The 70262-nt window shown below is 51.2% G+C and overlaps 2 protein-coding genes and 1 long non-coding RNA gene across 8 annotated transcripts in view; 2 read left to right on the top strand and 1 right to left on the bottom strand.

The window, feature by feature from the left end:
* RASD2 (RASD family member 2) overlaps positions 1-8164 on the top strand; it is an 11438-nt gene extending 3274 nt beyond the window's left edge. For 2 of the 4 annotated variants that reach the window (XM_032646902.1, XM_032646901.1), the window contains exons 2-3: positions 1344-1623; positions 5704-8164. In XM_032646902.1, the coding sequence (XP_032502793.1) occupies positions 1353-1623; positions 5704-6233 (801 nt within the window). In that variant the 5' untranslated portion in view covers positions 1344-1352 and the 3' untranslated portion in view covers positions 6234-8164. Of the gene's footprint in view, positions 1624-5703 lie in introns of all 4 variants that reach the window. The other 2 variants (XM_032646900.1, XM_032646899.1) reach the window with 2 other exon arrangements.
* A 29822-nt stretch (positions 8165-37986) lies between these two features.
* Positions 37987-44700, top strand: LOC116760896. 2 transcript variants are annotated; one of them, XR_004351882.1, is made up of 4 exons: positions 37987-38045; positions 39629-39751; positions 40245-40394; positions 41424-44700. It is a non-coding gene; the product is annotated as an uncharacterized LOC116760896 (long non-coding RNA). The 2 variants fall into 2 exon arrangements; XR_004351881.1 differs by lacking the exon at positions 37987-38045 and having other exon boundaries at positions 38921-39751.
* Positions 44701-55261: 10561 nt separating this feature from the next.
* On the bottom strand, positions 55262-70060 carry MB (myoglobin). Of its 2 annotated transcripts, none has more exons than XM_032646419.1 (4): positions 69970-70060; positions 64986-65088; positions 59461-59683; positions 55262-55954 (listed from the first exon to the last, which is right to left on the bottom strand). In XM_032646419.1, exons 2-4 carry the CDS (start codon positions 65078-65080, stop codon positions 55808-55810), a joined length of 465 nt encoding a protein of 154 aa, XP_032502310.1. In that variant the 5' UTR covers positions 65081-65088; positions 69970-70060; the 3' UTR covers positions 55262-55807. The 2 variants fall into 2 exon arrangements, with proteins under 2 accessions (XP_032502310.1, XP_032502311.1); XM_032646420.1 differs by lacking the exon at positions 69970-70060 and adding an exon at positions 65184-65331.
* Between the last annotated feature and the right edge of the window lie 202 nt (positions 70061-70262).

Raw genomic sequence — 70262 nt, 5'->3', positions numbered from 1 at the left:
CAATGCTTGGCACACTGCAGGGCTTGCTTACTGGTGGTTGTTGTCATGGCTCCAGGCCTGGGTCAGCGGTGGGCTGAGCCGGCTTATCGTGTGCGGCCCTTTGCAATTCATTCATTGAGATCATCTTGGTAGCTTGGCATCGGCCATGGTGGGAGTATTCATGGAAATTGACAAATGCTACCCATCAGAGCTTTTATAAAGGTCTTTTTGAGAGCCGCTTTACTGCACGGCGGTTCTCAGTCAGGCAAGGAGAACTCCCTGAACAGGTCGTGTGCCAGAAAACTCACACACAAGAGGTGTCTCCACCTGAAGTCTCTTAGCATCATGGCAGATGTAGACATTTATGACGTTGGAGAGTGCCAGGGGGTAAATGAATGAGGCGCTCCAGGCTGCTGACCTGGGGCATCACGGGGTGGGGACCAGTCACGGTTAGCACCACGGCCCTTTGTGCAGATTGAGAAAAGGTGCCTTCTCTGAGCAGATGAACTCCAACTAAGACGGCCTCCCACTTTCCCACCCAGCCGGGGGCCTTGTGCAGCGCCCCACCTGCACCACCCTGTACGGCAGCCTGCTGAAGGCAGAGGAGATCTGTATTTCAGCAGGCCTGCACCCATTTGTAGCTCATCTTCTCTAGATGGGTGGGTGGCTTCCTGCTGGGTTTGGCAGGAGGCAGAGAAGCCTTCAGAGAGGAGGTGGCATTTGAGCCAGACTCTGCTGAAGGGAAGAGGGTGCTCTTGGGGAGAGGCTGAGGGCTGGAGGCAGGTACCAGCAGAGCTCAAGCTCACTAGGGGTTCCGGGGGGGATGCTGGCAGCTGCTGAGATAGGAAACGAGGGTGGCTGGACTGTGAATGGCCTTTGGGTGGGCCTGATGGAGCCCCTGGAGGTTACTTATCTTTAATTGGGGTTTGGGGCTTGGATCCATTTCGGCCTCTCCCACAAGCCCAAGAGGCTCCTGTAGAAAGTTCTGATGAGAAAAGTGACTCCCGGGGAAGTTAAGCTCCTTACCCAAGAGCAGTAGCAAGTCAGTGGTACAGCGAGGAGTCAAGCCCCCAGCAGTCCCGTGCTGCGTAAACAACAAACAAACACACAAACAAATAAATAAGGGGTGAATGAACGCAAGGGTGAGTGAATGGGTGGATGAATGAAGGAGGAAAGAAAGAAACGAGACGGATGAGCAGGCAGAACTCCAAGGCCTTTAGAAAGACCCCAGTCCAGTGTCCCCATTGTGCAGACAGAAAACTGAGACCAGACAGGTGGCCGGCAGGGGAGGCCAAGGCTTCCAGGAAGGGCTGCGAGGCCGGGCCTCGGGCCTCCTGATGCCGGCTCCCGGCTCTCTGCCACAGCCCCGAGCCATGATGAAGACCTTGTCCAGCGGGAACTGCACACTCAGTGTGCCCGCCAAGAACTCGTACCGCATGGTGGTGCTGGGCGCCTCGCGGGTGGGCAAGAGCTCCATCGTCTCTCGTTTCCTCAACGGCCGCTTCGAGGACCAGTACACGCCCACCATCGAGGACTTCCACCGGAAGGTCTACAACATTCGCGGCGACATGTACCAGCTGGACATCCTGGACACGTCTGGCAACCACCCCTTCCCTGCCATGCGCAGGCTCTCCATCCTCACAGGTGGGTGCCAGGGGTGGGCACAGGTGCTCGAGTATGTGAGCGTGTGTGCTAGGTACTTTACAGTTTGCAAGGCACTTGCCTATCTGAAATGAAGCTCACGACGAGCTCCCTTAGCACTGTGGGGGTCAGAGAGGTGTTGCTGCGTCTCGAGCAAAGGGTGGAGCCAGGTCCCCAGTTCCATTCTGTCTGACTCTGGATCGATTGCTCATGGCTGCTGGCGCTGCCTTCCAGATCAGGAACTGATAGACTCTGCACTGGGGCTTTACCTCCCCAGGGAACAGAGGGGCTGCTGCCTTCCTTCTGTGGGGGTGACCCAGCAGAGCTCCAGGGCCCGGGGTCAGTCTGTCGGGCTCTGATCTATTAACACTGCAGGGCTTTTCCACCTCTCAGAGAGGCAGGGGCTGGACCCAGGCAGTGATCAGCCAGAGGGGCTGGTGGGGACCTGCGCGGATGCTGGGAACTCGGTAATAATCACAGTAACGGCCATGGCAATAGCTAACACTTAACAAGAGCTGTGTGCCTGGGCCTGTTTCTAGAGCTTGGCATGTATTTATTTAATCCTCACAACTAACCTAGGAGACAGGTATTTGCCTCCATTTTGCAAGTGGAGAAACTGAGGCCCAGAGAGGTTGAGTTACTCCAGGTGATAGATAGCACAGCTGGTAAATGACAGTCTGGCTCTCATGCTTTACCACTGGGCTATCCTGTAGCCTCTTGGCCCGGCTGGGAGTGGTGGGGAGGGAGGAGATTGTGGGGGACTAAGGGGCCAGGTAGAGATGTGAGGCTGGGCCATGATTTTCATCACTCAAGCAGTTTTGTGTGGTAGCTAAGAGGACAGGTCCAGAAACTGGTCTGCCTGGGTCCGAATCCTGGTTCCAATGCTTCCTGGTTTTGTCCCTCTGAGCGAGTGACTTTATCTCTTTGTGCCTCAGTTTTCTCATCTGTAAGTTGGCATCACATTAGCACCCATTCCAAAGGTCTTTGTGAGAATTTAAATGAGTTAATATAGGAAAAGTGCTTGGTGATTGGAAGGTAAGTGCTCAAGAATTATGGGTCTTAAACCTACATTTGCAGTATGCCTGCAATGGGCTATGCAGGCCCATTTCCTAAACCCTGCACCTGCCACTGCCGGGCGGCGATGAAGGGAAGGAATGAGCAAGTAACCCCCCAGCCATCACTAAAACAGCCCCGCAAATCGAGATACTTCTACACCAAGAAACCCTAGCCATGCCCACCCCTCTCCCCACGGCCCGGTCAAGACTCCTCCCTGAGTGCCCTGGATAGACAGCTTCCTCTTCCGGCTGTCCTCACTGACCATCTGACCCAGATCACACTCAGACTGTCCCACCCCACATTTTCGAGAGGGAGTGTGTGGGCAGAAGGAGCCTGGGCTGACCTGGTTCCAGTCCTGGCTCTACCACTTGACGGCTTAGATGTGTGACCATAAGTCTGGATCTCAGTCTTCCCAGCTGCACAATGGACATAACCTGCTTCCTCCCAGGGTGGCTGCGAGAACTGCAGGAAATTGCGCGGGGGGCATTTCCAGGACTCGATGGAGATTGCAAGGATGTCTGCTCTCCTGGCCATGGGGAGGGGACTGGGTGCCCACCAACAGAAATAAGGCTAACGGAGGGAGAGAGGAGATGTGGAGAGGGACCACATGCGTATTTCCAAAGTTAATTTTTAATTACACAAATAACACACAAATACACCCTCCTCTAAACATACAGATAAGGCTAAAAAGCCCCCTTGCCCCATGCCCCCAACCGCAGGCTTCTGCCCCCTCCCCCGAGGTAGCCACCCCATCAGTCTTCCAGGCCCCCCATGAACACTTTGACATTCACATTTGTGTCCCCATAACGGAGAGTATTTTCGTCTCATTTTTACGTGCACATATCATTCCAAGCACATCTGCCTGCTGCCTGCTTTTTTCACTCACCAGTCTGTGCCTCATTTTCCAACCTAGTGCTGGTACACAGCAAATTCTGAAAGCCATTAATTCTTTTTTTTTTAAAGGAAGGATTCTTTTTTTTTTTAATTTATTTATTTTTGACTGTGTTGGGTCTTCGTTTCTGTGCGAGGGTTTTCTCCAGTTGCGGCGAGCAGGGGCCACTCCTCATTGCAGTGCACGGGCCTCTCTCTAGCGCGGCCTCTCTTGTTGCAGAGCACAGGCTCCAGACGCGCAGGCTCAGTAGTTGTGGCTCACGGGCCCAGTTGCTCCGCGGCATGTGGGATCCTCCCAGACCAGGGCTCGAACCCGTGTCCCCTGTATTGGCAGGCAGACTCTCAACCGCTGCGCCACCAGGGAAGCCCCTGAAAGCCATTAATTCTGCCGCCAGCTCTCCTTCCAGCTGCCAGCGAGGCGTCCCTGAAGCTTGGCATCACAGCCTTTCACCTGGATATGTCAAGGCTGCAGAGCCCTCAGGGGCCCGGGATTAGCCTTAACGGGATGGGTTTGGCAGCCTAAGCAGAAACGGTTGCCAAGCCAGCGCTGCCTTGCAAGTGTCTTTCTAAACTGCCCACCCCGTCCTCCATCCCGTCCCACCCCGTCCACACAACCAGCTTTATGAACACCCACTGTGCGCCGTGACGACATCTCCCTCTGCTCCAGAGAGCTCATTGGCTGGAACGTGGTCCTGAACGTGGCGTGTGCTCTTCTGAGGGGGACAGATGGCGTGCTCCGGGGGTCCAGAGGAAGGAGGCAGCAGTACTCCCAGAAGCTGGTATCACTTGATTCTCCTCTCGAGAACTTGGGCCAGTCTCAGGCACCTTTGAGCCCCGGTTTCTTATAAAACAGGGCTCTTAACATCTCCCCACAGGTTCTCAAGAGTTTAAGTCAAAGTGCAAAAGGTACTTTGAGTGTGAGACTGTGATCACTGTAGTGAGATGTGGAAATTGGGGTGGAGGCACCAGCCCTCTCTCAGCCTCCCCGCCTCCCCTGCCACCTCCCCATCATCCCTATTTCAAAGACCTGCGCTGAGGGATGCAGCGAGTTGAAGCAGGGGTAGCGTGGGCCTGGGAGGCTAGTGTTCACTTGTTCATCCATGATTTATTCAAGAATCAGAGGACACCTGTGTGCGCCAAGACCAGCCAGGTGAGGACAGAATCGGGTCCACATCTCGGCCTGGCCACACCTGAGCTGTGTGATCTTGGGCTGGTTGCTCACCCTTTCTGAGCCCCAGTTGGCTCACCTATCACATGAAAGTAATGAAATCTCCCTCACAGATGTTCCGTGAGGAGTCAAGGGGGAACCCATGCGACTCTCGCAGGTGCCTGTTCTCATTATCCTTTTGAGATCCGAGATCACTGAGCACATGTCACTCTCCATCCATTATCTCATCAAACCTTCAAAAGCATCCTGCATGGGACAGATGGGGAAACTGAGGTTTAGAGAGGTGGTATGACCCGCTGAAGGCCGTGTGGCCAGTGAATGGAGGGGGCAAGAGGTAAACCTAGGCCTGCCTGATGCCAACACTCTGCGTTCCAACTAGGCATCGGGGGCTATTCCAGGCCCTGGGGATGTGCGCTGAACAGCAAGACCCCTGCGCTTGTGGAAACTGTATTTCTTTTCTTTTTTTTTTTGCGGTACGCGGGCCTCTCACTGCTGTGGCCTTTCCCGTTGCGGAGCACAGGCTCTGGACGCGCAGGCTTAGCGGCCATGGCTCACGGGCCCAGCCACTCCGCGGCATGGGGGATCTTCCAGGACCGGGGCACGAACCCGTGTCCCCTGCATCGGCAGGCGGACTCTCAACCACTGCGCCACCAGGGAAGCCCCTGTATTTCTTATTATTCTAACACAGTCTACACGAGCTCACAAATCACTCACCCTGTCTCCAGCCCTGCCGGGAAATGTAGGGCTGATTCATTGTGTTTGAACCAGGCTGTGCCACGTATTAGCTCTGTGACAAGGGATTTAACCTTCTGGGCCTCAGTCTTCTGCTCTGGAAAATGGGGGGAATAATAGCAGTTCCCCGCCAGAGTCACTGTGAAGGTCAAGTCAGGGAGCGGGGAGGGGCGAGGGGGTGTGGCGCGGTCAGGAGGCGCCTGTGAACTCACCGCCTGGGGTTCCTCTCCCCACAGGCGACGTTTTCATCCTGGTGTTCAGTCTGGATAATCGGGAATCCTTCGACGAGGTCAAGCGCCTCCAGAAGCAGATCCTGGAGGTCAAGTCCTGCCTGAAGAACAAGACCAAGGAAGTGGCAGAGCTGCCCATGGTCATCTGCGGCAACAAGAACGACCATGGCGAGCTGTGCCGCCAGGTGCCCACCACCGAGGCCGAGCTGCTGGTGTCGGGCGACGGGAACTGTGCCTACTTCGAGGTGTCGGCCAAGAAGAACACCAACGTGGACGAGATGTTCTACGTGCTCTTCAGCATGGCCAAGCTGCCGCACGAGATGAGCCCCGCCCTGCACCGCAAGATCTCCGTGCAGTACGGGGACGCCTTCCACCCCAGGCCCTTCTGCATGCGCCGAGTCAAGGACATGGACGCCTACGGCATGGTCTCGCCCTTTGCCCGCCGCCCCAGCGTCAACAGTGACCTCAAATACATCAAGGCCAAGGTCCTCCGGGAGGGCCAGGCCCGCGAGCGGGACAAATGCACCATCCAGTGAGCAGGAGGGACGCTGGGGTGGGGCTTGGGCGGTGCCTTACGGTGGTAGGGGGCGTGGCCCCGGGTGCCCGCTTCCCGCATGTCCCCCCATGAGACCCCAACAGCAGTCACGTTCTAAGACCTTTGGCGCCAGACTGGAGGACCCCAGCCTCCAGCCTCTGTGCAGTCTCCTGCCTTCAACCACTTCCCTCTGATTCCTCCTTTCCACCACTCGCTCTTGGTTTCAGCTTCTGCAAGGGTTGGGAGGGGAATCCCTGCAGGACAAGAGGCAAGGTTGGGTGACATCTGAACTTATGCCAGGACCCAAGTCAGAGCTTGCTTGAGGGGCCAGAGGGGCCAGGACCCCTGCACCATCCGATGGAGACTCCTGGAACATCCCAGATAAAAATGATACCCAGAGTCAGCTGGAAGAGGTCTCCGCTGTCCTGGTGGAGGACCCAGCTTGGTTTAGGAGGCAGCTGGGAATCTCCTCCCACCCCATCCTGAAACGCTTACCCTCTGGCTCAGCTGGTTCTATCCCCTGCCCCCCAACTTGGCCCTCAGCTGCCCCCGACATTGAGCCAGGGGCGTCTGTGTGTTCGAAGGAGGCGTGGCTACGTCGCCTGGCCCATGTCCATCTCTTGGACCGCCTTCCTCAGCCTCTTCTCCCAGGTTCCTCTCGTCTGCTGGTTGTGCTTTGCTGTTGCAGCTGTTACGTCGTGTTCCCAGTAGGAATGGAAATCGCTGTACTGTAAAAGCCTAGTGACCCCTCGTTGGCAAGGCCCCCCACCAGTTCAGATCCACTGCCTCCACTGGGGACACCTTCGTCCCCCATTCCAGATGGGGTTTCTGTGGCCTATGTGCAGCTGGACGCTGCCCGCTACTGAGCATCACCGTTCACACTCACACAGGCGGGGCAGGCCTGCGGGGGCAGCTTCTCCTCTTGCCTCCATTTCCCAGAGGGGGTGGCTGAGACTCACAGGGCAAAGTGACATGCCCCAGCTCCGCCTCCCGGCTAGTTCCGGACACAGCTCCCCCTGGAACCAGGCTTTCCTCTACTGTGCTGGTTCCTCAAGCATTTATTGAGCTGGGTCCACCCTGTGCTAGGAAACAAAGAGGATGAGCAATGCACTTTACACCCCTGAGGCCAAGCCTCCCCGGCTCTGGCCACTTTCCCATCCCCCGCCTGGCCGCTGCCCACCCCTGCTGCCCTACTGTCTCTGTACACGCAGCTGTTGGCAGGCGTGGAAGAGCAGCGGGGAGCCAGAGCTGAGCCCGGGAGAGGCAGGTAGGAAGTGCTCCCAGTGGGCCTTTTCCTGGTGTCTGTGATTGGGTTGTGCTGGGTACCAGGCGTGGTGGGATTTGAACCTGTGGACCAAAGCCTCTTAAAAAATACATTTTATACTTTAAATCTCCTTGAACCTATTGAAGTTCAGGGCCACAAGGAACCTTAGTGATCATCTAGTGAATCTGAGGCCCAGAGAGGGTAAGTAACTTGCTCCAGGTCACACAGCAAGCCTACGAGCGGCAGAAGCAGGGTTAGGTCTGGCATTCAGCACGCACCATGGTGTGCCCCTCTCCTGATGCTGCCTCAGCCCCTGGGGCCTTCAGGGACTTGAGGTGTTGTCTCCCTGACCCTGTCCCTAAATCTGCCTTTGAGGGCTCCTGTAGATTCTGTGTACATTGTGCCCACATATATACATGTACATACACATGAACACACAGACATAAACGTGCCCTGGCCTCAGCTCTGCACACCCCCACCCCACCCTGGCCCCTGCTGCTCAAGGCAGCCGCTCTGACCCTGCTTCTGTGCCCACACCTGGCCCCAGCTTGAACCCTCTAAGCAGACCGGATACCTTGGCCAGGACAGGTGTGTGGCCTGGTCTCAGTCACACCTCTGCTTCCCCTTATCTCTGTGTACACTCTCAATTAAAGTGGGTTTGTTTCTAAGCCGTGTCCTTGACCGTGTGTATTTTCTGTATTTCCAAGAAGAGGTGTGGCTCTTTCTCCAACCAAAGCTGACCTTTCCCTCCCCAAATTGCACCTGCCTGGTACCCTTTCCCTGTGTGTCAGCACTGAGTCAGCCTTCAAGGTTAAGTACGTGGAGGGCGGGGTGGGGGGGGGGATAAAACCCCACAATAAGGGGGAACAAACCCCTGGCCCTCCTGGGCCCTCTGAGGGGTGTATGCTGAGTTGTTCATGTCCCTCTGGAGGAGTGGCCAGGTCAGACAGGAGAGGCCTCCCCGTGGACCATTAGCCCTTTGGGGTCACCATATGACCAAGTTCTGGGTGGCTTCCAGAACCACCCAGAGAACATTTGGCAATATCTAGAAACAGTTTTGATTGTCAAAACTGGGGGGGGGGGGGGGGCGGCATGCTATTAGCACCTGGTGGGTAGAGACCAGGGACGGTGCTGAACACCTCACCATGAAGTGTTACCCCGCCCTGAATGTCGGCAATGGGCAGCCTCCTCACTTGGACTGTCAACCCTTGAGATCAGGACACGGCCCATGTCTATGTATGGTTGATACAACTTTCTGGATGGTAAACACTGGACAAGCACAATGTGTCCTTGTGTGAAATGAGACCTGACATGGGAGGGGAATGGCAGGTGGAGGTTGGGGGGAGAAGGTCTTGTCCCCATGCCACCCCGAACATGGCGCCTTGGACAGAGGTTCTCCCTCGGCGGAGGGAAGGGAAGGGAATCAGCCACACGCCTGCTGCGTGACCGACACCCCTACTCTCGCTCCATCTTCGCATCTTCCAGCCCCGTAAGAAACATGCTCCTCGTATTCACCCCTTCTTGTGGTGGGGAATTAAGCTCAGAGAACTCAATTTCTTCTCCAAGAAGGCACAGCTGGTGAAGGGGCAGATCGGGGACTTGAAACCAGAGACCGTCTGGGCTCCGTGAGAGTGAGGAAAGGATTTTGCGTCTGGGAGATGGAGACAGGTCTGTGCTTTTGAGCAGTCAGCAAATACCACTGAGCAGGGAGGTTCAGAGAGAAGGCGGACAAGGTCTCTGCCTGCCAAGGGCTCACGGTCCAGAGGGAGAGACCCCTGTGCGGACATTCACAAAGCAGGGTGAGCCCAGCTATGGTGGAGGAAAACCAGGTGAGCCTGGGAGAGCTCCCGACCTCTGCCTAGCTGGGAGCCCAGCTTCCCACCCATCCTTTGCCCATGCCAGACAGAGAAGGTCAAAGTGGGAGATGAGTCACCCTGATGCTCTCCCAGTCCCGGTTTCTGTAAATGTGAGATGTGGAGGTGAACATTCCCTTCTGCCTTGCAGGTCAGAACTGCTCCCTAAGAAGGGCTACACGGAGAGGTAGCTGGGCACACCTTCCATGCAAGCCTTCCACGGTTCATCGGAGCCGGGGCACCTCTGCCATGCCCTCCCTCCGTGTGGGACTGTGAACAAGTCCTGTCTTCTCCCAGGCTTCATTTTCTTCATCTCTAAGTGGGAGGTGGGGAAGACAGCTGGACCAGACAGCACACGAACAGCCCCTTACAGCCTTATGTTCTCTGCGAAAAGGAATTAATATTCCTACTACATAACCCACAACATTCTGAGCGTTACTAAACAGAACACGTTTGCTCCAGCCCCGGCCCCAGCCCCACTCCTTGCATCCCACAGATCCACCCTGGAATGGGGTTAACAAGCAGAAATCTGGGGCAGAGGAGGAAGACGCCCCTGACAAATAGCCCTGGTACGGAGGGTGGAATAAAGTTGTGGGAAAATTCCCCTCATGGGGAGACCATTCAGAGATAAGCCCAGGACAGCCAGCTTAATTCCCAGCCTAGGAAGGGAGTGTTGGGAATCTGATTTCAGAGAATTCTGAGCTATGAACTCTAAGTACTTGTTCTGTTCCGCCTCCCTGAACCTGTCACTTATTCCAAAGAAAAACTTCAGCCTGCATCCAGGCTTGGTGGGGGCCGATGGGAGGCCAGTTGGGGCTCTGCTGGGCTCGGCCTGTTCCTGCAGCCTCTTGTTGCATCCTGGAGGCAAAGCTATGAGGAAGGATTATGAATCCCCATATGAGGGAACTGAGGCTCAGAGAGGTAAAGGCACATGCCCCAGATTGTACAGCTGGTAAGTGGCAGAGCTGAGCTAGAATTCACCACTGATTGCAAAGCACGTTTTCTCCCCAGAGCTTTCATAACTGAGCCAGCTAGGAGCTTCTCTCTGGAGGGAGAAGCCAGCAGTTTGGGGTGCGATGTCTGAACATGGTTCAGAGAACTTGGGCGAGTGTCATTCACAGGGAGTGAGATGCCCTGCCACTCATAGCCAAGGGTGCAGCCACTGTAGCCGGAGGAGAACTTGACTTCTCTCTCATGGAGAAGCCCAAGGTGAGTGTGCTAGGCCAGAGTATGGCTCTGTTCCACCTGATCATTCAGGCATCCAGGTCTCAGGCTCCTCTATCTCTAGGACCATGTCACATCTGCAAGGTCAAAGCCACTGCCACATTCAGGTTCAGCCAGAAAGGGAAGGGAAGAGAGAGTGCAGACACCGCACATCTGCTGTTTTCAGGGCCCTGGACACATCCCTTCCGCTCACTTTCCACTGGCAAGACTCAGTCATGTGACCAAACCTACCTATGAGAAGGGCTGGGAAACACAGTTCCTTGCTAGGTGGCCCCGTACCCAATGGTGACTCGTGGAAGAAGAGGAAGAGTGATTGGCTGGCCAGCCAACTGTCCCCACGAAGCCACCTTCAAGCAGCAGGTCTGGACCTCAGGACTCGCATTCAACCCGACTTCCAACAAGCTCCACTCAGTAGACGCGATCAGAAAGCAGCTCTGACCTCCCACTGTTTCTTTCAAGTGGCTCTGGGTTTTGCTTTCCCCATCCCTCCACGAGAACTGGGACTGTCCCATGACTTTTCTCATCTATACCAGAGGCACCTCGGATGGCAATATAGCCTCAGTTAAAAATCTCTGGCCATGTGATGACTGACATTTCTGTCTTCATTCAAAGGAAAGTCCTTCCCCCCGCTGAGTTCTGCTGTACGCAAAAAGCTAGAATTTGGGGAAGAGAAGGGTGGGCATGTCCTCCTCTTTTTTCACTCTCCATCTTCCCTTTTAGCTAATTCCAGTTTCTCTCTCCTCCGTTCTTGGGAGGTGGGTCAGGGAGGAGGCTGGGGGAGAGGAGGTCAGTGGGACAGGAACGTTCCTACTTGCGGGGACTATGGTATTGTGGTAAGACTGTGTCATGCCCACCAGGCTGCCACAGGACCTTTGCACTTGCAGTTATCTCCACCTGGAATGTGCTTCCTCTACAATCCCCACTGGCTCACTTGGTCCCTTCATTCATTATCTCTGCTCAGAGAAGCTTCTCCTGACTTCCTGCCCTAAGATCCCCTCCTAAGCCATCACTGTTCGCCCTCTTTTTCTGCTTCATCTTTCCTGATAACATTGATCATCACTTGACTCTTTATAATGCGTATGTTTATTGTACGTCTCTTCCGCTAGAGTGGGAACTACACAAGACTAATGCACAGGTCCTCCCAGAGTAACACAGTGCCTGGCACACAGTAGGTCTTCAATAGATATATCAGGAACCAATGGAGGAATGAAGAGAGAGGTCTGATCAGCTACACATTTGGAAGCCCACTCTGGCTTCAGGGAATGTGTTGGAGGTGCGTGAGAGGGGATGGTGAAGAGAGGGTGGATTCGGGGTGGTAGAACTGAAGACGTGGGCTCCCAAGCCAGCTGTGGGGTGTTGCATTGGGTGGAGAGCCGAAGGCGGGTCTCAGGATTGGCACTTAGGCAGCTGGATGGTAAGTGGCGCCAGTCTCCAAGGTGGGGACGCTATCAGGACAGGGTGCAGGTTGGAAGGCCATGAGCGCGGGCACAGGATGGATAAGATGGGTTGAGTTTGAGTCGTGGGGAGTTTGAGGCACCCAGAGGAACTTCAAGTGCAAGGGACCAGCAGGAACCTGGAGGGGAGGGTCTGAATCTTAGGAGAGAAGTCCGGCCTTGAGTGGTGGACCTGAGGGTCACGCCAGCCTTGGGAAAGTGTGGACTAGACAGACCAGGCAGTAAAAAGAGGACCCAGAGGAACACCAGGGTTTAGGAAAAGACAGAGAGTGGAGGAAGGCAGAGGGAGAGAGGAGAGGTAGGTGGAAAACCAGAGTGTGGGCCTTGGCAGCCGGGGACCAGGAAGGTTCGAAAAGGGATAGATGGGCGCCAGTGTCAAAGCTGCCACGAAGGGGCTGAAGGGCATCCACAAGACACTGGAAGAAGCCCAACTAAAGGACAGACGGCGTGTGAATGGAGGGGGTAGCGAGCCAGTAGCGAGGGTACCTTTTTCTCTTTCTTTTAAATTTTTTCATAAGCATGGCTGGAAAGTGGAAGAGAAACTAGAAGGAGACAAGGGGTTCCAGAGGGACCGTTGTTAGTATTATTACCATTTTTGAAGATGGAGAGGCTGGAACTTGATGAAATGCTCTTGAGAAAGATCCAGAAGAGAAGGAGGATGACAGCACAGAAGAGGAGGAAGTGTTGATTGCTGGAGAGGGGTCTCTGGAGACATGGGGAGGGCGGAGATCCAGGACACAGGTGGAGGCAGTGGCTTCAATCAAGAGAGAGGATGACCGCGGACAAGGGGGCAGGGAGGAGAGCCGAGCCCGCGATGGATGGAGTGAGCTGCCTGAAAGCCTTTTCTTGCTTTCCAGAGCGACCGGCATCCTGATGGGCTACTCGATGGGGATGGAGGCTGGCCCCCAAGAGAGAACACTCTCAGCTCTCTAACGTTTTTATAAGAAATTAAACCTCAAGAAGAAAAGCCCGGATCAATTTTATCCAAAATGAGTAAGAAGCAGAGAGGATGGCTGCCGTCCAGGAGCGTGGGGCGTGGAATTCACAGAGACAGCTAAAATGAAAAATCCCATTTGACAATGAATATTCACTCCACAAACACGGAGCTCTCTGTGTCCCCAGACCAGCCCTAGGAGCTGGGGGCAGATGAAGAAGGCTCTCAGGGAATCTTGGGGGATGGGAAGGACACACAGGGAAGGGGGTGTACTGCAATTCGGGGAAGTAATTGCTGATGACAGAAGGAAAGGTTTCTCAAAAGAGGTAACAATTATAGCTGCCTCTTAGGGATTTATAGAATTTTCCAGGGAAGAACTTCCTGGAGGTGGAGAATCATATTATTCTACTTAATATAAGTGTAATTATATTTAATATCAAAGTTCTTAGCTCAGCGCCTGCCATATCATCGGCGCTCGATATAGATGAGCCATTAAAATATTATTACTAATAATTTTCATCCTTTTATAAGTTTAACTCCAACCAAATCCCCCCCAATTTTTTTTTTTTTTTTAATGCTTATAATTACTGTGGGCCCTTGACATTCACAAGAGATAAGACAAGAGATCTTTAAGAATCCCACACTGGGAAATACTGTCGCCAGCATAAACTGTCCTTCTAAAGAGGAATGTGAAACTGCTCTCTTGGACGTTTAGTCCTGTAAGTCAGGACTGGAGCCATTTCTGCAGTTACTGACGTGCGTTCCATCGCTCATCAGACTGCCTTGAGTCCTCATTCAGTTGAGCTGTTCCTGGAGTCGGCTCAGCGGCTCCCTAGAGCTGGGCGGGGAATCACTTCTGGTTTCCACTGAGAGCATCTATTGTGGGTTCATTTGGAGCCGCAGATCTAAGCCAGGGCTGAGTTCCCCTCTCCTCTCTTTAATCCACTCCCTGCTTCCATTTTTTTCAGACTAAAAGCCAATCATGTTTCAGACGTCTTCATCCTTCTTCCCATGATTAGCACTAGCAATTGGAATTCTTTTGAGACCGTTTTCCTGAAAGGAACAGTGTTTATCACCAGGTGGCCAGGCTAGGCTCACTCATTAGCTCAGTTCCCTGCTGACACTTTTTTGCCCCATCAAAAATATAAACTGTTAAAATTTTAAAAATCGTTGCAAGCCATGGACCTTTGGATCACTTGAAATGAGACCAGATTGCATGCTAAACCCTTGAATGTCAAGGACATCTTGGGCTTTCTGATTCCCCTCCCCCTCCCAAATGCAGCCTTTAAATCCCCTAATGTTCCACACCACCTAACACACATGCACACACACACATGAACATGCGGGCACGTGCCGCCATGCACATACAGGTTCACACATACACACATGACCACACATGCGCATATAGCACATGCTTGCACACACCGGCTCACATGCATGCTTGCACACTCAGACACTTGTCATCACACTCACACAGGAACACACATTCAGGCTCGTGGCACCCTGGCACGCACACATCTCCCACCACACATATCTGCACATATACAAATACACACACAGGAACACACATGCATTCACAACCACGCACACTCACACACACAGAGACGTACTAACGCTCGCATGCATGCGTCCACACAACCTGCCTGCATGGCTGTCCCCGTACACACACGCATGCAGACACAGAATGCATGTATGCAAGGCACACTCTTGCGCGCCCATAACATGAATGCACGCACAGACACAGCAGGCACAGGCCTGCCCAGCACTCTGCCAAGAACAAGTGAGGAGGCGGAAGAGGAGAAGGTAAGCACATCATTCTCCTTCTAGTTCAGATGACTTCTTTTCCTTGGCACCAACTTTTGTTTCGACATCTTTGTTATTTTTTTAGATCACAAAGACACGGGACTGGAACCAAATCCCCAAGTTTTACTGATAGGAGATGCGATTTCTAGCAACGAATCTGCTCGAACAAAATGACATATCAAAAGAAGAACTTAGAGGCATCTCAGCGTATTTGTTGTATCTGCAGCACCCCAGTGCCCCTGGCCGCCTGCAAGGAGGCCACACAGCTGAGGGAAATACACTGGACTAGAAGCCCTGCTCTTGCTCCTAGGAGCTCCGCCACTCTTTTGCTGTGTATACTTGAGCAGTTCGCTCCCCATCTCTTGTCCTTCCAGCTCTGACGTTTGAAGATTCAGGTATCTCTGTATAACAGGTAGAGGAATGTCCCCAGGGTCACGTACAAAGAACGCAAGTCTTGTAGCTTTCATCCCAAGGTCATAACTAGGAGGCTTCTCACATTTGAATGTGCATACGAATCGCCTGGGGACCTTGTTAAAATGCAGACTCTGAGTCAGTAGGTCTGGGGCGGCCCTGAGAGTCTTTCTAACAAGCTCCTTGGTGACACCAACACAGCTGGACCCCGATCACGCCTTTACTAGAAAGGTCTTATGCTCTCCCACATTTTTTTTAAAGGTAAAATGAGGTTGAGTTTTGTGCCCCTCTCACTCACTGGCTGGGACAGGGATGATGTCATCTTTTCACATCTTCTCCCCCCAGCCTTTGGCTCTGGGTCTCCCCAGTGCCACCCACCTCGCTTTCCCAAGCCAGGCCCTCAAATTGCACCCCCATCTTTGGAGATGTGGGTTGTCAGAGGGATGGAGAAAGTCTGCATTCCACCAGCCTCGGAGCTCCTTACAAACCTGGGAGGCAAGTCCCTTCTCTTGCAGCCTCAGTTTCACCACCTGGAGAAGAGGGGGTTGGACTTGATCTCAGCCCTGGCCACACTTTAGCTCTGGCAGAGCTTTCCCCAAGTACCCTGGCCTGGGTGCCACTCTCCAAGATTTTATTTAATTGGACGGCGGTGAGGCCCAGGAGTGGGTGTTTCTAAACAGCTGCACAGGGGATTGTAACGGATGCCAGGGTTGAGAATCACCGAGCCGGTGCTCATTAAGGGTCAACCCAGCGCTGACTGTCAGCGTGTGGTCCAGCGGCCAGGTCTGCACACCAACCCCACACCGTCAGGTGCAGGGCTCAGGAACAGCGCCGGGAAGCCTCTGAAGGATTTTGGCCCAGCTTTAGAGAAGGTCACTCCCCTCCCATGGGAAAGAGTTCTTGAAGTGACGCTCAGGATGACGACCCCACCAGCAAGTTGAACTTTCTTTTCTGCTGACGGGCACATGATGTATTTAATTAAAGACTCAACCCCACACGTCAATCACCTGCAGACCTCCCCCACCAACGCACCTTCCCACGGGAGGACTGGAAACAGCACTTCTGTGTACACGTGGTGGGGAGGAGAGCTGGTCCAAGGCTGCTGCCGCCGACACCGGGAGTTAACCTGACATCCTGGCCAAACAGGGGGCCCAATTAGCTAGACCCCCTTGACTTCCTCACAGCAGAGTCCCAAAAGGAGCCATGAAAAGGTCTCCTTGAAGCCAGCTGGTGGTATGGCTGTAGAGTCCCGTGGTTTCCATGGCGACCTGTCTCTTCCTAAGGCTGACAATGGGCTCTATCATCAACAGGATTATTTCGGTATTGGAGAAGCCCAGTCCAGTGTGGGTCAGTCGGGCCCCTCTAATTCAGCTCCGTGATGCCTGCTGCTGGCTCAGGGCACATCCTGGTGGCAAGGGACAGAGATGCCAGATGGGCAGCAGCCCTGTCCCCATCAGCGCCCTCGGAGGATGGGAAAGCAATCGTTAGGATAAGGACAGTCAGTGGGGACCTCTCCATGGTCACTAGCAGGGTAGGGTGGTGGCCCAGCACTGGACACTGGAGCCAGACCACCTGGGGTTCACATCCTGGCTCTACCACCTAGTGGCTGGGTCACTGTATGCAAGTTACTTGATAGCTCTGGGCCTCAGTCTCCCCATCTGTGAAGTGGGGATAACAGTACCATCCTCTGAGACGCTACTGAGGATTATGAGTTAATTAAGAGAAGTCCTTGTAACAGTGTCTGGCACATCGTAGCCTCTGGGTTTCCTCTCATTATTTATAGCGCCATCGTCCTAGGTAGTGAGACAGTCTCCAGGTTAGAAGGGCTCTGCCAGGGGGCCCCAGTCTCCCCACTGGCCAGGGCTTGACCTGGGAGAATTTTTTTTTTTTAATAAATTTATCCATTTATTTATTTATTTATTTATCCTTGGCTGTTTCGGGTCACCGCTGCTGTGTGCGGCCCCTCCTGCTGCACAGCATGGGCTCCAGGCGCGTGGGCTTCAGCAGTTGTGGCTCGTGGGCTCTAGAGTGTAGGCTCAGCAGTTGTGGCTCACGGGCCCAGCTACACCGCGACATGTGGGATCTTCCCAAGCCAGGGCTCAAACCCGCGTCCCCTGCATTGGCAGGCAGACTCCCAACCACTGAGCCACCAGGGAAGCCCCAGACCTGGGAGACTTTTAGTTATCCTGATGTCCAGTGCACCCCCAGGTGTACAGTGGAATCTCTGAGGGTGGGGCTCAGGCATCAGTCTTTTGGAAAACTCTACAGGGAGTGATAATAGCCAAAGATAAGAAAGGGTAGAAACTTGGAAGCATTTGCTCACATAAGTTTCCCCAGTAAGTTCATGAAATCAGAGTAGAATCTGGGGACGGGGGACCAGATGAAGACTAATATTTGCACGGTCCTAGGCCCCTTCTGCTCATTTATTCATTCCACAAAGACTTAAGCTCCTTCAACCTGCTCACGGCACGCACACAGCCCGGAGTGAGGCAGGGACCCTGCCTTACTGACTCGTGGGGAGGCAGACACGCATCCAGTTATCATATCTGAGATCCCAAGTGGCCGTGAGGGCCGTGAAGAGTGAGTGGCCTAAGTGGTCAGGGAAGGCTTTCCGTGTGACTTGAAATCTGAAGCATACAGAGAAGTTAGAAAGCGGAAGGGGACGCATCCGAGGTGGAAAAATCCCACACGGGCCACAGATCCCTGGGCCTACCCAGCATGACACCTTCAAGAAAGCAAAAGACGGGTGGCATGGTTAGAACTGTGAGAGGGAGGGAAAGCGAGGGTGAGGGAAGCACTGCAGCTGAGCAGGGCCTGGCCCCGCAGGGGTGTGGTGTGGGGATGGTACAGGCCAGCTGGGCCGTGCTCCTTTACCCAGGCAACGCAGCCACTGATAGGTTTTAAGCAAGGGATGGCATGATCGGATTTGCAATTTAAAAGATCCTTCTGGCTGCTGTTGGGAGAACAGACTGTCAACCTCACAACGGTGCTGTCAGCTAGGTCGATTAGGCAAGTGATGAATCTGAGGCCCAGGAGTCTGAGTCACTTGTCAGGGTCATGAAGCTAGCAAGTGACAGAGGCAGGACTGCAGCCCAGGTCTTCACACCCATGTCTGGGTTCTTTCCACTCCCCTCCCCATCACGGCTCCCCCTCTGGATCCTATACAGCCCTCTCGTCCCCACTCTCTCATTATAAATTCCAGACTCCCTATGAGGCCAGCCTGTTAATCCATGTTGGATGACATTCTTTCCCAAAGCCGCTGTAAAGGTGGACATTCATTCTTCAGGGATCGATCTGACTTTGGGAAGCAGCCAAAGGCTGTGGCAGCCAAACTTGGCAGGATAAAGTGGGTGATTGTATTGGTCACCTATAGCTGTGCAACAAATTACCCGAAAACCGAGCAGCTTAAAACAGCAAAAAAAAAAAAAAAAAAAAAAAACCACAGCAGCAAACATGTAATATATCTCACAGTGTCTGTGGGTCAGGGATGTGGGAGCAGCTCAGCTGAGTGGTTCTGGCTCAGCGTCTTGCATGAGTCAGAGTCAAGATGTCAGGCAGGGCTGCAGTTATCCCAGGGCTGGACGGGGGCTGGAGGAATCACTTCCGAGGTGGCGCCCTCACGTGGCAGATGCCGACGCTGGCTGCTGGCTGGAGGCCTCAGGCCTCTCCACGTGGGCTTCTTCATGGCTGCTTGAGTGTCCTCACAACATGGCGGCTGGCTTCCAGTGCAAGTAATCCAAGCAAGAGCAAGGAGGAAGCTGCGATATTTTTTATGACAGTCTCAGAAGTCACACATCATTTCTGCAGTGCCCTGTTGGTCACTCAGTGTGGGAGGAAAGTATATAACAGTGTGAATACCAGGAGGCCTTCTTGGAGGCTGCTACCATGGGGACCCTCTTGAGGATGTGGTTTGGGTTCTAAAACTACAGAGACAGAGATGGGTTTTGGGGCTTCAGCAGAAACTATTTCACCTCCTCCTAGAGGACTTGGGGAATCACGCAGAAAATGTAAGCAGTCCCCTTTGATGGAACCCAGATCTGCCAGCACCGATTAGGCACCGACTCTGCGCCAACCCATATCCGTTACCTCATCTCACCTTCACAATGCTGCTTGCAGCGGGCAGTTTGGTTTCCCCTATTTCACAGACGAGGAATCTGAGGCCCAACCCAGAAACTGATCGGGGATCTGGCGTCATCTCAGGAACACAGTGGCCAGGACCACCCAGGCTTGGAACTCATGCTCGGAAAGTAGAGAGAAAGAGATTCCCAGGCACCAGAATGTGGGGGGAGGAGGCAGGGGAAGCCCGCTGCTGTCTTCTTTCCTAACCCTGGGATTGGGTGGTACACCTTCAGGCTGCTGGGCAGAGACCCGTGCACAGTGCTGTGGGGACCATTAGCTGGGGTCCTGAAGGCTGCAGAGGGCGCATTAATGGGCTCATGGGGAGCATTTAATAGAGACTCTTGTGAGGTGTAGACAGGGTTAAGGGAAATCGACAAGGGACGGTGAAGCACCCAGGAACCTGGCAACAGGTGGGAGCCATTATCACCCCCAGGACTGGAGGGGCCAGGAAGGGACAGTTCCCAAATCAGAGGGAGTTGTCATTATCATTGTCACTGCAGGAGAGGACAGACTCACAGGATCTGTGGCCTGTGGCCTATGGCTGGGCCATTTATACCCACCCACTGGAAAATGATGGAGATGAGACCCCTCCCCAAACCTGAAGTAAGTTCAGAACAAAAACCCAAAACAACACCGCTCTAAGACCACTGCCTGTAATTGGTGTCAGTGGGTTACGGAGTTATTGCAAATCTGCTTGCGAATTCGCTGTTCGCTTTGTATACTTTGAAACACAGAATCTAATAAAGAACACGCACGCAGAGCTAGTCAACGTCAGATGGGTGACTAGAAGCCCCTCACTCTGCTGCACCATGACCCATCCTGGCAAGGAACACTCAAGAATGGGGTCTGCATTATACGGATGTCCAGTAAGCACACGAGAAGATGCTCAACATCACGGATCACCAGGAAAATGCAAATCAAAACCACAGTGAGATACCACCTCACACCCATTAGGACGGCTAAGTGTCCAAAACACAGAAATTTACAAGCATTGGCGAGGCTGTGGGCAGCCTGAAACCCTGTTGGTGAGAGTGTAAACTGGTGCAGCCACCGTGGAAAACTGTATGGTGGTTCCTCAAAAAGTTAAATTAGAATTACCATATGATCCAGCAATTCCATTTCTGGGAATATACCCAAAAGAATGGAAAGTAGGGTCTTGAGCAGATACTTGTACGTCCATGTTCATGGCAGCATTATTCACAATAGCCAAAAAGTAGAAGCAATGCAAGGGTCCACGGATGGATGAATGGATAAGAAAAATGTGGTCCCTCCATACAGTGGAATATTATTCAGTCTAAAAAAGGAAGGAAATTCTGGCAATGCTACAACGTGGGTGACCCTTGAAGATGTTATGTTGTGTGAAATAAGCCAGACACACACACACACACAAAATGCCGTATCATTCCACATATACAAGGTATCTAAAGTAGTCAGATTCATAGAGACAGAAGGTACAGTGGTGGTTGCCAGGGACTAAGGGGAGAGGAAAAGGGGAACTCTTGTTTAATGGGCACAGAATGTCAGTTTTACAAGGTAAGAAGTATCCTAGAGATGGATGGTGGTGACGGTTGCACATATGAATGTACCTAATGCCACTGAACCGTGTATTTAAAAATAGTTAAAATGATTAATTTTATGTTATGTGTATTTTACCACAATAAAAAATTGAGGAAAAACCCTCCCCATCAAAAAAGAAAAGAATGGGTCTCTTGTTCCCTGGGACTCCAATCTCAAGACAGCCCCTGGCCATCAGGTCCTGATTCTCCAGGGAGACAGGGGTGAAAACACCCGGGGGGCTTCCCTGGTGGCGCAGTGGTTAAGAATCCGCCTGCCAATGAAAGGGACACGGATTCAAGCCTTGGCCCGGTAAGATCCCACATGCCGCGGAGCAACTAAGTCCGGGTGCCACAACTACTGAGCCTGCACTCTAGAGCCCGCGTGCCACAACTACTGAGCCCACGTGCCACAACTACTGAAGCCCGTGTGCCCAGAGCCTGTGCTCTGCAACAAGAGAGGCCACGACAATGAGAAGCCCACGCACCGCAACGAAAAGTAGCCCCCGCTCGCCGCAACTAGAGAAAAGCCCGTGCACAGCAACAAAGACCCAACTCAGCACCCCCCCCCAAAAAAAAAAAATATATAAAAGACACCCAGAGGCAGGAAACTCGGGTTTATACTGAGCTGTTGGGACTTGGGGGAGTTGGGAATACAACGGTGACCCCCCCGCCCCGCCCCAGCAAACCCCCCAAATGAAAGCACCGAATCCTAGCCACTAGACCACCAGGGAACCACTCAAACCCCCCAAATGAAAGACAACCCTCACAGAGCTCATAACCGAGTGAGCTAATCACAGAGGGAATCACAGAGGGAAAGGGAAAAATGCAACTCTGGGAAGGGCTGTTGAAGGACAGGAGGGTGGGGGGAAGGCTAAGTGCGGGATGCATGGGGAGGGAAGGGTTGAACTCAGCTTACAAGGAGGCAACCTGGGAAGAATAAAATAAGAATACCCGCCCCTCCAAGGACCTCGTTTACTTTTTCAGGGGAGGAAGGGGCTAGGGAAATTGATGGAAAGCGGAAAGGTCAGGAAAGAATTAGGTGGCAGATACGGCTGGGCCTTGAGCGTGGCCAGAATCACAGATGCGGGGCCCCGTCATCCTGAGGCCCGCTCCTGGGAGGCACTCGCAGCCCAGCCAGCCGCCCAGGGCGAGGTTCCAGCCAATGAGCCATTTTAGGGCCTCGGCCCCTCCGCGGGGCGGGGCAGGGGGTGTGCGGGAAAACGCGCTGCTCGGCTACATCCATCAGGCCTGGAGCCCGGCCCCGCCCCGCTCGGCGGCTCAGGCCCCTCAGCCTGCTCCTCTGAGGACCGAGGCCTGCTGTCCTGCTGGCGCGCTCCCAGGGCCAGCCCTCTGTGAAATGGAGTCAAGGTCTGGGACTCTCTTGGCCACACGCTGAAACCAGTCCCCAGCCCCTGTGAGCCGCCAGCAGCCCCGCAGACAGTGGCAAGTGCCCCCTCTTCTCAGGTCCCTCCACCCGCCACCTATGGTATTTGCCTGGACAACAGAGCAGATCAGACCTCTCCCCGGATGCAAACCAGTCAAAGGCTCCCCACCTCACTCGGCAAAACCCCAAACTCCTTCGTGGGGCCTCATCCCCTGCCGCGTTCCCACTCCGGCCTTCTGCTGCACCCCACCCACCCCGCCCCCGCCCAGGTATGCGCCAACCTCAGGGCCTTTGTACCTGCTTTGTCCACTGACTCTTCCAGACACACGTTGTTTCATCTGTCACACCACCCAGGTCTCTGCTTAAATCTCATCTATTCACAGAGGCCTTCCATGACTACTCTGTCCAAAATGGCCTCTCTGCTACTCTTTAAAACCACTGTCTGCTTTTTTTCCTTCATACTACAAATTGTATGTATATAGTTTATTTTACTTATTATCTGTGTCTCCCCTAGAATGCAGATTCCATGGGATCGGAAAATTGGTTTTGTTCCCTGCTACATTCCCAGTGCCTATAGAATGCTCTGGCATAAGTAGGTCTACTATATAGAAGATCACATAATCGCAGGTTTCTGAGCGGCCACTTAGGAAAAAACCTCTTCTGTAAATGCTGGTTGGTGTGTCTATTCTGCTAGGGCTGCAGAAATGAAAAACAGTACCTTCCTCCTTGAAATTTAGAATATCACACTCAGGATAGGAAAAGAGTCTGACATGAGTAAACCACCATCAATAACACCAAAAAAAGCCCTCTTCATCTCAAATTCAAAGAGCACCTGTCATTTCTAGTTAGCGGGGCTGGATAATTTCTGAAATTGATGGACGTTTATAGCATGCACAAGAAGAGCATCTTTGCAACAGCAGAACCTTTTATCTGGCTCACAGGCAGCTAAAAACATCCCCAGCCCAGGCTTGTTAGCTCTTTACTGAGGCTAATTTTCACAAACATTATTTTGAACGAAGGCCAGAGTGGGAAAAGCGTGCCTCAGGGTTCAGGCACATCTTGTAGCCAGGTGTTCCGGGGAAACTTGTTTCTCCTCTTCAAGCCTCAGTTTCCTTTTTAAAATTTTTTTCCTATTTCTTTTCTTCCTTCCTTTCTTTCGACTGTGTTGGGTCTTCGTTGCAGTGCATGGGCTTCTCATTGCGGTGGCTTCTCTTGTTGTGGAGCACGGGCTCTAGGCACACGGGCTTCAGTAGTTGCATTGGGTTCAGTAGTTGTGGCCTTGCGGGCTCTAGAGTGCAGGCTTAGTAGTTGTGGTGCATGGGCTGAGTTGCTCCGTGGCATGTGGGATCTTCCTGGGCCAGAGCACAAACCCGTGTCCCCTGCATTGGCAGGCGGATTCCCAACCACTGTGCCACTAGGGAAGCCCCAAGCCTCAGTTTCTTTATCTTCGATGCGGGTTTGTGTGAACAAAGGGGGCTGGACCAGATGACCTCTTATTGCTTTAAGGCTCTTAGGCTGAACCCAGAATTTCAAGAGCACGTCCTCATCCATGTGCTAAGTCCAAGTGGCTTGCTGCCCTTGGGGGCAGGGTACTCAGAGGAGTAATCCCAAAGAATGCCCCCTCTTCCCCGCCAGCGAGGCAAGGCTGGGCCTGGGGGCCTCCTCCCCGCCCCTCAGGACCAGGATCCCTAACCAGCTCTAAGTCACCTCCCCTCCCTCTACCTTTCCCTCTCTGACCCCATCCACTTCCTCCCACATGCTCAGCTCACTACACTCAGCCCCCATGCCTTCTTCTCAAGCGTGCCAAGCCGGTTACAGCTTCGGGGCTTTGTACTTGCTGTGCCCTCTGCCTGGAATGCACTTGTCCCAGGTGTCCCTGTGGCTCCCACCCGACCTCCTTCAGGGTCCTGCTCAAATGTCTTCTCCGGAAGAGGCCTCTTCTGACCCTCTACCTAACAAGCACCCCGGACACCTCACATCTCCATCCTCTGCTTTGTTTTCCTTCACAGCACTAGTTGCTACCTGCCCTGACTGCCCCCCCCCAGAACACCTGCTTCCTCAGGTGTGGTCTCATTCATGGCTGTACCCCCAGCACCGAAAACATGGCACATAGTAGGTGCTCAAAAGGTAATTGTTGGAGGAGTGAGTGAACAGACGAAGATGCAGAGCAGGAGAAGGGAAGTCTCCTCCACCTCCGCCCTCCCAGCCCCTGGTCCTGCCCAGTAGACTCCTCGGCCTTCAGGGGGTTCTGAGACACCCACCCCGGCCACAGGATGGTCAAGCTGGGGGCGTTCTCAGAGACCCAGTTGAACCAAGGGGAAACTGAAGCCTGGAGTGAAGAAGGGGGTTCACTCCCTCAGCCCCATGATGTCACAGAGCAAGTTATCTTGAGCACTTTTCCTGATATCAAGAACCTGGGGTGGGGGGGGCTTCCCTGGTGGCGCAGTGGTTAAGAATCCGCCTGCCAATGCAGGGGACACAGGTTCGAGCCCTGGTCCGGGAAGATCCCACATGCCGCGGAGCAGCTGGGGCCGTGCGCCACAACTACTGAGCCTGCGCTCTAGAGCCCGCAGGCCACAACAACTGAAGCCTGCGCGCCTAGATCCCGTGCTCCACAACAAGAGAAGCCACCACAATGAGAAGCCCACACACCGCAACGAAGAGTAGCCCCTGCTCGCCGCAACTAGAGAAAAGCCTGCACACAGCAACGAAGACCCAACGCAGCCAAAAATAATAAATAAATAAAATAAAAAGAACCTGGGGCATCTTCACCTGCATAGGCCACCCCAACCACAGGGGCTGGGCCTCCAGCCACCCTCCACTCAAATGTGACAAGATGCCAAAGGATGCTCCTTCCTGTCTCAGACCAGGAGCCCCCTCCACCTCCAAAGGGGAACAGGGATGGGCAGGAGTTGACAGTGTTGAGAGTCTGCTGGGGGCTGGGTATTTTTACATAGATGCATCTTCTCCTGTCACCTGCACCACAACCCGGTGGGGTAGGAGCAATTGTCCCCATTTTATGGATGAGCAAATTGAGGCCCGGAGAAGTGAAGAAGTGTGCCCAGGTCACACTAAGCCAGGAATTGGCACCGCAGAGCACTGATCTGTCTGTGAGAAGTTAGAGTCTGTTAAAAGCCATTTAAGGCTAGGGCTGCAGCCCCCGGAGCTCCCTGCCCCAGTGGGAAAGCCGTCAGTCAGCGGGGAGCTCATCCCCTCCTCCCACCCACTCCACCTGCCAGTGTCACATGTCACCGGAGGGCGCGGAGCTCGCGGGGGCGCCTCCCCTGGGAGGCCATGCAGGGAGCCCTGGGAGCTGCACCTTGTGGGTGGCTGGGTTGGGGGGGTGCACATGCTCAGGTGCACGCACGTGCTCTCTTGCTCTCTTGCTGTTTCTCTGAAGCTTCCCTGGAGGCAGGTCAGCCTGCTGGGTCAGCACGCCCCAGACTGGGGCACACAGGGAGAAGCCACCAGTGTCAGAAATGGCAGGAAGCCATGGAGGCCAGCCAGGCCAGTCCCTCCACCCTTGTCAATCTAATCTAGAGCCCTGTATGTCAGACTCGGGACAGGCATGGTATGAGGTCGGGCCCTTCCAAGAACATACATTGAATATATCCCTTTAATGCAAGGGATCCAGTGTCAAACACCTGGATTAGAATCTGGACTCTTTCCCAGCTGGTTGACCACAGAGAATTTCTTGCCCTCTCTGAGCCTCCATTTTCTCATCTGCTTTAAGACAATTTTTACTGAGCTCTTGCTTAGTGACAGACAAAGGCAATGGAGCCAGGATTTGACCCCAGACACAGGATATGCTTCTACAAATGTTGCATGAGTGGGCGGATGGACCAATAGGCAGGCTGACAAGTTGGTAGGCAGAGCAGTGGGAAGTGCGGTGAGGAGACGATGGGTGGAGGAAGGTGGGTGAATGGGTGGATTGGTGGGGAAGTTAGGAAGAGGATAGATAGGTGGATAGATGGATAGGTAGACCAATCGACAGAAAGGGAGATAAGTTTTTGGGTAAACAATAGGTAGATGAGAGAGAGTGTAAGATAGGTGGATGGACGGGTGGACACGTTGGATGCATGAGAGATGGACCAATAGCAATCAGACAGAGACTGGTGGCTCTTCAGACCAGTGGATGGATGGATGCGTGCATGGATGGATGGATGGATGGACATGTGGGTGAGGTAATTGGTTAGGTGAGTGGAAAGATGAATGCATGGACCAATGGGAAGGAAGATAGAGAGGTGGATGGACGGAAGACCAGAGAGTGGATAGACGGTGGATTTCCTCCCCCTTGAACTGAAGCTGAGGAGCTGGTAGTGGCCACTACAGAACTACCATGAATACCCTTCTGTCACTCCCATCGCTTGCTCCACTGGCCTCTTCTGTGTCACTTGAACCTGACAGGCAGCCCCACTCGCTCTGCCCGGAGCCACATGGTCACCCGCTCACATCCTGTTGGACCCTTTATGCCGCACCTTTGTGGCCCCCGCAGCAGCCCTGTCCCTGCGTCACTGATTACTTTCTGACACGCTTTCCCAGGCACTCATTTTGCTATTAACTGTCTTCCTCAGGACCAGAATGTCTCTTTGGGGCAGGGGCTGTGTGTTGGGTTCCCGGCACATGGCTCACGATGGGTGGTATTATTTGCGGTTATCCAGTGGTGTCATCGTGCTGGGAACAGGCGATAGTGCTGGGCACAGGGCTCGTTGCTTACTGGGCACAGGGCACGCATGAGGGAGACAAGGTCATCATCTAGTTTACGGAGGAACGTGCGGAGGCTCAGAGAGGAAGGTGTTGGCTCAAAGTTTCAAAGCAACGCTGGGACCAGAAGGTGCCAGAGTCAAGTCCAGGGTCATCCCGTGAGAGTCATGGAGTCTGCGGAGTCCCAGCACTGCCATCATGAGACCTTGACCTTGGGTAAGTCCTTCCTCTCTCTGAGCCTCAGTTTCTCCATCTGTAAAATGGGACAGTAGCAGCCTCGTTTTTGCAGGGCTGTTGTGGGGACTGAGAATGCTATTGGGTGTGAATGCTTTATGTGGAGAACTGTGCTAATGTCACTGGGTGTTATGGTGCCACCGTGCCCCCACGTGCCCGGGTAGGGAGATCGATGGTTCCCAGACAAGCCCGGGGCCCCAGGCTTGGTTTAGGAGGATCCAGGGTAATGCTGGCTCAGGATCAGGGATCAAGTCCCTCCTTTCCAGGCCGCTGTTCCTCCAGCTCCACCGGACACTGCCTCCGGTGATGTCTCACAGCTGTGGGGATGGGGCTGGCTGGGAGGAGCGAGGCGGGCAGGGAGAGGAAGGCCTCAGAGCTTTCCCAGGCTGAAGGCCACCAAGGAGCTGCTCTCGAATTCCTCCAGCACAGCTGGGCCGCAGCGGACATGGTTTTCCCAGACCCCGCTGGCCCCTATCTACTGGGGATAAACATGCCCCCCTTCACCCCCACTCTGGAGGGGGAGGGGAGGTTCTGTGAAGAGGTGGACTCCCTGGGAGTTGCCACTCTCTGGGGCAATTCCAGGCCTCAGTTTCCTCACCTGGAAAATGGGTTTGGATTAGATGATTCCACCCAGGCTGCAGCAACTCCAGGACTTGCCCAGGGGACAGCTCCCTCCACCCCACCCCCCCATACAAAGGGGGCAAGTCGTTTCCTAACTCTGGCCGCAGGCTCCACATCTGTAAAACGGGCTGGTTGAGCTCAAAGATCTTGGAAGTCAGTTCCCCCTCTGCCATTCTGTTATAACTGAAAGAGGAACAAGGGTTACAACTGGGAAGGAAAGAGCACTTAGTGAGCTCCAAGTCTATGCCAGGTGCTTCTTGGACATTATCTCATCTGTCTGTGTATTCGTTTCCTATGGCTGCTGTAACAAATTACCACAAACTTGGTAGCTTGAAACAACACGCTAACATTAATTACCTGACAGTTCTGGAGGTCAGAAGTCCAAAATCAGTCTCACTGGGCGAAAGGTGTCAACAGGGCTGGTTCCTTCTGGAGTCTAGGGGAGAATCCTCTTCCTTGCCTTTTCTAGAATGGATGCTGACTTAATTTCCACATCACATGGGCTTTCTGCCCTCTGCTTCTGCTGTCCTGTCTCCTTCTTCCCGCTCTGACATTCCTGGATAACCCAGGATAATGCCCACATCTCAAGATCCTTCCTTGAATCACATCTGCAAAGTTTCCTTCACCAAGTAAGGGAATAAAAGTGTTTTGGGGATTAGGATGTAGATACCTTTGGAGGGTCATTATCCCACTTACTACACCTGTCACCGTAATCTGTCGTGGGCCTCAGTTTCAAATCCCAGCTTCTGCCACTTTGTAGCTGTGTGACCTTGGGCAAGGACTCAACCTCTCCAGCCCTGTTTTCTCACCTGTAAAATAGAGATAATGGCAGAGGGCTGTCAGAGATAACGCAGGGAAAGCTCTGAACACGGCCCGACTATGGTGCTGGGCAATGTGTACAGTGACCGCAGTAGGGATAATAATAATAATGGCAGCTCTTGTTTGTTAAGGACTAACTTTGGGCCCCGTGCTGAGCTCAGTATTGAGTTTATGTAGGTGAGCTGAACAGACAAGATCCTGGCCCTCGTGGAACTTATAATAGAGCTAAGAAGACAGACAGGACAAATAATCACAAATAATTAGGTAATTACCAGAGAGGCCCAAGGTCACACAGCTGGGAAGAGGAGAAATGGGTGGTATTCACACCCAAGTCTGTCTGATTCCCAAGCCCTTATTTTTCCATGACACTCCCAGTGTTGGTTTGTGCGTCCCCAGCACCCCTCAGGAGGCAGGCACAGAGTAGGTGGTCGGTGAACCTCCCCCAAGGCTGGTCGAGGCCAACACAGGACCAGAAACAGAAAGGGACTTGCCAAATGCAGACCTAGATCTCTGGGCATCCTGCCCAAGGTTCTTCCCAGGGGAGATTCTGAGACGTAAAGTAGTAATGACTGGTGACAGACGGTGCTGCGCCAGAAGGCGGGAAGGACATTCTATGCGCCCCGATCTCATTCAGTCTCCGTGATGCCCCAGGAGAAAAGACTTGTTATCCTGCTTCCCTAATGAAGAAACTGACGTCTCAAAGTCATATGGCGTGCCCAGGGTCACCGGGCAAGCTAATTGCCCAGCAGAGCCCAGGACACTCACTAGAGAAGGGTCTAGCGTGGAACCTCCCAGTTCGTTTGCCTGACCTTAAAACCGGTCCCTAACCCTGGCATACCCTGCCTCCTCCATCCAGCTGGCGGGTCTGCAGTGGGAGTGTATGGTCCTGTGATCTTAATCCTGGGGTGGAATTCCGCCTGAAGACAGTCTTCAGGGAGATATGTGGCCCGCTGGCGCCACCTAGTGGTCGTATGGAGATATGCCACGTCCCCCGGGGGATCATCAAGAACCTGCAGAGGCACTGGGAGAGATGAACACAACTTCCTCATCCTCCATCCAGCTGGATCCTTTAGCAAGTCGACAAGGCTGGCCTAAAAAAGTGATCAAAATGACCGTGATCATCTTGCAGCTGAGGAAACTGAGGCCCAGACAGGGGAACTACACACCTAGCCAGTCGAACTACATAGCCAGGCAGTCAGGGGCAGACCCAGGCGTCAGGAGGCAGGGCTCGCCCTGTGCCTGTCCAGCTTCTGGGAGACCAGAACGAATTAACTCTTCGTGGTGCCTCTGTGGGGAGGACCAAAGCAAAGAGGGCCTTCCCCAGGTTTCCACCAAAAGCTAGAGGCCAAGTTGGGACTCCAGGCAGCCTGTCCCCCTACCCCGCTCCATGCCAGGCTTATGTATGGGTAGGCCATGGAGGACCAAAGAGGGAGGGTGTGTGTGCTCCTCCAGATCTGGGCTTGCAGGGCTGACAGCCCAGGGCTAGGAGGAGGTGTTGCTGGTCGGAGCTGATTATAGGCTGAGTCCTGAGGGTGGGAGAAAGCAGGCTGGAAAGAGAAACAGACTGTCCAGGCTGAAGGGGTAATGAAGGCTCCTCCCATAGAGATGTAGGACACACATGGCTGGAGAAATCCCATGATTCTTAGAGAACCGTAGTCCTTGCCCTCAAGAGCTTAATCTTGCCTTGATTTATTCGATCAACAATCACCGACCACCTACTCTGTGCCTGCCTCCTGAGGGGTGCTGGGGACGCACAAACCAACACCACCTGCTCTGCAGGATCCCACAGCCCAGTGGGGAAGACAAATAGATAACAGACCATGAGAACAAGACGAATCGGTGAGGCCCCACCTTGGCCTCTGCAGCCAGACAGATCTAGCTGCTGATACTAACAAAAATAGTGGTCAGCACTCATTGATTGCCTACTATGTGCCAGGCCCCGGTGTAAGCACTTTCCATATATTAGCTAATTTGGTGAAATCCAGACTCTCTCATACTTGCTGTGTGACTGTAGGCAAATTACTTAACCTCTCTGATCCTTGGGATTTTCATTGCAAAATGGGAGCCATAATATCTACCTTGCAAGAGTCTTGTGGTGTTTAAATGAGATGATGAGTGAGTGAGTGAGTGTGTGTGTGTGTGTGTTTGTGTGTGTGTGTGGTGCCTGGAATACAGCAGGTACTCCATAAATGGTTGTCACCATCAAAATAAGTGCCATAATGGAGGGACGCTGGAGGAGTCACACAACCTCATGCTTCTGCTAAGTGTCATCTTAGGGTTGGGGATAGTTGTGTCTGAGGTCAGGAGAGGATGGAAGGGAGCAGGTTCGAGCAGACCCCTGCAAAAGGAGGGGAGACTTGGCCAGGGCCTGGGAAAGGTGGGGGTCCTGCCTTCTCCTCCGCCTATTGTCCCCCTTCCCCTCTGGGGCTCCCTTGCTCCCCTCCATTCCCACACTCTCTACCCTCGGCCAGGCCTCACTCTCTCCTGCCTGGACCCACATTTCTACTGATTTCTCTTCCCGTCCCTCTTCCCTGCAGCCAGAGGGAGCTTCTAGAACACAAATCTGTCTGTCCCTGTCTCTCTCCTGCAAGCTGATCCGCTCCCTACAGGAAAGCCTATTCAAATGTGAGGGTCAAGGCCTCCCTCGCTCCTGGCACTGGCCTGTTTCCACAGTGACCAAGTTTCAGCGGCCTGAAGCTACACAGAGCTACCACTGCTCCCTAACAGATGCTATGGGCTCTCTCCTGGTGGTGTCCTCTGCCTGCAATGTGCTCCCCTCTGCTCTTTGCCCCCCACCCTCATCTTTCCAGACTTGTGTGCCACTCCTGGGGGGAGCCTTCCCATGCGCCTCTCCCCCATAGTTTCAGAGACACCCCACCACCACCACACACACACACACACACACACACACACACACACACCAGCTTTGCTCCCTACCCCAGGCCACAGGGTGTTCCCTGCTTTGCCATATTAGTCCATCTCCTTTACTAGATGATTACATTATTTTTTATTGCAGTTAATAAAATAAATAGTTAATTTACAATGTTGTATTAGTTTCTGATGTACAGAAAAGTGATTCGGAATCCAGTACATGTATTCTTTTTCCATATTCTTTCCATTACAGTTTATTACAAGATACTGAATATAGTTCCCTGTGCTGTGCAGAAGGACCTTGCTGTTATCTATTCTATATATAGTAGTTTGTATCTGCTAATCCCAACCTCCTAATTTATCTCTCCCCGCCTTTCCCCTTTGGTAACCATAAATTTGTTTTCCATGTCCACGGGTCTGTTTCTATTTTGTAAATAAGTTCATTTGTATCATATTTTAGATTCCACATGTAAGTGATATCATATGACATTTGACTTTCTCTTTCTGACCTACTTCACTTGGTATGATAATCTCTAGGTCCGGGACTTCCCTGGTGGGTCCAGTGGTTAAGACTTTGCCTTCCAATGCAGCGGCGGGGAGGTGGGGGGGGGGGGTTGGTGGCGGCAGGTGAAATCCCTGGTTGGGGAGTTAAGATCCCACATGCCTCGTGGCCAAAAAACCAAAACATAAAACAGAAGCAATATTGTAACAAATTCAATAAAGATTTTGAAAATAGACCACATCAAAAAAAAAAACTTAAAAAACAATCTCTAGGGCTTCCCTGGTGGCGCAGTGGTTGAGAATCTGCCTGCCAATGCAGGGGACACGGGTTCGAGCCCTGGTCTGGGAAGATCCCACATGCCGCGGAGCAACTAGGCCCGTGAGCCACAATTACTGAGCCTGCGCGTCTGGAGCCTGCGCTCCACAACAAGAGAGGCCGTGATAGTGAGAGGCCCGCGCACCGCGATGAAGAGTGGCCCCCGCTTGCCACAACTAGAGAAAGTCCTCGCACAGAAACGAAGACCCAACACAGCCATAAATAAATAAATAAAGCAAACTGTCAACAAGTAAAAATAAATAAACACTATTATAAAAAAAAAAAAAACAATCTCTAGGTCCATCCATGTTGCTGCAAATGGCATCTTCCATTCTTTTTTTTCTTTTGAATTTTATTTTATTTATTTTTTTATACAGCAGGTTCTTATTAGTCATCCATTTTACAAACATCAGTGTATACATGTCAATCCCAATCAATTCATCATACCACCACCACCACCCTCCTGCTGCTTTCCCACCTTGGTGTCCATACGTTTCTTCTCTACGTCTGTGTCTCAATTTCTGCCCTGCAACCTGGTTCATCTGTACCATTTTTCTAGGTTCCACATGTCTGCATTAATATACGATATTTATTTTTCTCTCTCTGACTTACTTCACGCTGTATGACAGTCTCTAGAAACATCCACGTCGCAACAAATGACCCAATTTCATTCCTTTTTATGGCCGAGTAATATTCCATTGTAAATATGTACCACTACTTCTTTATCCATTCATCTGTCGATGGGCATTTAGGTTGCTTCCATGTCCTGGCTATTGTAAATAGTGATGCAATGAACATTGGGGGTGCATGTGTCTTTTTGAATTATGGTTTTCTCTGGGTATATGCCCAGTAGTGGGATTGCTGGATCATATGGTAATCTTATTTTTAGTTTTTTAAGGAACATCCATACTGTTCTCCATAGTGGCTGTATCAACATACATTCCCACCAACAGTGCAAGAGGGTCCCCTTTTCTCCACACCCTCTCCAGCATTTGTTGTTTGTAGGTTTTCTGATGATGCCCGTTCTGACCGGTGTGAGGTGATACCTCATTGTAGCTTTCATCTGCATTTCTCTAATAATTAGTGATGTTGAGCATCCTTTCATGTGTTTGTTGGCAATCTGTATGTCTTCTTTGGAGAAATGTCTATTTACGTCTTCTGCCCATTTTTGGATTGGGTTGTTTGTTTTTTAACATTGAGCTGCATGAGCTGTTTATATATTTTGGAGATTAATCCTTTGTCCGTTGATTCGTTTGCAAATATTTTCTCCCACTCTGAAGGTTGTCTTTTCGTCTTTTTTATGGTTTCCTTTGCTGTGCAAAAGCTTTGAAGTTTCATTAGGTCCCATTTGTTTATTTTTGTTTTTATTTCCATTACTCTACGAGGTGGATCAAAAAAGATCTTGCTGTGATTTATGTCAAAGAGTGTTCTTCCTATGTTTTCCTCTGAGAGTTTTATAGTGTCCGGTCTTACATTTAGGTCTCGAATCCATTTTGAGTTTATTTTTGTGTATGGTGTTAGGGAGTGTTCTAATTTCATTCTTTTACATGTAGCTGTCCAGTTTTCCCAGCACCACTTATTGAAGAGACTATCTTTTCTCCATTGTATATCCTTGCCTCCTTTGTCATAGATTAGTTGACCATAGGTGCGTGGGTTTATCTCTGGGCTTTCTATCTTGTTCTACTGATCTATGTTTCTGTTTTTGTGCCAGTACCATATTGTCTTGATTACTGTAACTTTGCAGTATAGTCTGAAGTCAGGGAGTCTGATTTCTCCAGCTCCGTTTTTTTCCCTCAAGACTGCTTTGGCTAGTCGGGGTCTTTTTTGTCTCCATACAAATTTTAAGATTTTTTGTTCTAGTTCTGTAAAAAATGCCATTGCTAATTTGATAGGAATTGCATTGAATCTGTAGACTGCTTTGGGTAGTACAGTCATTTTCACAATATTGATTCTTCCAATCCAAGAACATGGTATATCTCTCCATCTGTTGATATCATCTTTAATTTCTTTCATCAGTGTCTTATGGTTTTCTGCATACAGGTTTTTTGTCTCCCTAGGTAGGTTTACTCCTAGGTATTTTATTCTTTTTGTTGCAATGGTAAATGGGAGTGTTTCCTTAATTTCTCTTTCAGATTTTTCATCATTAGTGTATAGGAATGCAAGAGATTTCTGTGCATTAATTTGGTATCTTGCAACTTTACCAAATTCATTGATTAGCTCTAGTAGTTTTCTGGTGGCATCTTTAGGATTCTCTATGTATAGTATGTCATCTGCAAACAGTGACAGTTTTACTTCTTCTTTTCCAATTTGGATACCTTTTATTTCTTTTTCTTCTGTGATTGCCATGGCTAGGACTTCCAAAACTATGTTGAGTAATAGTGGTGAGAGTGGACATCCTTGTCTCGTTCCTGATCTTAGAGGAAATGCTTTCAGTTTTTCACCTTTGAGAATGATGTTTGCTGTGTGTTTGTCGTATATGGCCTTTATTATGTTGAGGTAGGTTCCCTCTATGCCCACTTTCTGGAGAGTTTTTATCATAAATGGGTGTTGAATTCTGTCAAAAGCTTTTTCTGCATCTATTGAGATGATCATATGGTTTTTCTTCTTCAACTTGTTAATGTGGTGTATCACATTGATTGATTTGCGGATACTGAAGAATCCTTGCATCCCTGGGATAAATCTGACTTGATCATGGTGTATGATCCTTTTAATGTGTTGTTGGATTCTGTTTGCTAGTATTTTGTTGAGGATTTTTGCATCTATAGTCATCAGTGATATTGGTCTGTAATTTTCTTTTTTTGTAGTATCTTTGTCTGGTTTTGGTATCAGGGTGATGGTGGCCTCATAGAATGAGTTTGGGAGTGTTCCTTCCTCTGCAATTTTTTGGAAAAGCTTGAGAAAGATGGGTGTTAGCTCTTCTCTAAATGTTTGATAGAATTCACCTGTGAAGTCATCTGGTCCTTGACTTTTGTTTGTTGGAAGATTTTTAATCACAGTTTCAATTTCATTACTTGTGATTGGTATGTTCATATTTTGTATTTCTTCCTGGTTCAGTCTTGGAAGGTTATACCTTTCTAAAAATTTGTCCAATTCTTCCAGGTTGTCCATTTTATTGGCATAGAGTTGCTTGTAGTAGTCTCTTAGGATGCTTTGTATTTCTGTGGTGTCTGTTATAACTTCTCCTTTTTCATTTCTAATTTTATTGATTTGAGTCCTCTTGCTCTTTTTCTTGATGAGTCTGGCTAATGGTTTATCAATTTTGCTTATCTTCTCAAAGAACCAGGTTTTAGTTTTATTGATCTTTGCTATTGTTTTCTTTGTTTCTATTTCATTTATTTCTGCTCTGATCTTTATAATTTCTTTCCTTCTGCTAACTTTGGGTTTTGTTTGTTCTTCTTTCTCTAATTCCTTTAGGTGTAACGTTAGATTGTTTATTTGAGATTTTTCTTGTTTCTTGAAGTAGGCTTGTATAGCTATAAACTTCCCTCTTAGAACTGCTTTTGTTGCATACCATAGGTTTTGGATCGTCGTGTTTTCATTGTCATTTGTCTCTAGGTATTTTTTGATTTCCTCTTTGATTTCTTCAATGTTCTCTTGTTTATTTAATAACGTATTGTTTAGCTTCCATATGTTTGTGTTTTTTGCGTTTTTTCCCCTGTAATTCATTTCTAATCTCATAGCGTTGTGGTAGAAAAGACGCTTGATATGATTTCAATTTTCTTAAATTTACTGAGGCTTGATTTGTGACCCAAGGTGTGATCTATCCTGGAGAATGTTCCGTGTGCACTTGAGAAGAAAGTGTAATCTGCTGTTTTGGGATGGAATGTCCTATGGAATAAATATCAATTAAATCTATCTGGTCTATTGTGTCATTTAAAGCTTGTGTTTCCTTATTTATTTTCATTTTGGATGATCTGTCCATTGGTGTAAGTGAGGTGTTAAAGTCCCCCACTATTATTGTGTTACTGTTGATTTCCTCTTTATAGCTGTTAGCAATTGCCTTATGTATTGAAGTGCTCCTATGTTGGGTGCATATATATTTATAATTGTTACATCTTCTTCTTGGATTGATCCCTTGATCATTATGTAGTTCCTTCCTTGTCTCTTGTAACATTCTTTATTTTAAAGTCTATTTTATCCAATATGAGTATTTCTACTCCAGCTTTCTTTTGATTTCCATTTGCATGGAATATCTTTTTCCATCCCCTCACTTTCAGTGTGTATGTGTCCCTAGGTCTGAAGTGGGTCTCTTGTAGACAGCATATATATGGGTCTTGTTTTTGTATCCATTCAGCAAGCCTCTGTCTTTTGGTTGGAGCATTTAATCCATTTAAGGTAATTATCAATATATATGTTCCCATGACCATTTTCTTAATTGTTTTGGGTTTGTTTTTGTAGGTCCTTTTCTTCTCTTGTGTTTCCCACTTAGAGAACTTCCTTTAGCATTTGCTGTAGAGCTGGTTTGGTGGTGCTGAATTCTCTTAGCTTTTGCTTGTCTGTAAAGCTTTTGATTTCTCCATCAAATCTGAATGAGGTCCTTGCTGGGTAGAGTAATCTTGGTTGTAGGTTCTTCCCTTTCATCACTTTAAGTATATCATGCCACTCCCTTCTGGCTTGTGGAGTTTCTGATGAGAAATCAGCTGTTAACCTTATGGGAGTTCCCTTGTATGTTATTTGTCATTTTTCCCTTGCTGCTTTCAATAATTTTTCTTTGTCTTTAATTTTTGCCAATTTGATTACTATGTGTCTCGGCGTGTTTCTCCTTGGGTTTATCCTGTATGGGACTTGCTGCGCCTCCTGCACTTGGGTGGCTATTTCCTTTCCCATGTTAGGGAAGTTTTCGACTATAATCTCTTCAAATATTTTCTCGGGTCCTTTCTCTCACTCTCTCCTCCTTCTGGGACCCCTATAATGTGAATGTTGTTGCGTTTAATATCGTCCCAGAGGTCTCTTAGGCTGTCTTCATTTCTTTTCATTCTTTTTTCTTTATTCTGTTCTGCAGCAGTGAATTCCACCATTCTGTCTGCCAGGTCACTTATCCGTTCTTCTGCCTCAGTTATTCTGCTGTTGATTCCTTCTAGTGTAGTTTTCATTTCAGTTATTGTATTGTTCATCTCTGTTTGTTTGTTCTTTAATTCTTCTAGGTCTTTATTAAACATTTCTTGCATCTTCTCGATCTTTGCCTCCATTCTTTTTCCGAGGTCCTGGATCATCTTCACTATCATTATTCTGAATTCTTTTTCTGGAAGGTTGCCTATCTCCACTTCATTTAGTTGTTTTTCTGGAGTTTTATCTTGTTCCTTGATCTGGTACACAGCCCTCTGTCTTTTCATCTTATCTATCTTTCTGTGAATGTGGTTTTTGTTCCACAGGCTGCAGGATTGTAGTTCTTGCTTCTGCTCTCTGCCCTCTGGTGGATGAGGCTATCTAAGAGGCTTGTGCAAGTTTCCTGATGGGAGGGACTGGTGGTGGGTAGAGCTGACTGTTGCTCTGGTGGGCAGAGCTCAGCAAAACTTTAATCTGCTTGACTGCTGATGGGTGGGGCTGGGTTCCTTTCCTGTCGGTTGTTGGCCCGAGGCAACCCAACACTGGAGCCTGCCTGGGCTCTCTGGTGGGGCTAATGGCGGACTCTGGGAGGGCTCAAGGCAAGGAGTACTTCCCAGAACTTCTGCTGCCAGTGTCCTTGTCCCCACAGTGAGCCACAGCCACCCCCCGCCTCTGCAGGACACCCTCCAACACTAGCAGGTAGGTCTGGTTCAGTCTCCTATGGGGTCACTGCTCCTTCCCCCTGGGTCCCAATGCTCACACACCTCTTTGTGTGTACCCTCCAAGAGTGGAGTCTCTGTTTCCCCCAGTCCTGTCGAAATCCTGCAATCAAATCCCACTAGCCTTCAAAGTCTGATTCTCTAGGAATTCCTCCTCCCGTTGCCGGACCCCTAGGTTGGGAAGCCTGACGTGGGGCTCAGAACCTTCACTCCAGTGGGTGGACTTCTGTGGTGTAAGTGTTCTCCAGTCTGTGAGTCACCCACCCAGCAGTTATGGGATTTGATTTTACTGTGATTGCGCCCCTCCTACCATCTCATTGTGGTTTCTCCTTTATCTTTGGATGTGGGTTATCTCTTTGGTGAGTTCCAGTGTCTTCCTGTCGATGATTGTCCAGCAGCTAGTTGTGATTCTGGTGTCCTCACAAGAGGGAGTGAGAGCACGTCCTTCTACTCCGCCATCTTGGTTCAGGGCCTCTTCCGTTCTTTTTTATGGCTGAGTAATATTCCATTGTATATATGTACCACATCTTCTTTATCCATTCATCTGTTGATGGACATTTAGGTTGTTTCCATGTCTTGGCTATTGTAAATAGTGCTGCAGTGAACATAGGGGTGCATGTATCTTTTTAAATTAGAGTTTTTTTCAGATATATGCCCAGGAGTGGGATTGCTGGATCATATGGTAACTCTATTTTTAGTTTTATAAGTACCCTTCATACTGTTCTCCATAGTGGCTGCATCAATTTACATTCCTACCAACAGTGTAGGAGGATCCCCTTTTTTCCACACCCTCTCTAGCATTTATTATTTGTAAACTTTTTAATGATGGCCATTCTGGTGGATGTGAAGTGATACCTCATTGTAGTTTTGATTTGCATTTCTCTAATAATTAGGGATGTTGAACATCTTTTCATGTTCTTATTGGCCATCTGTATGTCTTCTTTGGAGAAATTAGATGATTACATTTAATGAGGGAGAAACAGTCAACTTAGAAACACCTCCATCAACATCAGGCATTGTGGTTTCTCATGACACTCATGTTCCCAAGCTCTTACTCAGTGCCAGGCACTCTGTGCTAAGAGCTTCACTCCCAGGAAAGCCCCATAGGAACTGTTTACTATCCCCTTTTACAGATGGGGAAAATGGGGCCAAAGAGGGAAGCAAACGAGCATCAGAGTTGAGCCGCCACATAGCCCATCTCATGGCACACATGCGCTGTTCCCTCTGCCTAGAACGCCCTTCCCCACCCTTCCTGTATTTGTTGTATAAATAGGAGGATAGATGGACCATGAATGATAATAACAACTCCCTGTCCCCAAGCCCTTTCTCTGTGCCAGGCACTGTGCTAGGTGCTTTACATGTATTGATGGTCACAAGAACCTTATGGATGAAGAACCAGGTACAGAGAGGTTAAGTAACTCACCCAACATCACACCAGCAGAGCTCCGACTTGCTCCCTGGCAGCTGGGGCCACAGGATTCCCTGCTACCCCACACTGCCTGGGTGACCCCTGACCCATCCTACTCCCTCCCCCCTGCCCCTTGCCAACTCACTGGGGCCCAGGAAGGGGTCCTTCATGCAGGCCATGTGCAGACCGTGTGACCCTGGAGCTGAGTGGACACGGACAGCAGAGCTGGAAATGGCAGAGCTCGTGGCCCAGAGCTGGCTCCTCCTCTTGCACAGCAGGTGGGAGTGCTGCCCTGTCCCCTACCTATGGGTGCCAGCTGGATGGGACAGGAGGGGAGGGCAGTTTCTGTTGAGTCATTCCCAGTGGAACCGAGTCACGGTGTGGGTGGTGTCGGGGTCAGAGAGCTCAGGTTCTGGTAAACTTGTTATCGTGCTCCTTAGCAAATCTGCTAAGGTTACACCTCCCGGGGTGCTGGCGGGGCACATGGGGGACCTTGGAGGCTCCACTGTATGGATCCTAAACAATATGGTGGGGCAGAGCTAAAGTTAACAATGGGAAACCACCAGCTCCTCTTGCCCTCTAAGGAAAGGGGGCTAACAGGGTCTGTGGGCTTCTGGGGAGCACAGAGCGCTCATGCCCACATTTCATAAGAAGGGAACCGGGCTGCACAGAGCTGGACCCTTGTGAGAGGGGTGAGGTACAAGGGGCCTGGGGGCAGGCAGCCTGGGTCCAGATCAAGTTCTACCCTTTACACTCACTATGTGATCGCAGGCAAGTCGCTTAACCTCTCTGTGCCTCCAAAAAACCCATCTGAAGAAACTGAGATAATGACAGCACCTGCTCCCCAGGAATGAATGGACCTGGCACGGGGCACCAGGACCTTCAGCTTACCCCTTATAGTCTCATCAATGACCTTACCAGGTAGGCGTTGTGACAGCCATTTACAGATGAAGGAACCGAGGTTAAGACTCTCTCAGGGGCCACGCAGATCTAGTGAGAGGTAGAAACAGTCAGGGTTCAAACCTGAACAATGTCCTTGTCTCGGCGTCAGCTTGCTCCTATTTATTTCTGAGCCCTCTGAGCCTGCCACTATGTGTGGCACCTGTTAGATGCAGTCGTTGTTGTCAAGCAAATAGATAGAATGGGTTGGGGAGGGGTAGTGAGCTCCCCGTCACTCCAGAGGTATGCAAGCACAGCCTGGGCATGGTAGGGGTCCTCAAGCGTTGGATTTGGGGTTGAACTCAGTGCTATTCAAGGCCCTTCCCTGCCTCCCTAGATCATAGGGCTCACCACTCTCTTCCCCCGGGACACAGGGATTATTTGGCTTGTTTTACAGTGGGGAAAACTGAGGCCCAGAGCCAGGATTTGCCCAAGGTCACTCATCCAGCTCCAGGTGAATCTGGGCTGGGGCCTCAGTCAAGGTAGATGGTCAGCTGAACCCACCTCACACCACCCCAGGCACAGGGAGTCAGAAAGGTGGGCTCCTGCCTCTGAGGGACTAGAGAAAGGGGACTGGGTGAAAAGGAGGACGCAGGCCCTCGGACAAGGCAGGGCAAATCCTGGAGCCAAAGGCTCAGGGGTGTGCGGGGCCAGGGAGCAGGCGAAGGCCACCGGAAATGGCAACCTCAGACTCCTTTTGGTCCCTCGTTGGACAAAATGAACAAATGAGAACCCAGAGAGAGATTCTTTTGTCCCGGGACTGTGATATCATGCAGTGCACAGGACTGCTGAGAAAGGAAGAGGAGGGGGAGTTGGGGCGTGGGCCTGGCAAAGCCTGATGCTCCAGCAAAGGTGGAGGACGATTCACACCAGGTGGGAGTTTTCTGGCCCTACTCAGCCCCCTTCCGGCTCCTGCCTCACACCAAAGTCAGAAATAGCTGTTATTTTCTAAGCATTGGGGCTGCACAAAGCCCTGTTCACTCATTATGCTCTGCATTTATCCTAACACAGCCCTGTGAGGTAAGCGCTGGGAATACCATCACCTTCATTGCTTCAGAAGAGGAGACTGTAGCCAGAGAGGTTAAGAAATGCCCGAGGCCACACAGCCGGTGAGAGGCAGAACTGCTGGCTGCTGGGTCCCAGGTCTTTGCCCCACGTCACCCAGGCTCTGATGGCCTCCTCCTGGGGATAGAGGATGCCCTCCCTTCTCTCCAAGGTCATCTCATCTGAACTTCAGGGTGAGAGTATCTCAACCTCAGCAATCACCTTCTGGAAAATGACTCGTGCTCTGGCCAAGAAGCTGCAGTCCTCGCCCAGGTCGCGGGGCAGGTAGCAAAGCGGCCACCAGGGTCAGCTGTAAGCCTTGGCCACCCACGTTGATCACCCACCCAACGGGAATCTCCTTTTTTTTTTTTTTTAAACCAGCTTTTGGGAGCTAGAGCTCACATTCCATGTACTTCACACCATCAAAGTGCACAGCGGAACGGTTTTAGTGTATCACAGAGAAACCATCACCACAATCGCTTTCAGAACATTTTCATCACCCCCAAATGAAATCCTGTATCTCGGGGCAGTCACTTCGCATTCCCCGCCCTCACTGCCCATCCCAGGCAACCACTAATCTACTGTCTCTATGGATTTGCCTCTTCTGGACATTTCTAGAGATGGAGTCACAAGAATTGTGTCTTTCGCAGGCACCTCTTTTTGAAGCCTCATAATCACCTCTTGCAGGAAGACTGTGTTCTCTCCATTTTATAGGTGAGGGAATCGTGGCTCAGAGCGATCAAGGAACTTGCCCAAGGTCACCCAGCTCGGGAATGGTGGGCGGATTTGGACCATGTCTGTCTGGCTCCAGAGACCCCAGGCCACCCTCTTAGGCCTCAAGCCCAGAGTTGCCTGACAGCTTCAGGGGCCTGAGGTTAGGGGTTTGGGGGCAGGAGGAAGGCGGAAAGGCTAGGGGTGTTTGTGGGTGTGGAAGCCAGGGCTGGAGGGGCAGAGAGCCTAGGGGAGGCACTGGGTCCCACCACCACACAGCAGGACGCCAGGGAGGAAAGGAAATTGCAGGATAGGCCGTGGAGGCAGGAAGGGAGTAGGGTGGCCGAATTCCCCCTGGGGTGGCAGTCTGCCAGCCTTCCCCCCAGCCCCGCTCTTCCCGATGATTGGTCCAGCCACATCCCCCCCCCCAACCCGTGACTCCTCCTCCCGCTCTGGAAATAGCTCTCTGCCCCCTTGCTCCCAGACCCGGCCCAGTAGGATGACTCAGCATGAGCTCCAGAGCTGGCTGTCATTCTGCCCCCTCCTCCGCCCCCCAACCCGTCCCTCTCTGGCTGGAGCTCCCAGGAAGTAACTACCACCAGACCCACGGCGGCTGTGCCAGGATGGCCTCGGCCCGCACGCCCTCTGGGCCAGGCTCTTCTTCCCTCACGCCCTTCTAGTTAGGGGGGCTCTGCTCACCTTTTACTGGAAACCCCCCTTGGGGTGCATGTAAGAACTTCAGATCCTCTTGCAACGCTCTCTGTGTTTTTTAAGTTATTTCTGTATCTTGACCCCCCAAAAAACAAATTTTAGAATATGCTCTTTCAGGCTGCTCTCAGCTTTGGACCCCCAATCTGACCCATCCTACCAGCCCCCTTGGGAATCACCAACTTAGTAAGTTTACCCGTTCATGGATGGGGAAACTAAGGTTCAGAGAAGGAAAGGGGCTTCCCCAAGGTCACTTGGCTGGGAAGGGGCAGGCTTGGAGCATGAATGTGTATCCCAGTCCCCTGGAAATGGCATTCTGAGGGTTTGCTTGTGGGCCCAGCCTGCCAGTGTGAGGAGGGGGACTCTTGATCCTTGGTGGCTTAAGAGTTAAATGATAGGGCTTCCCTGGTGGCACAGTGGTTGAGAGTCCGCCTGCTGATGCAGGGGACGCGGGTTCGTTCCCCGGTCTGGGAAGATCCCACATGCCGCGGAGCGGCTGGGCCCGTGAGCCATGGCCGCTGAGCCTGCGCGTCCGGAGCCTGTGCTCCGCAACGGGAGAGGCCACAACAGTGAGATGCCCGCGTACCACAAAAAAAAAAAAAAAAAAAAAAAAAAAGAGTTAAATGATAGCAGCAGCTGTTTATTACCCCAGAGTACCAAACTGTTTTTCAGTTTCACCCACTGGTTCATTTAGAGCCAGACAGCCTGGGTTGGAATACCAGCTGCAGCAAACAGTGCTCTGTGACTTTGAGCAAATCATTTAACGTCTCTGAGCCTCCCTCTCTCATCTATAAAATGGACATGATAATAATGGCCCCTGCCTCATAGGGCCGTAGCGAAGGTTAAATGAGTGAATACGCCCACAGCGCTTAGCAAGTGCCCAGCTCACGCTGAGTGCTTGATAAATGCAAGCTGTTTTGTTGCTATTCCTGGCGGACGCATTATGTGGGCCGGACCCAGTGCCCCTCCCCTCCCCCCAGCCTCAAGGAACTCACTGGGAAGCGTAAGAAACTGTCTAGAAAATAGGGCTGCTACGGTCCAGAGAGGTAGGAGCTGGGGTGAAGATTGGGGCTGGGGTTGCACGACCCAAAAAGGGGGCCTGGCCCAGCCTGGGGGTCCCTAGGGAGCTCCACGATGCTGTGGAAGGTGACAGCTGGGAGTCGGAGGTCGGAGTTCCAGCTCCAGCTCTGCTGCCCACCTGCTCTGTGACCTTGGGCAGGTCACTTGCTGACTCTGGGCTGCAGGCTCTTGCCCTGCATGGCGGAGGTGCCAGGTCTCCGGGGATCTGGGCAGCCAGACGTCTGGGAGAACAGCCATGGCTCTCTGGGCTATTTTTACTTGGACTGAGGGCAGTCACACACTCTTCTTGGAATCAGAACCTGAGAGATGCCAGACGGAGCCCCAAGGTCATGAAGCACGACCCCTCCTGTGTCTGAGGCTGGGCCAGCTCACTCAGCAGCCTCTTTGGGCCCAGTCTGGTCCCATCTATAAAACCCAAGGTGGGGCATCCCCCTCTCTCTGGTCCCCCAGAACACTGCACCCCAGTTATTACAACCTGACCTCATGCACCGCCATGCTTGGACACATTGTTATTTTTATTTTAAGCCGTTTAGAAAGCCACAGAAAAGTTATGAGATTGGAGATGGGTAGAAAAGCTGGGAGTGGAGATGAGTGACAGAGATGCAGAGACACAGAGATGGGGAGAGAGAACAGAGAGATGGAGATAGAAACGGACAGGCAGAGACAAAGACAGAAATGGAAAGAGAGGTATAAGTCAAACACAAGGAGACAAAAGTAGAAAAGTATTTAAAGAAAGAGAGGAAAGACCCGGGGATGGGGCAGGGCGGGGCGGGGGCTGGGCGCGAGGAGGGGGAAAGCAGTGGGGAAACAGCGCGGGAGGGAGGAGATACAGAGAGGAGGAGGGGCCAGGTACAGGGTCGGCCAAGCTTTCTCTTCTCTGGGCCTCAGTGGTCTCACCTGTAAAACCACATCTGAGCTAAGTGACCCCCAAGGGCTCCCTGAACTCTGCTGTTCAGACCCTGTGGTGTGAGGCATCTTGAGAATGGGTTGGAGTGATGGGTCCCACCAACCTCCTAACTCTTCAGAGTTGGGTCATGCTTTGATATTCACTCCCCACTGTCAGCTCTATATAACTAACCCCATCTGGCATGTGGGAAGCTGAGGATCAGAGAGGGGCAAACATTTTTCTAAGGCCACACAGCCGACTGTGATGGGAAGGGACCTGGGCTGCTGAATGTGGTGGGGAGGGCTTTCCACCCGCCTTCCGACTCCTTGTGTCTGTGGACCCATATCCCAGTATCCCCGGTGGCTGTCACATCGCCTCCCCTGCTTCATCCCCTCCCTGGCCCTCGGTGCTCAGTGGACCAGGGCAGAGGTGACCCAGCCACATACACACTTTTTCCATGCTGCCTGTGGACACTCTCTGAACAAAGGGCAAGAAGGGATCATGTGTTCCTCACCCAGGCTCCCTTCTCCCCATTCCTCAGTGAGCTACTGCATGCAGCCTGGGACTCCTTCACTAAGGAAAGAGATAAAATTCAGGGAGAAGAAGTAAAGCAGAGCCTGGGTTCCTGCCGTTGGAGCGTGGAACAGTGCGCCCTCGCTGAGTGTGCCGACATCCCAGCCCTCACGGCCAGCACTGTGGGTTCCCTACCCAACAGCCCTCTCCTCAACTCCATCCCACCAGCTGCCTCCCTTTCCTTAAGAGTCTCACATTGGTTTGGGGGTTCCACACCCCCCCGCAATGATGCTCAGGGAAGATGACTCCAGACGGCCCCAGAGGCGAGTTACAGTTGCTCTCAGCCCGTCATGGTGGTCTTGCCTGTGACTGGCTTAAGCATGGACATGTGGTTGTTTCCTGGGAAAGGGAGGCTGAGAGGGAATTGGTCAGAGTGGAGGGAGAGGGGCTTCTAGGAAGTTCTTCTTTGTTTTCAAAAGGGGACATGAAGCAGAGACTTGCCTTTTCCTGCCTTTGGATGTTGAATGAGGGTGTGATGCCTGGAGCTGTGGCAGCCATCTTGTGACCTTGAAAGGAAGGTGAATTGTAGAGAAGAAGACCTCACGCTGCATAAGTGACCCCGAGCTGGAGCCCCCTTGCTGAGCCCTGTCAAGCCCAAGGGCCATGAGAGACAATAATGAAATACTGAACGGTTGTATTTTAAACCATTATATTTTAGGGTGGTTTATTATACAGCAACAGAAGTCAGAACAGTAAGTGTTTCATAGATATTTGGTGAATTAATGTATTGCATACATGATTAGGTGGATTTTTTTTTTTCTAAGAGAAGCTGCCACGTAAAAGAATCCAAGAGTTGCCATTGAGTAGCAGTGACCTCAGGCGCCCTGGAGTAGGTCACCTTTCCTCCAGAGAGTTCCTCAATGGCTTTTCGTAGACACTGCCACGTAAGGTGAGAGGTGAGATACAAGTGACCCAGATCTGGCCAACCCGTAGCCTTTGGAACATCACCCACAACTTAGGAACCTTGCCAGCCCAGCCTGCAGACACTTAGTGGGGATTTGGTCACTTGTCTTCAACTGGCAGATCATTGAGTCTCACCTGCAGAATATCACAGAATGTCATCGGCTCTGCCTCAAGGTGCCCACAGCATGGAGGGCAGGCGGGACTCCAGGACGCAGGTCACTGGAAGAGGGAGTGTTGGCCTGTCCAGAAGGTGTATCAAGATCACAACCATGTGGCTAGTGACAGGGGCAGCACCAGAGGCTGCCACAGTGGGACAGATCAGAGCCTCTGGGCCTCTTCCCACCACATTTGCAAGGACTGGCTCCCCTTGGAGGGACCCCTACCCTCTCTGTCCAATAGGGGAGAGACAAAAAGCCAAAGGAAACAAAACAAGGGAAAAAAACCAAAGTCATAAATTGTGGTAAAGATGTCCACTTCTGGAATTATGGAAGACTAGATAGTGTGAAATGCAATCCTAATACCTCAATGATTCTGGATAAAAAAAAAACTTGAAAAACTGGAAGAAATGTAGAACTGTGCAAGCAAGAAAATAAGGAAAATTCTGAATGATAAATAGCCACGAGGCGGAAAATAGGAAAGAGTCACAGAGGACAGTTTGAGCCCATGTAAAAACCATCTCATGGGGATTCCAGAAGGACATAATAGATATGCAAGAAAGGCGACACTTGAAGAGATATTTTATATATAAAAATCCTATTGGGTGGCACAGTGGTTGGGAGTCTGCCTGCCAATGCAGGAGACACGGGTTCGAGCCCTGGTCTGGAAAGATCCCACATGCCACGGAGCAACTAAGCCCATGCGCCACAACTACTGAGCCTGTGCTCTAGACTCTTGGTCAATTCAGGGAGAAGAAAGGAGGCCCTGAATGAGAAGTTGGACTTCCTGCTAATTTGAAAGTGGAGGCTCAAGCTGGTTTTACTTTGAAAAATGTGGGAGTTGGGGTTCTATTTACCCCTAAGGGGATGAGGCATGTCATGCTGCTTAAATAAATCTGGAGATCCCCCGAGGCAGGGAACGGTTAAGAGTGAACACTCTGTTATACCTACAGTAGAAATTAACACAACATTGTAAATCAACTATACGTCAATAAAATAAAATTTTAAAAAGCCATCAAAAATCAACATTATGGTGGGAAAAAAAAAAAAGAGTGAATACCCTGGGTGCAATCCCAACTCTACTACATCTCAGTCGGTGATCCTAGGCAAGTTGTCTCAGTTTCCCCATCTGTCAAATAGGGATGGTGGTTGTACTAGTAAGGGTCCGCCAGAGAAACAGAACCAACAGGAAGTATAGAGAGAGAGATTTATTTTAAGGAATTGGCTCACACGATTCTGGGGGCTGGCTAATCTAAGATCTATAGGGCAGGCCGGGAACTTAGACAACCCCTTCCCCATCGCCTGCACACTCCACCATCTAGCACTTAAACCTCTTCTTGACACCCAGGCATCTTAGCCTGGCACAGATGAGCCCCCACCCCCAGAATTATCTAAAACCACCACTCATTTCTCCTTCACACGATGGGCTCCAGCTCCATCGGAAATGGGATGGAGCTGGGACCTGGGACCTGGTCCATCCCAGCTCTACACCATTACACCTGTTCTTCCCTCTTGCCTGATTCCCTACCATAAGGATGATAAACTTCTGCCCATCCTTCAAGACCCAACATGCCTGATCCCCTCTAGGCAATATTGATTTTGTCTCTCCTCTCTGCTTCTCACTGTACCCTGTAGACACCTCCGTGCCCCTTTCTCTCTTTCCCTCCTCCCCGCCTCCACTCCCACCAGATTGCAAATGAAACTGGAGAGTTTGTCTTATTCCTTTTTACTTTTTTTTTTTTGCGGTACGCGGGCCTCTCACTGCTGTGGCCTCTCCCGTTGCGGAGCACAGGCTCCGGACGCGCAGGCTCAGCGGCCATGGCTCACGGGCCCAGCCGCTCCGCGGCATGGGGGATCTTCCAGGACCGGGGCACGAACCCGCGTCCCCTGCATCGGCAGGCGGACTCTCAACCGCTGCGCCACCAGGGAAGCCCCCTTTTTACTTTTACTTCCTTATTACTTTTTGTTGTTGAACGGTCTGATTTTATTTTTATTTATTTGGCCTCACCTGGAGGCTTGTGGGATCTTAGCTCACCAACCCGGGATTGAACCCAAGCCCTCAGCAGTGAGAGCACAGAGTCCTAACAACTGGACCACCTGGGAATTCCCTGAACGGGCTAATGTAAACATGACATTGCTCCGAGACTGAGCCACATGAGTCTCCAAGTTTATTAGGGTTGCACCCAGTTAGTGGTACATTCATTTGTGCTCAGATATAGGTTTCTCTTTGGTGGTGTGACCTTTACCTGTGTAAATGCGCGGTCATGTTGATGAGCGTCTAGTTTAGAACCGATCCATGCACTTTCTGAAGTTTAACTATTATCTAACTGTGACGTGACTTTGATGAATATTCTCCCCTCCACTTACTGCCCGAGCCTCCTATGCTCCTGTTCTGAATACCCGAACAGCTGGCCCCATAGCAGAGGCCCAGTGATTATCAGAGGACAGAGGACCAGTGATTATCAATACCACCAGGTGATACCCCCTCTTTATAACAAACATTTGCCAACATCCCCTTTGCTACCCTAAAATGAAGCTCATCCATAATACAACTTACTATTGATACATCCATAATTTAAAAAATTCAATATCATATCCTAACTATAATATGTATAAAGATAAAAAGAAAGTTTTTTATGATAAAATAAAATGTTTTCAATATTTAAATGCTTGGGCATAATGGCACCAGAGGACACATGGAGAAGTTTGATGTTTGCACCTATTCATAGAACTGCCACCTTTGCAATACTTACCAGCGCAGGTATGTTGGGTGGCTGACTGCATAGTCAGGACAGGCTGGGCTATGCTGCAATGGCAGACACTTCAGGCATCTCCCAAATCCTCAAGGTGACTTCTCACTCACACTTCACGTTCAGTATGGTTGGCAGGGCCTCTGCTCTTCCCTGATACCCAGCTGGACCACAGAGACTCCGTCCAGACCTGTACGTTCAGGGCCGCTGTGACTGCGAGAGATGTGGAGAACACTCATTGGCTCTTAAAACCTCCACCGGAAATGACGCATATCCCCTCACATTTCATTGGCTACACAAGACTTATGTGTACCTAATTTGAAACATCCTACCTTCTTCCTGAAAGGAGGGGCACTCAGAGTACTTACATCCATAGTGATGGTCACAGCCACAGAATCCCATGGTGGCACTGCTGTGAGGGGTGCCATTTACTGAAATGGTGAACAAGACTTGGAAAGTTCCCAATTAAAAAAAACTTTTTTTTCAATTTACAGCATAGTTGTACTCTTGGAATATTTAATGTATTTTTAAACAGTTCAAAGATAATGTATGTATAAGTAAAATTTATAAGTTCTAGAGTTCGGGTCAAGAACGTGGAATAAATCTTCCTTGTGCGTTTTTTCCTGCACATTCTAGGACACCCAGCATCCCTCCTTCCCTCCCCCCACTAAATGTCAGTATCCTCTTTATTGCCAAAAACACTCCCACAGGGCTTCCCTGGTGGCGCAGCGGTTTAGAGTCCGCCTGCCGATGCAGGGGACACGGGTTCGTGCCGCGGTCCGGGAGGATCCCACATGCCACGGAGCGGCTGGGCCCGTGAGCCATGGCCGCTGAGCCTGCGCGTCCGGAGCCTGTGCTCCGCAACGGGAGAGACCACAACAGTGAGAGGCCCGCGTACTACAAAGAAAAAAAAAAAAACACTCCCACAAATACCCAAAATGCCCCTATAGGGGACAATATGTTCCCCACTGAGAGCCACTGATTTAGGTTACTGGTTGGGACAAACCTTTTCCAGCAGAATAGCCTTATTTGGCTTATTTCTAATGAAATATCGTCAGAATCTAAATATACACCTTGGCTGAAAGTACCACCGCTCTAGCTGAGGCAGGGATGCCCATTCGGCCCCACACCTGCCATAAACACCCCCTCCCACATCTGTCAGAAGACCCTGAGTCCCCAGTGCTCAAAACCTGGGGCTTCAAAGAGCCCGGTTTCATAATTCACTAGGCCCACGAACTCACCTCTTCCCTGTGGTGAGTGGGGGCCATCCTGCCCTTTGAGTGTATCGGATAATTCACGGGAAAACTTTGGATGAGGTGGTTGAAGTCTACATTCACCACGATGGAGGGAAAGGTCACCAGCCAGAATGTGAAGCATTCTGTACCTCTGACAAGATATTCATCTTCCTTGAGAAAACAATATCTTTTGATCAGTGGAAGTATTTCCAGCAAAGATCCTGTTCTAAATGTGATGACAGAGGTTCAGTATTTTGTTTCTATTTCTGTGGAAAATGCCAGCGCAGAAAGAGTTTTTATATCCGTGGGGAATGTATATATACATATATATATACATATATATACATGTACATATATATATATACCTATGTGGTTGGACCAAAGCAACAGAATTGATGCAGGTCAACAGAGGTGAAGTTTTTGTGGCTCTGTTTCTAAAAGTTGTACCTTTCACTTGCTAGGGGACGAAAAATGAAGTGTGTTTGGGGGTGGGGAGAGAGAAAGAGGGAGTGCACACAAAGAAAAATAAAATGTAAGACATAATTTAAATTATGGATGAAATGACAAATGTTTGTGTGATGTCTGGTAAGCTTTATGAAGCCTGGCCTCTCACTTTTTTTTTTTATTTTTTGTCTTGTTTATGGCTTCCTTTGCTGTGCAAAAGCTTTTAAGTTTAAGTGGGACCCATTTGTTTATTTTTGTTTTAATTTTCATTACTCTAGGAGGTGGGTCAAAAAAGATGTCGCGAGAGAGAAACGACTTAAATATTCATCAGTAAGGGAATGACTAAATCACAGTGTTACCTCCATACAAAAGAAAAAGAAATAGTTATTAAAAAAGAATGTGTTGGGAGAAGGGGGCGTGATAAATTAGGAATTTGGGATTAACATATACACACTACTATAAATAAAACAGATAAACAAGGACCTACTGTATAGCACAGGGAACTACACTCAGTATCTTGTAATAACCTATAATGGAAAAGAATCTGAAAAAGAATATATATGTATACACACACACAATATATAGATAGATGACAGATATAACTGAATCACTTTGCTGTACATCTGAAACTAACACACCATTGTAAATCAACTATATTTCGATAAAAATTTTAAAAAACGATGTTGCTGTCTCATTTTTTTTAACATCTTTATTGGACTATAATTGCATTACAATGGTGTGTCAGTTTCTGCTTTATAACAAAGTGAATCAGCTATACAGATACATATATTGTCACCTGATACCTCCAGCTCTGTTCAGTTAAAGTGTGCTAAGTTGAGCTCGGATGAGTCATCATGTACACAGATCTTCACAGTTTATCACTTAGAATTTCCCAGCTCTTACCCAAGCACTGATTTCTTTTATGTCCTCTCCAACTTCTCAGCCTGGCTCCACCCCAAAAGCCACAGTCCCAGGCAGAGACATTAGAGCTGGCTTTTAGGGTCTAAAGAGGTCACCTTGGCTGTCCTGGGGGTGTGAGTCCCGTGGATCTCAGAGCAGCAGGTAAAAGGGACTAAAGGTCGAGATCAGACCTCACAATGGAGGAGTTAGACAGATGTTCACACCCTCAGACTCACACATACAGCTGCACACACTCTCGGCATCCCCACAGAGACGACACACACACACAGATACATAGACCTCAACCTCAGGAACCAGATATTCAGAACCAGGCTCCACTGATGCCTCCTGATCCTAATGAGCCCGCAAGCCACAACTACTGAACCCATGTGCCACAACTACTGAAACCTGCACGCCTAGAGCCCGTGCTCCACAACAAGAGAAGCCACTGCAATGAGAAGCCCGAGCACCACAACGAAGAGTAACCCCTGCTCGCCGCAACTAGAGAAAACCCGTGTGCAGCAACGAAGACCCAACGCAGCCAAAATATAAATAATAAATAAATAAATTAATTATTTTTTAAAAAAAGAATGCACTTAAAAAAAAATCTTATTGGCTGTGTTTCTCTGGAGAATTCTGACTAATAAGCCATCTCAGAGACTAGTCCCTGTGACCGGACCACACCCCCATCTCCTCAGATTCCTCAGTGTTCAGCCTTCTCATCTCCGTACTCCCGGAGCCCTAAGCCCATGAGCTCCCCAAAGATGGAGGCAGGCCTGTGGGCTTCACCAGGGCACCCCAGAGTGAGCCCAGGGCCTGGTATGTTGCAGCCCTCAGTAGGTATTTGTCTAATGAATACATTTCCCTGCTACCTTCAAGACCTAGCACAGATTCTTTTTTTTTTTGGCCATGCTGTGGGGCATGTGGGATCCCAGTTCCCCCGTCCAGGGACCAAACCTGCGTCCCCTGTGGTGGAAGCGCGGATTCCAGATTCTTTCCTTCTCACTCTCACGCCACAGAAGCTCCACAAAGGAGGAGATCATGTTTACCTCATTTGAAGATGGGACCCCTAGTCCCAGCCTGGGACCTGGCACATAATATTTGCTCAAGAAATATTTGTTAGATCAATGCAGAATATATGCCATTGCAGGATCACATTTAAAAAATATTAGCCTATATATTCCTCTGGGATTTCCTTTCCTCCTTTGCTCTTTCCTTTTAAGACAGCAAGGTATTTCTGTGCCCAAGCCTCAAGAAAGGATGTAACAGCTGAAAGCAAGAAAAACGTATCCCTCGCCTGGATTTGCAGATTCAAAAGCTCAGACCTGAGAGGACCAGAAAGAACACACAGAAGGACAAAAGATTTGGAGGAAATCATGAGGCATCCCTGCTGCCCAGGCTGGAAAATCATTTTCTGAACCATCAGAAGGAAAGGAGTTGAAAAGGAAATAAGATTGCAGTTGGTGGCGGTTCCCAGAGAAAGTGGTTCTGTCTCTGCTGGGGGCCACTGCTAGCTCAGAGAGCGCCCTTGTGTGAATGAGGAAAAGGCACCCTTTCCAGGTGCACAGCTTGGCAACTGGATCACAGACTGGATCTAGCCTTATGAGCCCCTCCCGCACCCCAGCCAGGCACCCATGTGCAGTGCACACCCCATATAACCGTACAGGGCAGCCAGGCACAAGCTCTGCTAATCCCTGCCAGAAGCAGAGAAAAGCTCAAACAGGCCTGTGGGGTCTGAACAGAGGAAACCTGTGCTTCATGTCCCAGGCAGAGCCGAACGGGGCTGGGGCGGGTCCCTGGAAAGAAGTGGCGTCAGGCAGAAGGAGCTTTGGGCAGCCTCAGAATTTCCATAGGGGCCTGATGGGGGCAATAACTGAAGACCAGGTGGGGTGCAGCATCCCTGAGGATACTACTGGGGACAGATGACAGCAATGACCAGATTGCCACCTCCCTGCCTATACACACTACAACTTGGCACATGTAAGCTTCTTGGAATTAATTAGTCAAAACCCCAGGCACATTTGGATTGGGGGAGAAACCTCAAAGAGACTGAGATTAAGTAGCTGCCACCCAGCCACAATGAGGATTCCAAATAAAAATTCAGTTGAGTTGTAGAAAAAAAGAAGTTACCCTTTTTGCACGTCAAAGATATAAACAGATCTTTTTACCTGCTGTGCTCCACAAATATTTGTTGAACGAATACTTAATGTGTGTGACGAATGCCTGGTACTTCTCTGAGACCCTGAGTTTTATTCTGCCCTGACTTAATTATCAGAGCACATCATCTCCCTGACTAGATTATCATTTGCTTGAGGGCAGGGACCAGATTATTCCACTTTAGATCCTGCACGCGTATCCTATACAGAAGTGTTCCTTGCCTGGGCATTCAATGGAGTTACTATATAAATGCATGGAATTTTTCTCCAGACTCCAGATCCAAAAGCTCCCCTCCTCCTGTTTTCCCCTCCCCTCCTCTCTCCACTTCTCAGACAGCATAAGAATTCCCAAAGCCTGGAGCAGAGCGGGAGGAGGGGGACTTTAACTCTGTCCTCCAATGCTACAGCACCCTGATAAATGAGCCCGTTAGGATTTGAGACATGTCTGTTTCTGAAGATGGGTTCTGGCCTGTTCAGTGGCCATGAACCTTGGCGTAGTCTGAGGTTTGGGGCAGGGAAGTTGGGCTTATCACAGGGGTCTGGCCACTTGAGGGCAGGGGGCACTAGGTTGCCTGTCCTGGGAGCCCCTGGAGATGTATGGCGCCGAGGACTTGGGCATCTTGGGCGCTCTTCAAGTCCCTCTCGGCTTGGGTACCCACAATGACCCAGACCACCAGACCCCTGTGTGTAGCCTCTGCTCCTGTCGGCCTCCTGGCTGCCGTGGTCACATACCAAGGTTTTATTCTGGGTCCCTGGAGCGAAATTTACACATTCTGCCCATGCAGTTGGCCTTTGTAGACAGGGATTGTGTCTCTTGGCCTGTGTCGGTAAGTTATTCCCCATGCGTCTGTCCTTTCTCTGTGGCCAGAAGGTCAGCGCCTGCCAGCGGCTGGCCGCCTAGCTGTCTCCCCAGCTGGAGTCCCTGCCAGCTTCCAGGCCACACATTAAACCCAGCTCTGCCACTTACTAACTAGTATCCTTGAGTTTATTACCTAAATTGTGGTAACCACAGTGACCACCTTCCCCTGATTCTGCCTCCTCTGCTCTGCGCTCACGCAGCCCCGGGCTCCCGGCACTGATCGACTGCTTGCTGCCCCCACCAGACGAGGCTCTACCCTCCATCTCCCAGTGCCCAGCACTGTCCCTGCCACTGAGTGGTGGCTCTGCCTCCTGCCCATCCTCTCCCTCCCTCCCTCCCTCCCTCCTCCCCATAAGGCTCCCTGCACACACAATCCCATCACGGTCTTTTCTCCCTCTGAACCCCGCCTTCACTTGCTTCAGGGGATGAAAAACACCAGGCGGAGTCTATGGCATGCGAGTCTTTTATTAAGCCAGGTGAGTCACTCCATCACCTGAGAAGGCACACTTATGTTCCAGATACCACGTGCCCCAGGGGCTGGGTGTGGCTGTCCAGTCCAGCCCAGACCTTCCCGGTGCAAGGGGACGTTCTACTTTCTTCACGGGGTGAGGTGATGGATCAGAGAATTATGGCTGGAGTTTAGGTGGACGGTTTGGATTGGGGATTTAAGGTGAGGTTGGAAGGAATTGGGTTGGGATTTAGGTGAAAGGGGAGTTGAGTGGGACCCAAACTCTGCCGGCCACAGTGAGGAGAGCCAAGCTTCTCCTGGTTACCAAGCTGACGACCCTCCACAGGAAGCCCGGTCCCCAGGCACGTGAAACCACCTGAACAAACCCTCATCCCCCTCCCTGCCCCCAGCCCCTCCGCATCTCCCACCGCCTCTCACAAACAAAGCAGGCACTCACTCAGAAGCAGGCACTACAGCTACATAAGATTAAGTCCCCTCCCTCCCTGACCAGGTGGGTGGGGAGAGGGGCATGGGGGGTGGGGCTTAGCCATGGAAGCCCAGCTCCTTGTACTTGGTGGCGATGTCCTTCCGGAACAGTTCCAGGGCCTTGTTCATGGCTCCCTGGGCATCGGCACCGAATTCCGCAGGATGCCTGCTGTGCAGAACATGGATGATGGCTTCCGAGATGAACTGCAAGGACAGGGGCAGAGGGGGGTACTGGTCACAGGCAGGACAAGCCAGGGGCCAGATGGGAATCAGCCCGAACCCATCTTCTCTTTATTCTAGGGTCGTTTATTGAGCACTTACTATCTATCAGGCATGCTGCTGAACGGCCTCCATGGATTAACTCCTTTAATCCCCACAACCCTGTGAGATAGCTACAGATGGGGAAACGGAGGCCCATCTTGGTACAGATGAGGAAAGGTCAGGCCATGGAACCACGGTCAAGGGGCTAGGTGGGCTGGCTCACCAGCTACCCTCAGCTGTGCTCAGCTCGAGGACCCAACCTCGGAGAGGAAGGGAAATACTCCTACTCCATGGTTTTATCCAGGATTTGGCACTCCGAAAATCTAGAAAGAAACTGTTTCCATTTGTGTGTATTTAATTTTTGCGTGATTGCTTTAAATAGCCTTTTTGGGGTTTGGGCAGGGGGTCAGAACTTCATGTTTTCTGTGCCAAGCACAGAGCTGGTACTCAGAAGTATAGGTGGGAGGGAAGGAGAGAAGGGAAAAGGAAAGGGTTCAGGCCTACGACTCAGCCCCAGGACCAGCTGTGTCTTACACCAGCCTCACCTTCACTCTTTGCTTTCCCATCCACAAGGTCATTACCCGGAAAATGGACACAGGCATCTCTACAGCACGGGGCTGCTTTAGGGACTGAAAGATCTTGTGTCTGTAAGAAGCTACTGTGCTTTTTCAACGGTTCAGAAAGATTTGATGCCAATCACTACCGGGGCCTGTGGTCAAAGGGTGTCATTTTACAGAGGCCCAGACTGAGGTCATGTAGCAAGTGGACCCAGGGGATCGTGGACAAATGACAGCCAGAGCCAGGGACAGAGACAGAGAGGGCACCACGGTTGGGTTTGCCCATTTTCTCCGGCGCCCGGGGTGCAAGTGACCAAAAGCAGGGTGGGGTTGGGTGAGCGGTGGGGGGAGCATGTACTGCGGGCAGCCTCAGAAGCACAAATGTCAACATCTAGTAAGTCCTGCTTGGCTCAGAAACAGGGACAGCTCCACAAACACCTGCTGCTGGGCATCGATGTGGACATGTGTTTAATTCCCTTTTAATGTCATAAACACAACAAAACGAAGTGGGGGGAGTGACTGACGTCAGCAAGCCCTGCCCATGGAGAACTCAGAGACCCAAGTTCCAGGCCCGGCTCTCTGACATCCATGTGTGACCTCACCTGTAACATAGGGGCTCGTGACCCCATTAGGTCCCCCCACTCAGTTTTCCTGAGTCAGTGGCAGAGCCACAAATACGTAGAAAATCGTGGGCTGGGGCAGCTGGCAGGTTGAGTAAAGATAGTTGCTTTTAGCACCCAGCGCCCTCTGTGCCCCCTCACTCACAGGTGAGAAGGAGAAATTTCTTATGAAGAACACAGACGAAGGTTCCATAGTGAGGGAAAGAGTAGACGTGGGGCTCTGTCTTGATTCTTTTGCAGGGATTCTGCAGTAAATTAAACCTGTTTTAAGTAGACCTGGGTTCTAGTCTGCTAGCTGGTAGTGTTACCTTGGCTCTGTCATTTTCCCTCTCTGAGCCGGTCTGCTCATCCCTAGAGAGGGGATCCATCATTCGAGTCATGTTGTGAACACCTCCACATGCCACTGGGGCTCAGACAGAGGAGGAGCCAGGGTCTGCCCTTGAGGAGCTCGTGTCCCAGCCAGGAGACAGCTGGGTAAAGAGACAAATTACAATACAACCGGGCAGGCGCCATGGCAGCGGTGAGGATAAATGCCTTCGGTGAGGATAAATGCCTTCGCAGTGGAGGGCTGGCAGATGGAGCAGCTGACTGCCTCAGGGGCCAGAACAGAGGCGGTGGCTTCCGAGCTGGGCCTCGGAGGATGAACAGGGATTTGCCAAGAGAAGACGGGGAGGGCAGGGACCACGGCTCATGCAGAATCTCAGAGGCAGGACCTGCTCCTCATGTCTGGGGTGCTGAGATGGGCAGGCAGGATTGTTTGTGTGTGACTTGGGGGAGCAGGTAGGGGTGCGGGGTGGTGAGGCTGAAGAGGATGGTGGTGGTGGTTGTTCGTGGGAGATGCTGTGCCACAAGGGATTAAGAGCTTGTGCTCTAGAGTACCATAGATCAGATTGTACCTCCTGACTTATAAGCTGGGTGACCTGGGGCAAGCTACTTAACCTCTCTGAGACTTCAGTTTCCAAATCAGTAAAATGGGGGTGAGAAGAGTACCTACCTGGGGAAGAGAATGCTAACTGCCTGCCCAATGTCCATTTTCTCCTTCTTCCTTGTAAGAGAACACTAGTTGTATTTGGAGTGGTAATAGGCTACATTTCCCAGCTTGCCATGCATATAGATGTGGTCTTGTAACTAACTTCTGGCCAATGAAATGTAAAAAACATTGTTGGATGAGATTTCCAGGGCTCCTTAAAAGAGAGACTTCCTTCTTCCTCTTGCTCTGTTTGGAATATGGGCTAGACGGCTGGAGCTCCAGCAGCTATCTTGGACCACAAGTCAACTTTGAGGGTGGACACCACATGCCAAGGATGGCAACACAGAAAGAACCTGCATCCCTGGTGACTGTGGGGCTCCCATACCAGCTCTGCGCTCCCTACCTCTGAACTTCTTTTATGTGAGAGGGGAAGAAAACACTGAATGCAATTCCTAAGTTCATGGGGAAATCGTGAGAATTCCGTGCAGTGACCCAGGCAAATAGCTTATCATGGCCCATCCTAACTGGGGGCTATCATAATTATCCTTACCTTCCCTGCTGCACCAACCTGCCTGCTGCTCCCATCCCCAGGGGTGATATCCACAGGATCCTCTATCCCCCAGAACCCTACTGCTCCCTCTTGCCACATCCCCTCCTCCCACTGGGTCTAGACATAGGACTCGAAGCTCAGGCTCTCCCCAGCCCACCCAACTTCTCAGCCCATCACAGGGTGTTCAAACCAACTGCTTATGCCTCTGACACCTGAGGCTTTCTCTCTTCATCTGTAAAGATGTAGGAACTAATAATTCCCACCCGGAATTGAGCCCCAGTTGCTGAACTCCTGCCAACGAGACCTGTATGTCTCCGACTCCCAGTGTCACAGGGGTTGGGAGCTGGGGTCCTGGAGGAATAGAGACCTAGTCTGAATCCTGGTTCTGCCACTTGCTGCTTCTGTGACCAGGGACAAGCTACTTAACCTTTCTGTGCCTCAGTCTCCTCATCTGTCGAGTGGGTGTGATAATGGTACCTACCTGTGGAGACAGTGCAAGCTGTGCATCCCATATCCACTTCCTCCTTGGTAACAAGATACTAATTTGAGGGAGAAATATGTTGACTCTCAATGACCCAGGAGGAAGGTAAAGTGGGTGGCAGCCCACTTTACAGATGAGGAAACGGGGGAACAAAGAGGAACGACATAGGTCACCCAGCAAGTTACTGGCTGAGCTGGGACTTGAACCCAAACCTCATGCCCTTGAGGCCTCTCCTTCCATCCTCCCAGCCGCCCCCGTCCCCGCCACCCACCTCCAGGTACTTGATGGGAATCTTGTGCTTGGTGGCATGCGACTGGGCCAGGGGCTTCAGCTCTGCGTCATGATGTCCCTTCTTCTTGAGGATGCCCCCCAGGGCGGTGAGCACGGTGTTGCCATGCTTCTTCAGATCCTCCGAGGCCTTCATCTCAGCCTCTGTCTTCAGGTGCTTGAACTTGTCAAATTTCTCCAGGGTCTCAGGATGACCCTTAAAGAGCCTGTGGGCACACGGAGGGCTGGAGTCAGATGCAGGGGTCTGGAGGTGGCCAGACCTGAGTTCAAGCCCACGCTCTCCCAGTTCCCAGCTGTGTGACCTTGGGTAACTCACTTCACCTCTCTGTGCCTCAGTCTCATCCAAGGAATGGAGATAACAAGTCCCTCCCTATAGAAGCGTGAGGATTAAATGAGATAGTATATGCTGAGGGCCACACAAGAAGTGTATAAATGCTTCCTATTATTAAATATTTTTATCATCATCTTCTCCTTCTTCATTGTTACAGTGAAAGGCAGGAAAGAAAGACATCTCTGCGTTGCACCCGGCTTCACCCCCATTTCCTCTAAGCTGTTGGGAGCATAGATGACTAAATGGCATCACAGTGGAGCAGGGAAAAGGGGGAGCACTGGGGCCAAAGGACCTGGATTTGCTGAGCACCCACTGTGTGCCAGGCCCGTGCTAGGCTCTGCACCTGCGCTTCCGCTTAGGGATATATTATTCCCACTTTACAGATGAGAGAACAGAGGCTAAGAAGTGTGAAGTCCTAGCTCAATGTTACACGGCCGGGGTGCCGAAGAGCCAGACTGAAATCAGGTCTGAGTGACTCAGAAAGTAGCCCATGCAGGGGACCATCTCTGCAGCTTCCTGCCTGGGGATCGCCCTTTGACTACTTAAATACTTCTGGCTCCAGGAGACTCACTGCTACCTGTGAGAGCCGTTCCAGTCTGAGCTCAGAAACCTTAGAAGGCTCTTGCTTATTTTGCTCTGACTCCTTGCACCACCCTGGCCCCTCAAAGTACCGACGGTGAGGGTCCCTGGTGGGAGCCACCGCTAAAGACCAGGTCCCCGCTCCTGCCAGGGTCCCAGTGAGCTGGCTACAGTGATCTGAGCAGCCACCTGTCACCTTGGACCTCAGTCTTTCCTGCTGAGGAAAGGTGGAGGTTAGTTAAAGGGAGTCATACCTGCCACCTGGGCGGGAGTGATTTTCCCCATTTCACTCATAGGCAAACGGAAGACCACAGAGGTAGGTGAGTTGCCCAGGGTCACGTGTCTGGTCAGTGGCAGAGCCCAGACACAAACCCGCATGAATGCTTCCATAACTCATGCTCTCTCCTTTGTGTCGCACCCTGAAACCTCTGCAGGAGTGACCCTGTCTGCCCTGACTCCCCCTTCTCCTGTCTAATGGCTTCAGTTCTTTTAAAGGTTCCTCTTTTGTAGCTTCCTGGTTTTGCGACATGCTTAAGCCTAACTGTGAACACACTCCAGTGCACAAGTATCTCATGGCACACACCCATACTCACAGGTGCGTGCACACACACACACATGCATGCACGACGTAGCACGGACGGGAAGCGCTCCCTTTCCCAGGGGGCGTATCCCTCCCGCTTCCCCAGAACACCCAGGGCTGTCCACAGCCATGCCCAATGTCACCACTTCATCTAGGGCCCCAGCCAAACCTTGTACATCACTGACAGCTCATCCCTGGCACCTTTCACGCAAGGGTCCCTGGGCTCCTGACTATTATTATCTGGTGACAATGATCCTTGAACTCCTGCCTGACAGATACAAGACCCAGAACCCACAGGCGAAGGCCTGAGGTCGGGACACTGGAGGAAGACTGTCTGGGGCAGAAGAGGGCCAAGGACCTGGGACCCAAGGCGGCCAGGGATCTCAAACATTTTGGGAGTTCCCTGGATGTCTGGGAGAAAGACTTCGGCATTGAGAATTATGGAAGCTGAGCTCTGGCCCCAGCTCTGCCTCCGATGTGCTGTGTGACCTTGAAGAAGTCACTCGGTTTCTCTGGGTCTTGGCGTGACTATCTGTAAACCAAAAGGGTTGGTCTAGCTGATTTCTCAGCCTCCAAGTTCTAAGGCTTGACCTCCACCTCACCCTCCACTCTCAGCACCTGCCAGCCAGAGAGAGAGCCGGGTTTGCTTTAAACAGGGCAGAAAAATTGGGCTCAGGAGTGCCCACCAGATCATCCTGGCACCACACAGTCGCCTCCCCCCCTTGGCCTCAAGTCCTGCAGCTGGGAGCCGCCAGGGCAGCCACAGGAGGCCATACCTGGACGTTTGTGACAGCAATTGCCCAGAAAATGAGCAGATGGCAGGCCCTCGCCCTGTAGACATGGGTGGAGGGCTTTTCTCCAGCATTTCAGAAGGGCTCACTTGCCTTGTGTTTTCATCCTCGATCCTATCATCAACCTGCCTAGTTTATCACAGGCCTGCTGGCAAGTCAGAGGGAAAGGAGGCCATCTCCCAGCTGTTCTCTGAGCTGAGGCCCAATCAGACACCCACACGGAAGACCTAGGACTCTCCCAGGCCTGCACAAATCCTTCTGTGCTCTAGAACCCAAGAACCAGATGAGGATGGGAATTCATCTCCAGTGTGTCAAGACTGTGACACGATGTAGCATAGGGGTCGAGAGCAGGCGCACTGATCCAAGTTGGCTGGATTTGAGCTCCAGCTGTGGGACTTTGGGCAAGTTACTTAACCTCTCTGTTAAATGTAGTGATCATAATAATATCTACCTCATAAGGTTGCTGTGAGGCTTAAGTGAGTATATATATGTGAAACACTTAACACAGGGCCTAGCAATCACTGCGTACTGTATATATATATAAATATTTGCTGTCCTCTTTACCACCTCTAGCACCGTGGTCACCATTACCATCCTTTCCTCCATCATCATCACCATCGTTAGGATTGGGAATTTTTGGTCCTGTCTGTAGCGGCCATTGGTTGGCTGGGACTCTTGGGCCGTGTCTCCTCCCAGCGACATGAAACGTATTGGCCACCAGCAGTGGCTTTCAAACTTTCCATGGCCTCAAAATCCTTTGTTCAAATGCAAAAATAAGTAAAGCAGAGAAGATTTGGGGAACGGAAGGAAAGGCAGGGGCCTGAAGCCCTCTCAGCAGCCTCCACCCTCCCGAAGCCCCCCTTTCCTGGAGCCAGACTCTCCAACTGACCTGCCAGCTATTATGTCCTAGAACATAATGGTCACATACTTGCAGTGAAGCCCTCAGTGTTTTATTAACAGACTCAGCTGAACAGAACTTGCCCTCTTTTATAATCAGAGGAGTGGGAGAAATGACCTTTTCTAGATGAGTAAGAAAGCCCAGGTTCAGCATCTGGAACAGAACCAAAAGGTCAGATCTTAAAGGGGCACTTTCAGCCCTAGGAGTTAGCAGCCCCGTCTCCTTGTCTCCATATCCCAAACACTAAGAGGGCAGAACCAGTTGGCGTGGTTTCTGCATGTCCTACAGCCTAAGACGTGACGGGCTGTTGGGCTCTCTGGGGCCTGCCAGGGGCCAGCAGTCTCCAGCGTCATGTCTCGTCCCTGGCACCTGGCCCCAGGCAGTTCTCTCTGATCCACCCTGGGAAAGGAGGAGATGTTTCCCCGTGACTCAATACCCCAAGTCTCCTTCAAGACATCCAAGTCACTGACTTAGGGCTGGCAGCCCCCAGATCACCTGGGAAAGACTCTTGCTCAGCAAAATGGTCTCCCACCCCAGCTACCCGGCCTCCTCTCCAAAAGTAAGGTAGGATCATGGACTCAGAGAATGCCAGGGCATGAGAGCAGGCAGGGATCTCAGAGACAGTGGCAGGCAATCCCTCCTCTCAGCAAATAGGGAAATGGGACCCAGAGAGGACTAGTGACTTGTCCAAGGTCACACAGCAAATGGATGGCTGAGGAGTTGATGTCAACTTTGGGGGAGACTTTTGTCCAATCAGGCAGGACCTGTTGCAGCCCAAGGAGCCAACCGACAGAGACACAAGAGGAGAAAGACATAAAGGAACACCCCAAGATGCCAGTTAGATTCAACAGAGAACTTGACTGTCCTCTCTCAAGTGTTTCTGGCATGGACCATTAAGGGCTCAAACTCCAGATAACAGGGCTTATAGGACTGGGCATTCTCCCCAGATTTGGGAGCTGGAGATGGGTGAAACCTGAGGGAGGCTGAAAGGGCAACTAAGTGGGAGAGGATAATCTACTCTGGCTCATAAACAAGGAGAAATTCTTCTGTAAATTAAAGTGTGAAAGACAATCTGTTCACTGGTGGTAACTGGGGCCCACCTTCTCCCACATGCAGAAATACTGATGTACCTACATCCCATTAGGCTTTTGACCTGTGCTGCCCAGAGCATGAGAAAGGGCCAGGAGGGGAGAGCCCATCACCATTTGGGGAGGAAGGCAACTGGGACATGAGATTCTATTTACAAGCCACGAGCCATTTTCTACTTAAAAATCTCAGAAGTTTGTTGGGGGGGGGGTTGTTTGTTTATTCAGGAAGCCCTTGCTACAGAAGGCAAGATGTGCCTGGAGACTAACCTGAGCCCTCAAATTGAAGACATACTCAACATCAAAAGTCACTAATGGGTCTCTGTCTTCTGTTTACTAATTATGATTCTTTAAAGGGCCCAAGTCTAAGCTTTGTCTATAATAGTTACTAACATCTTCTGGGGCTCACTCTATGCCGGGAATTAGGCTGCGCCCCCTACAGGCATCATCTTATTTCATTCTTATTTCCACTCTATAACGTATATATTAGGATTTCCACCCATTTTATTTATTTATTTTGCAGTAGGCGGGCCTCTCACTGTTGTGGCCTCTGCCATTGCGGAGCACAGACTCTGGATGCGCAGGCTCAGGGGCCATGGCTCACGGGCCCAGCCGCTCCGCGGCATGTGGGATCTTCCCGGACCGGGGCACGAACCCGTGTCCCCTGCAACGGCAGGCGGACTCTCAACCACTGTGCCACCGGGGAAGCCCCCACCCATTTTATAGGAGAAGAAATTGAGGCTCAGAGAAGTTGTGTACCTTCTTAAAGGTCACACAGCTTCTCGGTGGCAGAGCCAGCTCTAGAACTACATACCTCATGTTGAAAGCCATGTCTTAGCCTTGACATTTTATAGACTTTAATGGACTTGTGACTCTGGGGTCATCCTTCCCTTCTCAGGTCCTTTTTGTCCTCATCCACTAGGTGAGGTGAGACAGATCTCTCAGATTTTTCTTGTTAATTCTGTCTATAATTCTAGGATACCACTTAGTGGGCTCTAGGCATCCAGGATTTGATTGTCAAGCTCCTTCCAGCTGCTAGCATAGGTGTGAGATGGATCCCCTTTCCTTTCCTGACTCCAATCTCTGACACATAAAAGCAAAGGAGAACCAAATAAGAATTTTAACAAAGTCAACTAACGCAGCCAGCTGGTCAACCCCGGGCAACCGTTCCACCTTGCAGGCGAACATTCTTGATCTTTGGGAGGGAAGTAGGGGATAGGGGCAATGGGGTTTCTTCCTTTTACCTGATGAGGACGTCCTGCCCGTGGCCTGCGAGATCAGCCTCCACCTTCCCCCAGACATTCAGTACCAGCTGCCATTCTCCTTCGCTGAGCCCCATGGCACAGTCTGAAGAAGAGAAGAAGAGCAAGGGTAGGCTGACTGGGTATCCTGGCTCCGACCGCTGGGGTTTGAGGCTGCCCGACCCTAAAGGGATTTTATACCTTCCCGGATGCTTGACAGAGATCACTTGACACCTCGCTCACTCTCTCCCCCCCCCCCCGTCCTTGCAAACCCCCCCTTTCATGCAGGGGTCTAATCTTTTCATTTCTCTAGCCCTCACATGGAAGCTATTTTGAGGCATGTGCCATTGGGGGGTGGTAGGACAACTCAGGCCTCAGGTTTGGGCGGGGAGGGGCTGTGTGTGTGGAAAGAGTGGGGAGGAGGTTGGGTCACTCTCTGGACTCTCGGAGGCCAACAGAAAGGGCATGACCAAGGCTGATGCCAATGGCCTGAAACCCAACTCCCCCTGCTGTCAGCCATCCCAAGAGGACCTGTCATGTTTATTAGCCAGGGCAGCCGTCACCCTGGCTGGCCCCGGGACTGTCCTGGCCCTTAGCAGTCGCTTTGTCCACCTTCTGCCCACTTTGCCAGAATGCCCTCACCCATCAGGGTGGTGGGAAGGGGCTAGATGGTTTCCTTGCTTATAGCTGGGTGGACCCAGGCAGATCCATAACCTCTTGGAGTCTGCATTTTCCCACTCCACCCAGAAAACTCCTGGCTTCACGGTCTTGCTCACATATTTCTCTCTGAAAAGTTTCTCTGGGGCTTCCCTGGTGGCACAGTGGTTGGGGGTCCACCTGCCGATGCAGGGGACACGGGTTCGTGCCCCGGTCCGGGAAGATCCCACATGCCGCGGAAAGGCTGGGCCCGTGAGCCGTGGCCGCTGAGCCTGTGCGTCCGGAGCCTGTGCTCCACGATGGGAGAGGCCACAGCAGTGAGAGGCCTGCGTACCGCAAAAAAAAAGTTTCTCTGGATACACCCCTCAAGGTCCACTTCACTGCTCGCCCTTTCCACTGATCTATGTGTGCTCCTGCTGTACTCCTCACCCGTTGCATCGTATTTCTTTGTTTCCATGCTGGCCCCTCCATTAGTATCAAAGCAGCCGATACTCACAGAGACTTTGCTGGGTGCCAGGCCCTATTCCAAGCACTTTACATTCGGTAACTCGTTTAGGCCCCCAACAGCCCTATATGATAAATATGGACATTACCACCATCTCATGGAGGGAAGTTAGGGAAATCTGCCATGGTCGCACAGCTAGTTGTTGGAAGAGTTGGGATTTGATCCCAGGAGTTCAGGCCCCCAAATCCATGCTCCTGAACACCCTACTTTGATTTTCACATGGTCAGGGGCTTTGTTTTATTCATCTGTGTATTTCTTGGACCTTGCACAGCGCTGTGTACCACATTTGAACTGAATAAATGTTCATTGAATAAAAAGATGGCTGGCCTTGCAAGGAAGGCAAGTGGAGGATGATGGGCCTTTATTTTATATCCATCCATCATCCATCCATCCATCCATCATCCATTCATCCACCCACCCATCATCCATCACCCATCCATCCACCTACCCAACCATCATCTGTCCATCCATCCATCCATCCATCATCATTCCTCCATCTATCCAACACACAGTTATAGAGTACCTACTGTGTGTCAGAAACTGTGCTACATGCTGAGGACACAAAACCAGCTAAAACACATCCTGATGTTCAAGAAAGTCTCCTAGGGGAGATAAGTAAAAGGAACAAGAAACTCAGTCTCCTAGGGGAGATAAGTAAGAGGAACAAAATTACAGTACAGTTTATTTAGTGCTATGATCAAGGTTTACACAGAACGTTACAGCTTACAAAGTGCCTCCTTGGGCAGGATTATATCTAATCTTCCCAATGACCCTGCGAGGTAGCAAGCATCACCCCATTTCACAGCCGTGGACCACAAGGCTCAGAAAGGATAAGAGGTGTCCTGGCCATCCTGGGTCTGTACTGGACATGTCAGTTATGGCTGCCCCACGTATGCAGCCCTTTCTAAAGATAACTGCCCTGCCCCAGCGCCCGCAGTCATGTCCGCTCTCCAAGCCTGTTGCTAGGCACAGCGGATTGGACCAGGACTGGGACCTAACCCGAGGCAGTCAATGGCAGGGTTCCGCCAAACAGCCAATGTCTATTAACTACAGCAGTCAGATCCCTGGCGAGAATTGGCTAGGTGGTAGGAAATGCAGGGTCAAAGAGGGTTTCATGGCCAACACTGGGTAAGACCCCCAAACTTGGGTAAGACCCCTGTGCAGCCTTGGTTCTCCATTCTTACCGCTGAAAAGCTCACTCCAAGTGCAGTTTGAGGATTACCATCAGCTGCCACTCCTGTGTGACCCCTTGTGTATCCTTGAGTGGGACCAGTTTATTTACCGAGTCAGCTGATTCCTAACAACCAAAAGGGCCAGAGGCACACAGGCCCCTTCCTGACAATGCGCCACACTGAGGCCCCGTGTTAACCCAGGACACCGAGCTGGTGAGCCTCAGGGGCCGTGAAGCCTTCACAGTGAAAGGTTCAGCAGCAAGATGAGCAGCTAAAATGCCATAGGGGTTTTCTGGGGGGCTAGTGTTCGTTCATTTGTTCATTCACCGGCCTGGTATGGAGGGCCTACTCTGTGCCAGGCCCAGGATCAAAGGAAAAGGCAACTCAGAGATACTGCTGAGGGCTCAGCTCCTACTTCTGGCCCCTTGCTGGAGGGTGAGCCCAGCAGCATGGGAGGGGAGGGCAGAAGGAAGAGAGGCAGCACATTGCCCCTGGCCTGGGCTGGCCACTTGGGGCCCATCGGTGACACCCCTAAGAGAATGAGCATCGCTAGCTTCTGATTTACGTCCTCAGCCCTGGCAGTGCTGTTTTCAAACACCCTCTGGCCGGTGCTCTCTTGAGAACCTCGGAGCATCCCCGAGGGGCTGGCAGGGCAGGGTCAATCATTATCCCACCTGGCTATACAGAAACGAAGGCCTGGAGACGTTATGCACCCACCCGAGGCTGGTGAATGGCAGAGCTGGAATCCACAGCCCTCGGCCCGTCTCCAGCCTCCCGAGTTGTCTGGAAACTGCCCGAGTACTTAATATGCCCGAGTGTTTAATATGAAGCTGTCACCTCCTTGGTAGGCGCCCCCATTAACTGGCAAGTTCATGGAAACCTGTGGCTTTGAAGTTGATGAACCTTTTCAAGTTTTACCTTTTAAGTTAATAGGAAGGAACCAACATTTGTTTGTACTTACACATCTCTACAACAGAACTGGTGGTACCTAGGAGTTTGCTATGGCTACCTGCTGTCGCCAGCTTTGTTTAGGAGCTATAATTATCCCTGTGACAACCTTCAAACTGCCGGGCCAGGGAAACTGGAAAGTCACAGGATAGGAAAGCCAGGCTGTCTGTGGGTACAAAACTTTCTGCAGCCTTACACACTCCCGTCACGTACATGTGCACAGGCGTGCACACACACAGGTGGGTTAGTCTGACACCCAGTGGGGCAGGACTGGATCGCACCAAGTGACACCTGCCCCCTCCTCTTTTTCCCTTTCATATCACAGAATCCTATGAATGGGAAAATCTGAGCCTTGTAGACTCATCCTCAAGTCTTCAAATTCTGGACACTTGAGATTCCAGAGTTACAATTCTAGAGGGCCGAAGTTTTCAACTTTCACCACTCTGAACACTTAGATTCTAGGTTCCAGAGTCAGAAAGCTAGAGAAAGAGAAATCTAGAATGATAGGGCCACGGGATCTTGGAGCTAACAGAGGCCTTTAATAGTGTCCTGTCCAAGTTCCCACTAAATGCAGGAATTCTCCCTACAGATCATCATCTAGCATCTGCTTGAATACTCCTAAGAGCAGTGAGCTCACTACCTAAAGCTTTAAAGAGGCTTCTTTTTTTTTTTTTTTTGCTGTGCGCGGGCCTCTCACTGCTGTGGCCTCTCCCTTGCGGAGCACAGGCTCCGGACGCGCAGGCCCAGCGGCCATGGCTCACGGGCGCAGCCACTCCGCGGCACGTGGGATCTTCCTGGACCGGGGCGCGAACCCGCGTCCCCTGCATCGGCAGGCGGACTCTCAACCACTGCGCCACCAGGGAAGCCCTAAAGAGGCTTCTTTATATCAGACTGAAATATGCCTTCCTGTCACGCTCAGTCCCTTGTCCTGGCTCTGGTGCTCCTTCGGGATGGGGAGGAACAGTCGAGGGAAGCTTCAGGCTCACCTCAGACTTTTCCTGTCCAGACCACACATCCCAGGGCTTTCACTGAGCACCCTTGGCTGGCAAGGTCAGCCACGAGCCTGTTTGGTGGGAAAAGGCCCCTTCTGCATGTTCAGTATCTGGCGACTCTCACCTCTCGTCGCTCACATACACAGAGAGAACTCTCTAGCAAGGGGCTTCCATTGCCCCTCTGCACGGGTTTGAGTCCCCAGGTGACTGAGCACCAGGCCCTCTTTTTCAAAGGTCACAAGTTCAGTCTGGGTGACCTGAGAATTTGTGAGCCCTTATGCAGCCAACAACTCCCTCCAGTGAATCGGGGGTTGGGGGGTGTTACACTTTAAGGCTCCACCGTAAGGACCAAAAATGGAAAGAAAGAGCATTTTGGGTCTTCAAAGCTGCAGGTCCCCTCAGCCTTGGCCACCCTCCTTCCTCCTCCTCCCAGGAGCTGCCCCTTTGGAGGTCAGCCTGGGCAGTGCCTCCCTCCCCCACACCACCACCCCTACCCACCGCCCTATCCGCCCCCCCCCACCTCAGCTTGCTCTTTCCTGGAAGAGTCTGCCTCCTGGACCAGTGCCAGGCCTGACTCAGAGCAGGGCTGCGGCCTGGAGCCTGCAGGACCTGCTAAGGTCATCGACGGAGCAGTAGGACCCCCAAGCTGGTCCCCAGAATCTACTTGGGCTCACTGCCCGCTTCCCCCAGCCCCCAGCAGCCATTGTACTGACCATGTCTCCCCTTCTGCCCAGCTGTCCTCCTGGAGCCTCCAGCCAAGCAGTGGGCTGGGGGCGGGGAGAGGTGTCACAGCAGCTGGGAAGCCTCACGGGGAGCTAAAAATACAGTTTATATGGCAAGGCTCCTCCTCTCCCTGGAGGCCCAGAGGGGCTTATTGGACGAGGGCTCTCAGGGACACCAAGATCCCAATATTCCCGTCAACAGGTGTGGCCCAGGGGCACCAGCCTCCCTTCCCCTCCCCCGCTCCCCGGCCTCTGAGGCTTGGAATCACTTCTCCAGCCCCACC

This window comes from Phocoena sinus, chromosome 10 (assembly GCF_008692025.1).
Source record: "Phocoena sinus isolate mPhoSin1 chromosome 10, mPhoSin1.pri, whole genome shotgun sequence".
NCBI classification, from domain to species: Eukaryota; Metazoa; Chordata; class Mammalia; order Artiodactyla; family Phocoenidae; genus Phocoena; species Phocoena sinus.
This window is presented reverse-complemented; position numbering and strand designations above follow the sequence as displayed.

Bases quoted from the DNA above. Each gene is read 5' to 3' on its own strand.
- MB (XM_032646419.1), bottom strand. From the start codon at position 65,080: ATGGGGCTCAGCGAAGGAGAATGGCAGCTGGTACTGAATGTCTGGGGG. The intron at 59,684-64,985 runs GTAAAAGGAAGA...GTGTGCCCACAG, and splicing joins GGGCAGGACGTCCTCATCAG to GCTCTTTAAGGGTCATCCTG. The intron at 55,955-59,460 runs GTGGGTGGCGGG...CTGTCCTTGCAG, and splicing joins TTCCCATCAAGTACCTGGAG to TTCATCTCGGAAGCCATCAT.